General features: G+C 45.7%; 4 protein-coding genes and 1 pseudogene across 4 annotated transcripts; 2 read left to right on the top strand and 3 right to left on the bottom strand.

Moving 5' to 3' along the window:
- Window positions 1–13,054: 13,054 nt before the first annotated feature.
- On the top strand, window positions 13,055–14,506 carry LOC136505843 (ocs element-binding factor 1-like). Its single transcript, XM_066500983.1, has one exon. The coding sequence runs from the start codon at window positions 13,505–13,507 to the stop codon at window positions 14,138–14,140; it is 636 nt and encodes a 211-aa protein (XP_066357080.1). The 5' UTR covers window positions 13,055–13,504; the 3' UTR covers window positions 14,141–14,506.
- Window positions 14,507–24,613: 10,107 nt separating this feature from the next.
- Window positions 24,614–25,996, top strand: LOC136502519 (uncharacterized). Its single transcript, XM_066497788.1, has 2 exons — window positions 24,614–25,117; window positions 25,253–25,996. The coding sequence occupies exons 1-2, from the start codon at window positions 24,700–24,702 to the stop codon at window positions 25,612–25,614; spliced, it is 780 nt and encodes a 259-aa protein (XP_066353885.1). The 5' UTR covers window positions 24,614–24,699; the 3' UTR covers window positions 25,615–25,996.
- Window positions 25,997–28,146: 2,150 nt separating this feature from the next.
- LOC136505988 (uncharacterized) lies at window positions 28,147–29,058 on the bottom strand. The gene has a single exon (XM_066501113.1). The coding sequence runs from the start codon at window positions 28,822–28,824 to the stop codon at window positions 28,351–28,353; it is 474 nt and encodes a 157-aa protein (XP_066357210.1). The 5' UTR covers window positions 28,825–29,058; the 3' UTR covers window positions 28,147–28,350.
- Window positions 29,059–33,798: 4,740 nt separating this feature from the next.
- LOC136502653 (short-chain dehydrogenase ptmH-like) lies at window positions 33,799–35,375 on the bottom strand. Its single transcript, XM_066497904.1, has one exon. It carries the CDS (start codon window positions 35,373–35,375, stop codon window positions 34,020–34,022), a length of 1,356 nt encoding a protein of 451 aa, XP_066354001.1. The 3' UTR covers window positions 33,799–34,019.
- LOC136504039 (uncharacterized) lies at window positions 35,244–50,803 on the bottom strand (annotated as a pseudogene).
- Between the last annotated feature and the right edge of the window lie 20,827 nt (window positions 50,804–71,630).

A 71,630-nucleotide genomic window follows, 5' to 3' on the forward strand; every position in this document is an offset into this window, starting at 1 on the left:
GCTCCCTTGAAATTCTTGAAGCATGTCCCCATGATTTCTTTTGCTTTTTTCTTGACTAACTCCTTGTCATACTCTGTTGGGAAAGTGAAATACTCTGGGATCTTGATATCCCATATGTAATCCTTCTCACTTTCGGGAACCCTCCATGAGTCATCATCTTTCCCAATCCACTTCCTGTACCTAATCGGGATGAAGTTCCTAACAAGTAACCCGAGGATAGTCTTGTATTTGGTCAAAGCTATAGGCGATGAGAGTGGATCCTCAAATTCATCAAACTCAGTAATGTGCCAGTGTGCATTCCTACCAACAGGAATTTTTGACACGCCTCGCTTGGATCTGGCCTTCCTGCTACCTGAACCCTCTGGCTCCTTAGGCGGCGAAGGCTCCTACTAGAGACACCAAGTAAGCTATGACCCTCTCAATTGATTAGCGTGTGTGGCTACATAGTCACATGATACCAAAGTTACCTGGCCATCTTGGTCATTTTGACCTAGATCGAGTAGGCCGAACGGGTCCATAACTGCTCGTTCTCACTGTCCTGATTGACACCATCACCGTTTGTCGGATCATGCGGCTCTCCCGTCCCAGCGATATCAGCCACTTCTTTTTGTCGATCTGTTCTTTGGCGACAGGGTAATAGGCGACGATGAGTCATGACTGTGACACGATCATGGTTAGTTTTGGTTGCGGACAACTACTAATAGCATATGTTCATATATATATAATATTTAATGCAAAGTCTAATAATAAGTCCACATACAACAAAGTCCACCTACTATTTTATGAAACTAAGCCTACATCAACTTCCAAATAAGAAAAGCAATGACCATAGCCATAAATAAAAGCATGACATCTTTCCATGATCAAGGAGCAATTCTCCTAATCTTCACATCTTCAGCAGATGGCTTCTCTTCAATCTCCAGTGCCAGTAGATGGCCATGGTTTGTATTCATTGGACCATAGTAGGCCGGTTGCCCATGGTTTGCAAGGTAGTCCGGATGACTATAGTAGGCCCTCAAAGCTTCAGCTTCTGTGTTGTACTTTTTGTGCCAATTACCAGGGTAGCGATTGACTTGACCATAGCAATCTTCCTAGGTTCGATAAATCACAGACATGTGACCAACATGCACTACATACCATGCCATGGTTGCCTATATATTTAAGTAAATTAGGCATGTGTGGTAATGGTAACTCACTGAACAAGAGTTATTATTCAAGTTATATGGCCAAACTAAATCTATTTAATGTTCTTTATCCTTGACATGATAAAAAATTACCTCAATAATGGGACTGTTTATTATTCGGAGATCAATGTGATTTAGTAATCATACTTGCTAGCATGCAGCATCATATGTCATTGGTTAATAGTTAGCAATAGGGGTGCTCATGTGAATTTCTCAAGTAAGCAAGCATACTTTACTTTGGACAGGCATGGACACCCTAGCCTGTAACAAACAAAACATTGAAGTAGGTTGCTAGGAATGCAAATAAAAGCATGTTACTCATCCTCCAAACAATCCAGGTTACATTTCAAATGAAAATTTTGCAGGGCTGCAAAGTCTATTTTACTAAATCACATAATGCACATAAAATACTCACTTTGCAAACCACTGTAATAGAAACGTATTAAAGACTAGGAACATCAAAATAAAATAGAAAGCTCCAAGCATAAACTGGTGAACAGATGTAGTTTTATAGAGCAACCAATGCACACATCACATCTAATAGTAACTGTGTGAATATGGGGAATGGTACAAGGAAGTTCTAGATATGAAAACTATTTCCGTACATCAAAAAGGGAGTTCTAGATCTTAAAGTAAAAGCACCTCAAAGTAATAAAGAACAAATCTCTACTAGTAACACTTAATTCGAATCTACACAACTCTTGTTCCTTGTTTACAAATTAGAACAATTGATTTTGCCTTAGTATTCACAAACTTCACATTAGGTTGGTTGCTAAAGCACAGGTTCTTCTATTAGACCAGATCCTCAGCAAGCATGAGATAATTTAATGTGTGTCAACATGAACAAATCCTCTAGATAAATTGAAACATATTTGAATAACTATAACCTCACTTGCGTCCCTGTTTAGGTCTGAATTGTTGTGTTGACAAACACAACACACAGACTCCTTTCAAAATTTACTTCTTTAGATTTCTAACAATAGGGAGGCAAACCCTTGTCCATAACCAGCAGTACACAAATAGCCAAGAAACATAATCATATATTGTCACTTAATGTAGACATAAGTCAACTTTTTTCTTCTTAGAAGTGAATTGGTAAAAATGTGTTACACAAACGTTCCCCCAAAATAATTATTACTGGATTCAAGTAAGCAGCAACACCTCTACTGATTCACAGCAACACCTCTACTGATTCAAGTAAGCAGCAACACTGTGGGATATTTCATCGGACATATAGCGGGCAGTGAGCCACGCACTCACCATGAGGGTGGGAAAGCAGCTGTCCACACGCTCCTAATGGCCTTGACAGTGGGAGTGTAGGCGTGGAGGAGGAGGGGCACGGCCGGCGTCGTGGACGAGGAACGAGGGCATGGACGGCACGGTGCTCCGGCTTGGGGCGGTGGATGGTGTGGGGCGGTGGATGGTGTGGGGCGGTGCTCCGGCGTGGGGTGGTGCTCCGGCTGCGTGGGGGGAGGGGTTGGTGCGGGGTTGAAATGAATTTGGATAATTTCAACCCGCGCCTCTTTTATACCAGTAGCTCATCACTGTCGGTTCATTCCCCAAATCGGCAGTGATGTGGTGTAGTAGTTAGGTGTTAAGTAGGATAACTTTTTATTTTCTTTCGAACTCCTCCGACTGGCTCAATGGTTAAGACCCCTCAACTTAGCCCCTAAGACCCGTGTTCGAGTCCTAGGCGGCCCAATTTTTTTCAATTTTATAAATTATTAAATTACTTTGGAAAATAGCTCATCACTGCCGGTTCTAATTATAAACCGACAGTGATGGGGGTACATCACTGTCGGGTCATTCCCCAAACCGGCAGTGATGTGGTGTAGCAGTTATGTGTTAAGTAGGATAACTTTTTATTTTCTTTCAAACTCCTCCGACTGGCTCAACGGTTAAGACCCCTTAACTTAGCCCCCGAGATCCGTATTTGAGTCCCAGGCGGCCTAAATTTTTTTTGTTTAATTTTATAAATTATTAAATTACTTCAGAAAATAGTTCATTGGTTCTGATTATAAACTGATAGTGATGGGGGTACATCACTGTCGGGTCATTCCCTAAACCGACAGTGATGTGGTATAGCAGTTAGGTGTTAAGTAGGATAACATTTCATTTTCTTTTGAACTCCTTCGACTGGCTCAACAGGTAAGACCCCGCAACTTAGCCCTCGAGACCTGTGTTCGAGTCCTAGGCGGCCTAAATTTTTTTGTTCAATTTTATAATTTATTAAGTGGCCTAAAGGTCAAAAAAATAACACTCGGCACACACCCTATACTAGCGCAGCGGTTAAATCTCTGAACTCTGTAGCCCAAGACCCGAGCTTAAATCTGAGGGCTGGCAGAATTTTTTTTTAATTTTTTGTATATCATTACCGGTTTTTAAAATAAACCGATAGTGATAACCAGCATCACTATGCTGATTTTTTTGAAACCGACAGTGATGTTTATATATATTAAAAATTTCTTTTATATACTAAATAAATAGAAGCATATGTATTCCTATGTCGAAATGGCTTGAAATTTTTTTGGCAAGCTTGTACACCCAAATTAAGACCCTACACAGGATCTTAGATTTTTTATTAGTTTTTTATTTATTATATTTTTGTGTGCTGAATGAGACAAAAGAGGGTTAATTTCATCTTAGACGCAATAGATTTTTTCATCCACCTCCACAAAATTCTTATCCCTAGGGTACATTAGCGCCTATGTAAAAGTTTGGCACTATTTTGGATCTTTTTAAAGGTAGACTCAGTTCAACCTATAATTAATCGGTGTCATCGCGCAGAAATTCAATTAAACCTTAGAAAGTAGCAAATCATCTTCGGAAAATCCCAAACTAGGTGTTTCCTTCACACGTGGCATATGCAAGCCTAAAAAAAGTTTGAGACCAATACGACACTGAAATACATATGAACTACAAAAATCTTGATAACCTATGTATATAGTCATGGTTCGATGAAAGGTACATGTACCTCTATGAATCATGTATATTTCGCCTATGTCGAAATAACTTGAATTTTTTTTGGCAAGCATGTACACCCAAATTAAGACCCCACACAGGATCCGAGGTTTTTCTAATCAGTTTTTTTATATATTATATTTTCTCTATTCCGAATGAGACAAAAAAGGGTGAATTTTATCTTGGACCCAATAGATTTTGTCATCTACCTCCACAAAATTCTTATCCCTATGGCACATTAGAGCCGGTGTAAAAGTTTGGCACTATTCTAGATCGCTTCGTGGATAGACTCAGTTTAACCTATAATTAAATGGTGTCGTCGCGCGGAAATTCAATTAAACCTCATAAAGTAGCAAACCATCTCTGAAAAATTCTAAACTTGGTGTTTCCTTCACACGTGGCACATGCAAGCCTAAAAAAAAGTTTGAGACGAATACGACACCGGAATGCCTATGAACCACAGAAACCTTGATAACCTATGTGTATAGTCATGGTTCGATGAAAAGACACATGTACCTCTATGAAGCATGTATATACTCCACCTTTATCGAAATGGCTTGAATTTTTTTACAAGCATGTATACCCAAATTAAGACCCCACACAGGATCTAAGGTTTTTTTTATCATTTTTTTATTTATTATAAGTGATAATTTTACCACATCCGCATGGTTGTAGCTCGAAAACCATTCGCTTGCTTTTAGGACGGGGATATCACCAGTATTCAAAGCAAGTGCCTTGAAGTGTGAGAAATCAGGCACATCATAGCAAACACATTAAAGTGCCTCTAAATAGATGCGCACGACACTGAATTGGACGCTTATCATGTCCGAGCTTTGTCTTCTCGTCTCGTGGATATGGTTCCGATGATTTGCACACCTCAAAGGGATGGAAAAACTGAGTTCACACGTCCATAGCCGACCACTTGCATTAGATGTTGTGTTCTCGACGATGTCCGATATAAAGAACCAGTTAAGTGCTGTTCGTAGCCAATCTATTGGGATATAGTCTATGACATATATGTATGCAACAATGATATTAAATTAATTTCACTTATTTGTTAGCATCAAAAAAATAAAAGATATTGGTAAATATTTCATACAATAGCTGGAATAGGGAACCGTGAATGGCCACATTAGGAGCGAATGGCTCATCGCCAGGGTGGGAACCTGGTTCTTGTGGTGGAGGAGGTCCGTTGTTCATACCACCTGATCGATAAAATACCAAAAAATATGAACATAAAATATATGCACAAAAAATTCTTCCAAGTAAAATGTGGCAACATAATTAAATATAGATCGAATGCAAGGAATAAGAATATATATAAATATAGAATGCAAAGAAACATGAATATAAATATAGATCAAATGAATATAGATACAATATTAGAGAAGACAATATATCAATACCATTGATAAATGTAGGAGCTATGACCAAATCACATAGAGAGAGTGGATTTCTTGAGAAGTGAGAGTAAAACATGAGAAATGAGACTGTGAGAGTTCGTGGGTGGGTGTGATCGATGTATGTAGCCGGCGGTTTGTTTTATATAGGGGGGGCATGGACATCACTGCCGGTTTTTAAGTAGAACCGACAGTGTAAGTTAATATCATTGTCGGTTTTTAAATAGAACCGATAGTGAAAGTTAATATCACTGGCGGTTTATAAGTAAAATCGATAGTGAAGGTGCATATATGTACATGATATATATTTATTTAGATAGTACAGTGGGAAAGTTTTAACAACAATGATATATTTATTTAGATAGTAATGAAATACACAAAAAATAACAAAAATATTAGAAATAAATTACATATACGATAACAAAGACCTTACACTAAAATTATATATACGATAACAAAGACCTATCTGCGTACAGGTCAATGTTACAATCAATGTGTATCAACACATTATAATGTAACCACCTTAGTAGCATTCTTCTAGCACCAACTAGGGACAAACAACAGCACCGAGGTGGTCTACGAGCTATACCGGTTGGAGATGACAAGGTGGCATCGATGAATCCACCTTGTCTGTACATGGCCTTTTTCTAGATGCGCACCACAGCGGATGGCTCTGTGAACCTCATGGCATCTCCAATCTTCAACGTTGCTCTATCTTTAGTAGCATTCTTCTAGTACCTCTTGTGTGCACCATTTTGTTGGACTACGACGCATAACGATATTTGTGGTTTATTGTGAGAGAAAAACATTGTATCATGGCTAATAAGACCTGGCTAAAACCAACATGCATGGAGAGGCTAGCTCCTGGCCGAGGACCATTTTATAGGGGGCTAGAATTCATGGTACAATTTTGTTTCTGAACTAAAGTTGTCGAGATAGGTGGGAGCAGTTTTTCTACTATTGTGGTCAGTGGAAGCACTATTGGTATGTGAGGAGCATCTACACATCACTGTTGATTTTAGTTTAAAAACCGAGAGTGAATGGGGCCTTTTGTGTTGGTTCGAGCAACCGACTATGATAGAACCCATCATTGTCGGTTTTAAAATCAAAACCAGCGGTGAGGGCTTTGCCGCTATCGAAGCCTTTTAGTAAAAAAAATATAAAAAATGATTGTCGGTTTAGAGCCTGCCAACGCAGCGCTATCACTGTCGGTTTTAAAACGAAAAACGGCAGTGAAGGGGCCTGCTGCCATCGCAGCCTTTTAGTAAAAAAATATTTAAAAAATCACAGTTTCGTAGCCTTTTTATAAAAAATATAAAAAAATTTATCGAGCCTAGGATTTGTACCCAGGTCTCGCGGTTCTTAGTTTGGAGCCTAAACCACTACGCTAGAATAGGGATTATGTTAGAATTAGTTGTTCTTTTTCTTTTACCCATCATAAAGCACTACTAAATAATAAATACAAAATCAAAACAGTTTGGCCCGCCTAGGATTCGAGCGTGGGTCTCAGAGTACAGAGTGCACGGCCTTAACCGCTGAGCTAGGATAGAGAGTTTGGTTAGTTTGCTTTTCTTTATTTATTTATTAATAGAAATAATGCAGTCAGTTTATATTCTAAAATAACACAAAAAAATTATGTCTTGATTATTTAATTCTATGATAATTAATTAATGGTCTATAATTATCAAATAATAGTGTTTGTGAACATCATCTCAATATTTGATTATATAGTCAATAATTAAATTATAGAGATACGCACAAAATATAAATTAGGTATTTAGTGTAAATTACTGATACAACGTCTGCATAATGATTACATAGTTAACAATAATGTAACTATCTTTAGGTGCATCAACAATGAGGGCCTCATTGTGATCAAATCGTACATAAGCAGGTTCATCACCATCTTGAAGGATAGATAGGGGTACGTTCGCTCCGAATGGAGGCATTTCTTGATAGCCCCTGTAGTCTTCTTCATCCGTCACTCCATCGACATCGTCAATCTTCCTTTTCCCTTCTAGGACTACTTTTAGCCTTCCTTTTGTTTTGTTGTCCCTTGCATAGAAGACTTGCATAACATCTATTGCAAGGACGAAGGGGTTGTCTCTATATGCGGTCTTAGTGAGATCAACGGTAGTGAACCCTTCGCTATTAGTGTTGATTTCCTCGAGTCAGACCCACTGGCAGCAAAAAAGAGCTGCCTTCAATGGACCATAGGCTAGCTCCCATATCTCCTCTATGAAACCATAGTATGTCGCCTGCACGTTGCCGTTTTCGTCGTGAGCATCAAAACGAACACCACAATTTTAGTATGTGCTCTTTCCATCTTGCTTTTTTGTGTAAAATATGAATCCATTGATCTCATACCCTTGGTATTTAAGATATGTACTCGAAGGTCCCTTGGCTAAGACATCCAGTTGATTACCCAACTTTATTCTAAGCAAGCGACGTCACAACCAGTTGACAAATTTCTCCTTATGTTTTTTATCCAGCCAAGCCTGTGACCTGCTCATATATAGAGTTTGTAGCGATTGCCTATGCTCATCAATGTATGGCATCACACCCTTGGCTTGCTGGAGAATAGCGAACTGTGCCTATCTAAAAGAAACAGGGTCATCTACTGTAACAGATTTCTCCCTGATCGTTCCTTTGACACGTAGTCTTCCCTCATAACAAGATTCTAGAACTCCAACCCTTTTGATGTCTAGATAATATGTGCAAAACTCAATGGCCTCCTTTGTTGACCATCCTTCAACCATGCCCCTTCTGGCCTGAATCTCTTCCTAACATACCTCCTGAAAACTTTCATTAATCTTTCGAAAGGAACATCTGATGTAGGTACATTGGGCCAAGGGCTCTAATTTGGTCAACAAGATGAATGAGCAAATACAATGAGATATAAAAGTAAGACGGTAGGAAATGCATCTCAAGCCTAACGAGAGTTTTGGCTATGGCCCGCTGCAGCTGCTCTAGCGTGGACACATCAATGATCTTTTTTGAGATCACGTTGAAGAATGAGCAAAGCTTTATGATTGGGGTGTGGACCTTTGGGGGGAGGATAGCACGCAGGGCAATAGGGAGTAGCTGAGTCATAATGACATGACAGTCATGGGCCTTCATAGGGCCATAGTTGAACTTGAGTTCTCTCATGTTCACTAGCCTCTTCAGGTTCGCACAGTAGCCTGTCGGGACTTTGAGTTCATTGAAGAAAGAAATAAGCACATGCTTTTCTTCCTTCTTCAATGTCCATGACGCAACCGAAATTTTGAACTGGCCATTCTCTAGCTCCACGGGATGCAGCTCCTTTCTGATTCCCAAGTGTTGCATGTCTAGGCGTGTGGCTAGTGAATCCTTTGATGTCCCTCCGGTGTCCATCAAGGTGTTAAGAGTGTTAGCGCACAAGTTTTTAGTGATGTGCATGGGATCAAAACAGTGGTGTACACGCAGAAATGGCCAGTAAGGTAGTTTTCAGAAAATCGGTTTTTTCTTCCAAACGCTCCCATTAGGCGCTGCTACTGCATTGTCCCCCTTCCCAAGGACAACCTCCAGTTTGTTGAGTTCTCAAAGTATCGCAGGCCCATCTCGATATTTTGGAGCTAAGCGTTTCTCAATAGTACCGTTGAAATCTTTTTTGTTCCTACGGTAAGGGTGATCCTTAGGTAGGAACCTACGATGTCCCATATAAACTATCTTTCAGTTATTTGGCAGATTTACCATATCGGTGTCGTCCAAGCACTCGACACATCCAGTATAGCCTTTTGTCTTCTCTCCACACAACAAACCTTGACCTGGCAGGTCGATGATTGTAGCGATAAGTACTCCCTTGATCATGACATGTTCCTTTTTATACTTATCCCAAACATCTGGCACACCATTTTCAAACATCTCCACTAGTTCATCGATCACTGGTTCCAAAAACACATCGATGTCATTCCCAGGTTGTCTTGGCCCTTGGATCAGTAGTGGCATCTAGATGTACAACCGCTTCATACAGACCCAAGGTGGAAGGTTGTATATACAGAGCATCACTGGCCAGGTGCTATGATTGCTTCTAACCTGGTTGAAAGGATTCATCTCATCTGTGCTCAAAGCAAACCAAAGGTGCCTTACCTCTCCACCGATGTCCTTATAGAACATAGTATTGATAGTCCTCCAGTCATGCTCATCGATAGGGTGCCTCATTATTATATCTTTCTTACGCTCTTCGCCATGCCAGCGCAATAGCTTGGCTGACTTTGCACATGCAAACAACCTATGCACCCGGAGAGCTATAGGGAAATACCAAACGACCTTTACGGGACCTCCTCCGGTCTTGGTACCCTCATCTGACAGCACTTCCTTGTACCGTGGAGCTTCACACTTGGGGCACTTGTCCAAGTCTTTGTATTTTTCTCCACGGTATAATATACAATCATTGGAACACGCGTGGATTTTTTCAACCTCGAGGCCGATGGGGCAGATCATTTGCTTGGCCAAGTATGTCTTTTCTGGCAGCTCATTTTTTTCTAGGAGCATTTTCCTTATTATACCTAACAACTGATCGAAGCCTTTATCGCTCAATCCATTTGTCGATTTGAACTCTAACAGCATAATGTCGGCTTCCAGATTGCTCATTGGACAATTCCTATACAATGGTGTTTTGTCATCTTGTCTCATTTTCTTTAGCTTTCTCAGCTATCTTTCACTAAGACATCCGGTCTTTACATTACGTAGCAGCTGAGAAATGCCATCGTTATCCTCGGTGTCGTCAGCTAGCGTGTTCCTAAAAACATTATCAACTATGGCCATAGGTTCCATATTAACACCGGGTTCCTTGTCAGCATCATGGATGGCTACGTTAGGCATGTCCACATCATCATCGTTTTCCTGCAGAACATTCACACCAACCTTACCATACATAGTCCATATCGTATAGTTTGGCATGAACCCCCTGGTAATCAAGTGCGATCGTATAGACTCATTTTGACGAAAGTTTCTTTGATTCTTGCAATCTTTGCATAGGCAGAAGACAGGGTTCCCATTTCCAGCATGGGCTTTGGCATCGGTGATAAACTGGTTGACGCCATGCATGTACCGCTTGTCCATTCGAGATAGATGCATCCACTCTCGATCCATCTCTGCACAAAAAATTATTGAGACAGTAATTACAAAGAATTAATTAGAAATCGAGCTTCATGAACAACAATTGTAGCTCGAAAGTACCATTTTTGAAAAACATTATTGTACACTAATTATTGAAAAATTGAAATTGGTAGCCCCGGCCCTGTAAATTGAAAATCGTAGTAAAAACAATTATTCCACAATAATGAAGAACATCTATTCTACTCTACTTCTAAGAACTAATTATAACATCACATACTAACAATGATGATCTTGACCACCATGGAATAATTAGCTAGGAATTTAAATGTGTTCATAGACACCAACAGTTTGGATGATGGATTCACCACAATTTGAGCCTTGCACAAATGTCCAATTAGAAAAGTGCTATCTAGAATGGAGAAACAACTAGAATGATAATCAAGCAATGTAGCCATCAAAACGAAGCTAATTAAGCAACAAAATCAATGGAGTGGATGTTTGTTACTAACCTTAAAGCAAAAAGATCAAGTCATTCTTCAAAATCCAAGCACTATCTTCATGGTAAAGAGCAGCCGCAACAATGGAGGGAAGGGCCCAAACATACGCCTCTGTTCTCGGGATGGAAGAAAGGAGGAAGGAGAGGACGGCTGCAGCCTTTTGTGTTGTAGGCTTATCACCGTCGGTTCTTGGCTAGAACCGACAGTGATGGAGCCCAATCAATGTCAGCTCTTGGCTTAAACCGGCAATGATGAGTGGCCGCCAAAACACTGCCGGTTCAAGCCACAAACCGGCAGTGATGTGATCCTTCACTGCCGGTTTTAGCTCAGCCCCAATCATTTTTTCATTTTCAAGCTCATAACCGGCAGTGAAGGTACATCACTGCCGGTTCTCATAAATTCGACAGTGATGAGGCCGGCAGTGATATGCAAATCTAACGTAGTGCACGTTAGGCTGCACTTGTTTTGGCTGAAATATCTAGAAAGGTAAGCAGGTTATTGCTGCAGCTAGGTCGATCCATGTCCTCCATCACTCACTGATATAATCACTTGCTGCTGTCTGCCTGTCCACACAATGCATCATGCAAAGTAGTGGTGGTGGTCGAGCATATGTATGTGTATGCAACATGCTGGGGTCAATGTGGCTTTATTAGCTTTTTACTGAGTGGTACGCATGGCTTGCAATTGCAAGGCTATAGAAACTGTTCCATAAAACTGTGCTTGTCTGCCTAAGGATGTTCGATAGGTCGAACGTACTTATAGAGCAAACAATATGAAACTAACCGGCGGCACCTTTAGTTGCATATATGCCCTACTGGATATATAGAAAACTTTCGTTCCATCGGTGTCCGGATTATTTCATTTCTACTACATAGAATTGCATATTTTAAAATTGATCCCAAAGAGAAAGTTTATTTTGAAAACAACCTAGAAGAAGGAACTGTTGAAGCTATTGCAAAAATTGCATATTTTTTCATACAGTTTATGATTAAGAAAACCATACAATTTAGAAAGTTCTACCTTTTGCTATATTTCTTCGAGTCTGATGGGTTTCGTCTTTTACTTTTTCTCTCGCTGAAAGAGAATCAGATCCTGGATATGGGTTGATGTGATCAAAATTCCGGCGGACAAGATTACTAGTAGTTAATAAGAAGAAGGATACACGTATAATTAATCCAGTTAACTAGCTCTCGTTCATCTTCCTTAGTGACTAAGGTTTAGGGAGAGGCTAGCTAGCTTCTCGATCCATCACTTGATTGGAATGAGGTAGCTACTAGTAGTTCCTGTTAGTTTGCTGCTGTGCCTTGCATTGGGGATACATGCATGCAACCAACCATATCCAGGTGGCAAGGCAAATGGCATGCACGTCCCTCTCAATCATCACCACACCTTGCACTGCTCTCTCGGCCCAAGACTAGATAGTAGACACAGCATGTTTCCAAAGCTGTGTGCTTTACTTGCTTTGCTCTACCTACTACTAACTTTCACCTTCTTTTCCCAAATGCAAGGTTTATTTATTTATTTCAGATGTATAACTCGTCAGCTGAGGCCCTGTTCGCTTGAGCTTATTCAGAACTACTTTTTAGCCATGAAACAATATTTTTCTCTCACAATATTTCAGCATAAGCATCAGTATAAGCCAAATTTCAGCATCAGCGAACAGGGTGGGCTTTTACTGCTAGATTTTGTTGGATTCAAAGTAAACCTTTTAATTTGGGGATAACCTCTGTGGAAAAAAGCGATTTGTTCGGTATATGCTCTCCCTTTAGACCTCCGACGAAACAAAACCTCCACTTGAATTACGTCTGACCCTTTGATGACCAGACGATCGACTCAAATATTAAGCATGTGATCGAAACCAGTTTGTTTCATATCTTGAGAATGACAGACTAGCTTTCTTTTCGTTTTCAAACATTAAGCTCTTTATTTGACTATACACAAAAAAAAACATTTTTATTTTTGACAAAATCTTGACTTTCTTCCCCTTGGTTTAGAGAACTTGTCACTCTTGCGAGCTAAGTTCATAGTTTTGATGATGGGGGTATATATCCGTTTGCCGCAAAGTTGTGTGCCACGACAACCCACCTGTCGTCGATCCAAATAAAGCTTGTTTTTTTCTTCAATCAAAAAATATATTATAAAGAAGAAAGAAGGAAAAAAAAAAGGAGAAGCAAGAAAGGTGCCACGTCCCTAAGCACTAGGTAGGGAGCGGGGCCCACCCAGAGGCAGCACAGGCGACCCCCCGGGGCTATAAAGAGGGGCTTCCGTTCACTTGTTCCCTCCCTTTTCCCTCTCTCACCCCTCGAGCCCCTCTGATACGCTGCTAATTACCATTCTGCCCCTCCCCTGCCACTCTAGTACTGTACGTGTCTCTGCAGCCATGGCCCACCAGCTCCCCATGCCGTCGGAGTGGGACCCCGTCCTGGACCCCGAGGTCGAGGCGTTCCTCTCCGACATCGGCTTCGGCTTCCTCGGACCTGACGCCACACCCACGTCGCCTACGACGCCGCCGCTCCTGGACGTGACGACGACTACGACTACGACTACGGCCACTGCTACTACTACCTCAGCCGCCACCGCAGCCACGCCGCCGGAGGAGGACACGTCGGCGTCGGCGCCGCTGTCCGCGGCAGACGCTGACGAGGTGGAGGAGCGTCGGCTCCGGCGCAGGATCTCGAACCGCGAGTCGGCGCAGCGGTCCCGTGCCCGCAAGCAGCGGCACCTGGAGGAGCTCCGCGGGCGCGCCGCCCGCCTGCGCGCGGGGAACCGCGACCTCGCCGCGCGGCTCCGCGGCGTCCAGGCCCGCGCCGCGCTCGTCCGCCTCACCAACGCCCGCCTGCGCGCCGAGGCCACCGCCCTCGCACGCCGCCTCGCCGCCGCCAGCCGCGCCCTGGCGCTGCGCCAGATCTACGCCGCCGCCTCCGCGTCCGCGCCTGGTAGTGCCGGCGGCCCTGGCAGCGGCACCGGCACCGGCGGGTTCTTCGAGCTGCAGGCGCTCGCCTCGCTGATCGCGTAGCCGGCCGGGCATCGAACGTCTGAGGAAGAGGAAGCATGCGTGCGTGCGTGCTTGCACGTGCGGATCTTTTTGACTGGATCACCTCTCGAACGACGAACGAACTGAAAGCAAGAAATTAAGAGAATGAAAGGGCTTTTAAACTTAACCATGGATCACGATTTGAAGAGCCAACAGGATATATAATATTCTAGATATAGACCACTAGCATATATAAGCAAGCAATTCTTGATGCAAAAATGTTGAACTGCACCATGATTTTATATATATGCACAAGGAATTGAATTTGAACGATCGACGTTCGTCCGATCCGGCCGGTTCTAACAAGAATGCATCCATGCATGCTGCTTATGACAAACAAATCTGCACGAAGCAAACATGACTTGTTTTCTCCGGCGAATGAAATTTACTTACTTGCACCGCATGCACCGCGCCGTCTCCCGATCCCTCTTCATCTCGGTAAATTTTCCGGGTTACCTCTGCCAAAGTAAAAAACACTTAGGGCCCGTTCGTTTCAAGGGGAACCGTGGCCTGGAATCATTCCTAACCAGTTTGCTTGTATAATTTGTATACGTTTTGATCATTTGGATTGATTCTAGAGGAAATACTAACTAACCGAACAAGGCCTTATTGGAATGTATTGCGCTGCCAAACTCTCCTCCATCTGTTCTGTGGGCCGGGCAAGCTAAGGCCGGGGGCAGTTTGGTACTTGTCACACTCAAGCGAGAATTGCCGGCACCAGCAGGCATATTTTCCCGCCCGGCCTGGTCTTCTTTTCCCACGCTCTTGATCGAGATGGCGCGAAAGCGAGACATGCATGTCCCGCGATGTTTCTTATTAGCTCAAAACAAAATTCCTTAGCGTTCGATATCAGTATATACACATCGTGTCACTGTGTGTGTTTGATTCTCGCAACACCCCAATTTTTAAAGGTTTCAAAAAAAAAGTATATACACATCGTGTCATTCTCAAGCTAAGGTTGAACGAACGACAGAGGACACAAGCAGCAGCTGTTGGAACGTGATCGGTTCGGCTAATCCCAAACCTAAATACGAGATTAATTAAGAGTTAACTTTTTGTTCACCCACTCGTTATTTATTTCCAACTAAATAAGAACTGTCGTGATCAGTGGCAACCCTTAGAATTCTAAGGGTTCGGGCCCCTGGCCCACAGCGCGATTATAAATAAGAGAGACGCCTGTGGCGTCATGATCTCTCTAATCCCCGTGACTATTCACATAACCGATCGATTAGGCGCTGGAGGGTTTAGGAAGGCCGTCTACCCACGTCCATCCAGGTATTGCAAGATCTACATCGCGTTCTTCACCAACTATGAGCATTAAGCCCCGATCTGGTGAAGACTAAGACCTACTTCATCTACATCAACTTCACATCTCCAGCGACATAGATGGCGTTCACAAGCTCTGGTTAGTATCAGATTAATTTCCGCATAAGATTTAGTTAGTGATCATGTTTAGGCTAAGATAAGATCCTATTTATGTTAAGTTCTAATTCAACAGCAGCGAGACGTCTGTGACACTGCGTTATTTTTTATTATAATTTGTGGCGTATCACTGTCAGTGAACCGAAGAAGAAGCTGCTGGCTGCAGGTGGCTCGTCGCCGTCGTCGCCACGTTCAAAGCAAAGCATCACGAACAGCTAGCGTTGTTGTTTACGTCTCCTAAGCTAATTATGCGGGGTTCGCCTTCGATAATAGCTGTGTGAGAACGACATGGGTGGCCCACACGCAACAGCATGCAATGTTCATCGATCACACTTGTAGATATTATTATTGAGACCTCATATAACTGGAATATTTATGCTATATAAAAAAGCAGTGAGAACTAGTAAAAGATGTTTGAGGTGCATCTTCATTCAGATGCCACTATATATTCATGCGTTCTTTGTTGCTTTCTTCTTGTAATCTACCGCCTGTCTTCATCTCAAGTAAAGCTGGCTCTCCATTATTGTTATCATTAGTCTCCATCAGTTGCGCATGTACACACTCTGATGACGCAGAGGGTGTCGTATGAAGCAGCGCTGCTACCCGCTAATAATCTAGTATTAATCTAGTATGCCAATGCAATATGGCTGGTTGTTCTTGTTGCATCATTATTACACATCTTTGTGAAAGCTGAAACTAATCTCCTGTGTATACGTAAAGCTTATTAACAGGGAGGTTTGAAACTATATATTAAGCCCCCCGGCCGAATAATTTCTCTAGAATTTTGTAGAGTTGTCCTTGGAGTAATAAAAAAAAACTAAAATCGCTTCACTTGTGCAGGCCCATAGAGCATCATGGGTCCGCCTGGTCTGGTTAAAGTGTTTATGGGCTCGTAATAAACATAAATATTTCTTAGGAATTTGCATGGGAAGAGGTCAGGAGGGCTTTAATTCCTGGGCCTCGAGCCCATCTAGCTAGCGAAGCCTAGGGAGGCACCATTTCCAGGCCCAGATCGTGCCTTCGCCAGGAGCACTCACCGGCCTCAAAGGCCCATGGCCACACGCCCACAAACATCACAAAAGAGTGCAGCAGTAGCTGTTTTTTATCGTCCGTCACCGGTGCGACCCCGAAATTACACGTAAATCACGGCTCGATTGACAGACAGCAGCACTCTGGGTTGGCCATTGCATTTGCACCTCCCCTGACTCTCGAGGGAATGGCATGAAAAAGCAGAGGACGCGGCGGGTTTTCTCTCAGCAGATTCATATGAAAAATTGTCCTTGCATTGTGGTGAAGTTGGATTTAGGGAATAAAGATCGCTAGGGCACCGTATCGCCATTGCAAGAGATGCTGCATTGCTAGCTGTGCAGGGCAGTGCTGTTTTTTGTTGGTCTCGTCTCCTCTTCCTCGCTGCTTAATTTCACTTCACTGATCACCCATGGTAGCCGCTAGCATGCGTGGACGGTGTCGTGTCGTCTGGTCTGCTCCGCTCCGCTCCGAGTCCGATCTGATCTGAGCTGGGAAAGGAAAGCAAAGCAAAGCAAAGGAAAAAGGCTGCATGCCCGGGACCGTGCCTGCTCTGCTCTGCATTTCTTTCTGCAACAACGACGAAAGGGAGGAATGGACGGAGCCCATCTGCAGAGCTTGGGCAGTACTGCTACAGAGACAATTCATCAGACAGAGAAAGAGGTGGTCAGGCCAGTCCAACCAGTGGATATGATGCTGGATTATTGCTTGTGGAATGTTTAGTCCATTACTCTTGGGACACATACATGAACATTTCAGTCTAAAAGTAATGGATGTTATAACCTTAGGATCGTTTAGCAGTGATCTAGCGAGTACAACTTTGGGATCGGTAGACAGTGACAGAGAGAAGTAGAGGAAGAGTGGGAGGAGTTTACCAGAGGGTTTGACAGGGACGGAGGAAGAGGATCCGGCGGCGGAAGAGCTGCCCTCGGCCATCGCGTCGGGGCAGAGGGGAGGTGCGTCGGTCGGTGAAGTAGTAGACGATGGTGCAGTGCAGTGGCGGCGGGCGGAGGTGCTTCCCGTCACTGGCTGCGCCCCTAGGATCGGGTTAGGGTTTGTAGGTGGGTGTGGCGGCTCACGGTGAACCTCATACCTTGAGCCGCCGGCCCCCACCTTCTTTTTATAGCGCAGGGTGACAGGGGCCCTCCAGCCATAGTGGGCTGGGCGCCCCCGATCAGGGCGCATGGGTCAAGGGGCCCGAGTTGGGCCGTTGGGCCCAACTCGGGATTGAGATCATTCTAACATTCTCCCCCTTGATCTCATCTTTAACTTTATCTTTAACTTTACTCTTTCACTTTAACCTTTCATTTTACTTATTCCATCTCAGATTTGTGCATAGAACATGTTTCATCGTCACAGTCTATTGCCGTTGGATTTCACAGCTACAATACACATCTCTGGTTTGAAATAAATAAATACTTTATCTTTGGGCCCTTATTATCCAGGAATCATAGGCTTCTCCTTAAACCCATGCCGGCTACGTGTTCAACGAACACTTTGGGTGGTAAGCCTTTTGTAAGCGGATCCGCGAGCATCTTTTCAGTGCTTATGTGCTCAAGATTTATAACACGATCCTGGATTTTCTCTTTCACAACATAGTACTTTATGTCAATGTGTTTGGCAGCACCACTTGACCTATTGTTGTGAGCATACTCTATAGCTGGATTATTATCACAGTATAGAGTCATTGGTCCATTGATGTCATCGACCACTTTTAAACCGGGTATGAATTTCTTTAGCCAATTCACCTGCCCTGATGCCTCATAACATGCCACAAACTCGGCATACATAGTAGAGTTTGTAGTAACTGTTTGTTTTGAGCTTTTCCATGATATAGCTCCTTTTGCGAGAGTGAACACATATCCAGATGTGGACTTTCTGTCATCTCCCGCATAATCAGAATCTGAGTATCCCAAGATCTTTAGGGATTCAGATCTTCTGTATGTTAGCATCAGGTCTTTTGTACCTTGTAAATATCGCAAAACTTTCTTTACCAATTTCCAGTGTTCAACACTTGGATTACTTTGGAATCTGCCAAGCAACCCGGTTACATAAGCCAAGTCAGGGCGTGTGCATACTTGAGCATACTGTAAATGTCCAACAGCTGAAGCATATGGAACACTTTTCATTTGGTTGAGCTCATACTCATTCTTGGGACACTGAAAATCCCCATACTTATCGTCCTTGACTATAGGTGCAGGTGAAGGACTACATTTATGCATCTGGAATTTCTCCAAGACCTTTTCAATGTATGCCTTTTGAGACAGTCCTAATACCCCCTTTCTTCTATCTCGGTGAATTTCTATGCCCAAAACATAGGAAGCTTCACCAAGATCTTTCATCTCAAACTTTGAGGACAAAAATCTTTTTGTCTCCTGTAGTAGACTCATATCATTACTTGCAAGTAAAATATCGTCTACGTACAGGACTAGGAAAATGTATTTCCCATTCTTAAACTTTGTATAAACACAATTGTCCTCGACATTTGCTTTAAACCCAAAATTCTTTACAGTTTTATCAAACTTCAAGTTCCACTGCCTTGAAGCTTGCTTTAACCCATAAATAGATTTCTTTAGGCGACATCCCATCTTTTCTTTGCCTTCCACGACAAAACCTTTCGGTTGTGCCATGTATACATTTTCCTCCAAATCCCCATTTAGGAATGCCGTCTTTACATCCATCTGATGCAACTCTAAATCATAGTGTGCCACCAATGCCATTATTATTCTGAGAGAATCTTTACATGAGACTGGAGAAAAGGTCTCAGTGTAATCAATTCCCTCCCTTTGTGTGAAACCTTTAGCCACAAGTCGCGCTTTAAATCTCTCTATCTTCCCTTGGGAGTCATATTTTATTTTGTAGACCCATTTACAGCCTACTGTTTTGGCTCCTTTGGGAATTTCTTCCAAGTCCCAAACATCGTTGGCACTCATCGATCTCATTTCATCTTCCATGGCTTCAAACCACTTGGATGAATGATCGCTTCTCATGGCTTGTTCAAATGAGGTGGGATCACCCTCCATTTGATACTCTTCAGTGATATTATTTAACTCATATATATCACTGGAGATAGCTGGCCTTCTTTCTCTTTGAGACCTTCTAGGGGCCTCTACATTTGGCACATCTACTATTGGAGGCTGAGATTGCTCCCCCTCATTTGTGGCAACATTTTCAATGGGTTCCTGCTGAACAGGTTCCTCATTTTCCTCTGTTGTTACCACAGGAGGAACAACAACAGGTTCTTGCTCCACAGTGTCTTGCACTATTGGTGCAGGAACAATAGGTAGCTCGAAAAATGGCTCCTGAATCACAGGATTGGGTGCACACACCCGCTTCTCTTCAAGATCAATTTTCCGAGCAGCCATACTCCCCTTCATCATTTCATCCTCTAAAAATATAGCGTGTCTCGTTTCCACAAACTTTGTGAGTCTATCGGGACAGTAGAAACGATAACCTTTTGACCTTTCAGGATAGCCAATAAAATGGCAACTCACTGTTTTGGGATCAAGTTTCCCAATATTTGGGTTAAACACTTTAGCCTCAGCAGGACACCCCCACACACGCAAGTGATCTAGTGAAGGTACCCTTCCTGTCCATAATTCATACGGTGTTTTGGGCACCGATTTACTTGGCACTCTATTGAGAATGTGAATGGAGGTTTTTAATGCCTCTATCCACAAACTCAATGGTAAATCAGAGTAACTCATCATACTGCGCACCATATCCATCAGGGTACGGTTACGCCTTTCAGCTACTCCATTTTGCTGAGGTTCACCCGGCATGGAATACTGGGCAACTATACCATTTTCCTGTAAGAACCTTGCGAAAGGTCCAGGAACTTGACCATATGGGGTATGCCGACCATAGTACTCCCCCCACGGTCGGACCGGACTAGCTTAATCTTTAAACTATGCTGATTTTCCACTTCAGCCTTAAATATTTTAAACTTATCCAATGCTTCATCTCTTCCTTTAATTGGATAAATATAGCCAAACCGGGAGTAGTCATCTGTGAATGTAATAAACGAGTCATAGCCATCCACACTCTTTACAGGAAAGGGACCACAAATGTCAGTGTGAATGATCTCTAATATTCCTGTGCTTCGTTTGGCATTCTTTTTAATTTGCTTTACATATTTTCCTTTTATGCAATCGATGCATTGCTCTAATTCAGCGAACTCCAAAGGAGGAAGAATTTCATTCTTTACTAGTCTTTCTATTCTCCCCCTCGAAATATGGCCTAAACGACAGTGCCATAATTTCGCCGTTGCGTTTGTAGTTCGCTTTCTTTTCCTTTTCTCATTTGTAGACGAGGAAACGCTATCATTCACATTACATATGGAATTCACACTTTCACATAGCGATAACATATATAATTCGTCTTGTCGGAAGGCAAGACCAACACAAATGTCATTAAACCAAATGACACATTTGCCATGTCCAAAATTACAGGTAAAACCTGAATCATCCAACTTTATTACACTTATCAAATTGCGCTGCAGTGTAGGAACATAAAAAACATCTCTCAAAGTAAGACTATAGCCATTAGGTAAATCTAATGCTACATCTCCAATTGCCTCTACTGCAGCCTGTACGCCATTCGCAATGCTAATGGCCTCTTCTCTTTTTAGCGTAGTTCTCGTCGAAATGAATCCCTGTAAAGAGTTTGCAACATGAATAGTTGCACCAGAGTCAATAAACCATGTTGACTTTGAAAACTTTGCATACAGAGATTCATTTACAAATGAAATAATATTCTCACCCTTTTTCTTCATGAGCTCTCTTAACCAATCAGGGCAGTCAGTCTTCTTGTGCCCCTCCTTTCCACAGTGCCAGCACAAGTTTTCACCTGCCTGTGGCTTGCTCTGTTGCTGAAAGTGTGGTTTCTGTGGCATAGGACCTTTCTTTGCTGGGGAGCCAGGATTGAAGGGCCTTTTGCCCTTCCCTTTGACCAGGTTCGCTTGGCCACCAGGTTGGCCATTGATCCTAAGCTCCTCATCAACACACTGAGCAATGAGCTTGTCTAAGTCCCATTTCTCAGGCTGCATGTTGTAGCTTATGACAAAATTCTCATACTCTCTAGGCAAGGAAGCTAAAACAAAATGGATAAGGAGCTGTGGTTGTATCTCCAGTTCCATTCCTTTCAGCTTATTTACCAAGTGACTCATTTTCAGGATATGGTCACGTATGCTACCTCCTTTGAACTTTTCATTTGTCAATTGCCTGAACAAATGGGTAGCATACACTTTGGAGGAACCAGTGAACTGGTTCTTGATCCTCTCAAAGTAAGCAACAGCAGTGTCATACTTTTCAATTGACCCTGTAAGAGCTGGGTCAATTGTATTCTCAATGACAGCACAACATTTCTTGTTGTCACTGACCCATCGAGTATGCTTTATGTCATAAGCCATCTTTATGGGTCCAAAATCTTTCACCCTTTTGTCCCATGCTTCATTACTTTCACTGGCCTCCCGCACCGGTTCCACAGGCACTGTGGGACACGGTTCAGTGAGCACCCAGTCAACCTCAGCTATAGTGAAAGTGAAGTCAATCTTCCTCTTCCACTCAAGGTAGTTGTCTCCCCTCAGTGGTGGAATCTCTCTCAGGGCAGACATCAGGGAGGAACTACCTGAAATTACAATTCATATGAGGTGAGAACATAATGCAAAATTTACTTTGCAATAATTCTAAATCACCGTTGGGCAGAAATAGAATTAATGTAGGCAACAACTATTAATCCACATCATAATATTGCTATTAATCAACGTTGGTCAGAATAATAACAACATTATAATCACAGTAAAATTATCCATTTTCAAATATTAAACTCTCCCGTTGGTTCAAATTTAATAATGAAAACGATAACAATTTAAATACGCAGCGGAAACTTTAACTTTTGTATAATCAATTTTCCAGAAACATTTGAGAAATAACTTTACTGTTGTCTGAACAAATTATCGTTGGACAAATTTATGCAGAAAAAAATATCTTCTTTCAATTCAAAATGCATTCAAATATGCATCAAAATGATTCTGGAAAATAGAAAAACCATAACTGTAATTTCCAAAAGGCAAAAAACCATTTCGGCCCACAACGCGGAGCCTCGGCCCACGGCCTCCCGCACGCGCGCGCGCGGCTGCCTGCTGGCGGCCCAGCCCAGCTCGGCGGCCCGGCCAGCGTAGCGGCCCCGCTTTTTTTTTTATTCGTTGTTTGCGGCCCAAGACACCGAATTTGGCCCGGCCCAGCCGGCCTTTCCCGCCAGCGCCACATGCCGATCCGGTCCCAGGCCATAACGTGGGCCTGGGCCGGTTAATCGGCCTGCCTCCTCTGCCCGCCTGGGCCAAAAGGTTGGCCCGAGCGTTCTCGGCCGCCCAAAACCCATCCGACGGACGAGCGCCGATTTCGGCCGGATCAAAACAGCGAGCCGGCGCCCCGGAACCCTAACTCCTCATTTCCATCCTATCCCTTCTTTCTCAGCCGCAGCCGCCGAGCAGCAGAGCGAGGCGAGCACGCATGGCGGCCGCCTGCGGGTCGCCGCCGCCGGCTCACCGGCGGCCCGGCCGGAGCAGGTGCCGGCGGCTCCCTGTGCTCTCCTTCCTTCTTTCTCAAGCGCCGCGCGCTCTCTCTTCTTCTCTCTCTGCGCGGAGCAGCAGCAGCAGCCGGCCATGGCGGCCCGAGAGATGAAGACCGGCGCCACCGCGTGGCTCATCGCCGGCGCGCGCGTTCGCCCTAGGCGGAGCGCGCCGCCGTCGATCCGCCTCGCGACGGTGCCCAGTAGCAGGCGCATGCGCACACCGCACATAGGCGGCGGCGCTGCCCTCTGACCCGCGCGCCGGCGAACGGCGGCGGTCAGCCGCCGGACCAAGGGAGTGGTGCCGGTGGCGGTGAGCACAGGTAGGCCCAGGTAGGACCTCCCGTCTCCTTTCTTTTCCTTTCCCATTCCCAGATCCGTTAGGGTTAGGGTTCAACTTTCTTGATCCGATTGAAATCGGGTCAACAACTTTGATTTGATTCTTATATACCCAAACTCGAGATCCACTGACTAGGTAGGCTTTGATACCATTGTTATAACCTTAGGATCGTTTAGCAGTGATCTAGCGAGTACAACTTTGGGATCGGTAGACAGTGACAGAGAGAAGTAGAGGAAGAGTGGGAGGAGTTTACCAGAGGGTTTGACAGGGACGGAGGAAGAGGATCCGGCGGCGGAAGAGCTGCCCTCGGCCATCGCGTCGGGGCAGAGGGGAGGTGCGTCGGTCGGTGAAGTAGTAGACGATGGTGCAGTGCAGTGGCGGCGGGCGGAGGTGCTTCCCGTCACTGGCTGCGCCCCTAGGATCGGGTTAGGGTTTGTAGGTGGGTGTGGCGGCTCACGGTGAACCTCGTACCTTAAGCCGCCGGCCCCCACCTTCTTTTTATAGCGCAGGGTGACAGGGGCCCTCCAGCCATAGTGGGCTGGGCGCCCCCGATCAGGGCGCGTGGGTCAAGGGGCCCGAGTTGGGCCCAACGGCCCAACTCGGGATTGAGATCATTCTAACAATGGACAAAGACGTACATGCACATTTCAGTCTAAATTTGCCGAGATTAATTGGGTTGGGAACTAAAAATTTATAGTCCACCCGACACCCAGGCCTAAAGTCTAGAAGACTAGAGTTTAGTATCATGCACCTGACCGCCATGGATGATGGATGGAGCCTTGCCAATTTACCATTTGACTGTTCAATTCAATCAGAGATTGGGCTTTGCTGCTTCTTATTTTCCGTTCTTCAGGCTCTCTCCCTTTTGCTTTGCTCGCTTGCCGCCTTTACGTGTTGTCTGTACGTAGGACACTGTATAAATGGAAGGAGAAGACATGTCGACCTTTTTATGCGCATCAGCCGCTGTCCTGTCGCCACTCGACAGATCCTCCGCCATCTACAGCGTGCCAAGCTCATGCACTTTTCTAGTTGGAGTATTTGTTTCATTCATTCATGGCGACTAGCGAGCAGCCACTACCACTACCACTAGAGACGACAACGAGATGGCTGCCCTCGTTCCCTAGCTGGTAGCTGCCACTGCTTGCCACGCGGTTTGCACTCGCAATTCCGTTGCCTGCCTCCAATGGCCACCAACTGCTGCACCGCCGCCAGGGCCAGGCGTCTCTCGGACCTGCTGCGGGAGCAGCAGGAGCCGCCCTTCCTCCTCCTCCACCTGCTCCTCCAAGACAACGACGACGACAGCGCCACGCCGGCCCGCACGCCCGCCGCCGCGAGGAGGCTGCTGCTGCGCGGGAGCACGGCCACCGTCACCAAGCTGGCTCTGCGCTGGGCGGACGACCTCGCCGGCTGCTTCCCGTGCGCCGCCACGCGCCATAGGTTCCGCCGCTTGCCGCGCGCCGACCACGGAGACGTCGTCGCTCCCGCTGACCACTACGACCGCGGCGGCGGTGCCGTTGACTGCGGGAGGCAGCAGCTCAGCCCCGTGTCCGTCCTGGACCTGCACTCCGACGACGACGAGTCGTCGCCCGTGCCCAGCCACCGTAAGCACTCCTAAGTCCTAATTCGTCTCTGCAAGCAAATGCTGCATTTTCTTGCCGCCATCTCCGGGCTTCTCCTCCTCCGTTACAGGCTTACAGCCAGCCAGACACTCTGTTTCTTCCTCGATAACAAAGCAGGGGATGAGCACAGCGACGACGATGGCAATGGCAAGCCATCGACCTCAGGCTCAGCGACAGGGACCTCGCCGCCATCCATCGACCTCTCCGGCAAGATCCCCGCAACGGAGGAGAGATTTCAGAGGAAGTGCGCCGCGTTCGCGTCTGCCTTGGAGTGGGAGAGCGTCGCGGCGGACATCTCCCAGATCCCGAGCCTGGTGGAGCTCGACTTGTCCGCGTCTCCGCGGGACGACTGGCGCCGCCTCGTCGTCGGCGGCGGGGAAGAGGAGGCCCGGCAGTTGGCTCAGAGCATCGAGGCCATGATCTTCGAGGAGGTTAGGTGGGAGGCCGTCCGTGACATGGTCTGCTCGCCACATCACTGACAGTTCATATGGTTGCTATCTTTCAGAGTTTGCGTTTAATGTTTTGTACAAAAAGGAATTTGCAATTAGTCATCTCACCAGCTAAGGACCCACCTGCCTTTGGGACGTGGAGTGAAAATTGGTCAAGTGAAGCCACTCAACATTTGGACTGCCACTTTTTCTCCACCTGTATATTACTGTTGTTTAGCAGTGGTGGTGCAGAAAGTGAAAGAACAGAACTTTTTTTCTCTCTCCTCTAGTGTTTCTTTTCTAAAAACAAAAAAAGGAGAGTTGTAGCTTGCATGCTCTAGTCCTGAATCCTTGGAGGTTTTTTCCACACTTCGCTGCTGCTGTTACTTGAGTTCAGTCTGAACTCTGAACTTTGGTATGGTGAATGACTGAATGTAACTGGCTACTTACATGTTAAACAAATGGTGAATGTACTCCACCGACTGGTAGCAGCAAAAGGCAGATCACAGGTCGAGTAGGTACAGTGACCTTATGTTTTGGGCATTACATTTGGATGATCCTATCAAGCATCACCACACTATGCTTTGAGTGCCCTGCAGCCCTGCTGCTCCCTCCTCAGTTCAGAGTCTCAACTTTCCTCCTCTTCATGCTTATTGCTCAAGCGAACAGAGCTTTGTATGGAATCTCAGGAGAGGAAAGGACTACTCTTCTAGTACTAGAGTATTGTCTGGTGATGTACTGCCAGACTTGAAAACGATGAAACTGTCTGATAATGCACTGACAGGCTCTCTTTTTTTTTTTTACCCTGGAGCCAGGCAATGGCATAATCAACAGTTGACTTGATCGCTGCAGCACATCACGAACTGGTGATCTTTGCAGTATCTGCATCAGCACGTCAGTTCACGACTGTCATTTTGTTTTTGTTTTCCATCCCATTCCCATCTCTGATCTCTGCATGCTTGAAAATGGAGAGGAAAGTGATCCACTGGAACGGATCCATATCAGCTGGAGCAGATGAACAGAAGCCAGTGTTGTGCCAATCAGAGCCAGTGTTGTGCCAATTAGAGCATGCCATGGAAGAAGCAGTTGGGTTCAGATAAAGGCGATATGCTGACAAATTAGCATTTAGCGCCCAATGAGACTTACGTACTTTCTCTGTTAGAGAAGCAGAAAAGTGTAAGGAAATGAGCCAGTGGAGATGACTGTCTGACAGTGGTGAATGGTAGCTGCGGAAGCAGTGACTAAAAGCTTGAGCTGAAACTTATGGTAACAAAAACAACGAAGCAATGCATCAGGCCGCTCTCCATATCAATCAAGCATTGGGCCTCTCTCCATACCAATCAGGTATTGGACCACTCCGCCACGGAATTCAGAGCAAATCAGGGCCCATGGAAATGGATCACAAGGAACGTGGCACTGCAAGTACGCAGTCGTTGTCCTCGACTGTAGTAGGATGCCAGATTTAACCGATCGACCTACTCTAACGATGTCCTCTTCTTCCCAATTCAACAAGGTTTCCAAAACTGGTACAACTAATCCTAAACCTGAAACCTCAATCTTGTCAAGGAAACTCAATCTCAAATCCCTCTACTACCTTATATTAAACCATGACTTCACATCAGATGCCTGCGCTTCTCCTCACACTCTTCTCACTGACTGACTGACGTGTGCAGTTCGTTTGGAGTACGGGGCATCGGTTCAGTTGGAGTGGCTTGCAATCCAAAAATCTGTGCCTGCCTTATGTGTCATTCTCTCACTCAACTCCCTTCATGCCATTGGACTGATCGGTCAGATAACAGGAATGTTAAACTGTCACACCATGCATGCATATTTTGTCCTGGACTCATGCATATGCCTCTCGTCAGTGTCAGTTCCCTTTCGATACCAAGAGCGAGCCATGGCTGCTTGCAACTTGAGGTAGCCACACCACACACCAAGATCACCTGGTGGATCAGTGACAAAGCATGCATGACACAAAAGTTATCTGAACTCTGGCACCTAACTGAAGAAGCTACATGTCAGAAGCCAAACTGCAAGCTGAGTCTGATAGTCCCCTGCAACAAACAGGATACGCTGTCACTGAACTCAACTGTCAGTTCAGAGTTGTGAAGCACTCCCCAACACCTGAAACAACAACGTAGCATGGCAATCACATCTGCCTGACCATTTCACCTTCTTCTACCAGGCATCAGCATTGCAGGGTTGCCGGATAAAGAAATAATTTGGAGGATGAATATGCATGTATTCGGGAAAAATGATCAGAACAGAACAACACATTGATCAACGGTTTCCCTGTTCGTTTGGCTTATAAGCCGTACTTTTTCAGCCAACGAACAGTATTTTTCTCTCACAACAAATCAGCCAACAGTACTTTCAGACATGGCTTATCAGCCAAATCTCGGTCAATGTCAGTCTCTATCAAGTTGGCATACAGTCAGAGGACACACGGATGCGTTCGCTGTCAGAAGGTAACCCATCTATCTATTATTACCCAAAAAAAAGGAAACGATTTTTCACATAACAGACATTGATGCGACTCACATAATCCTGCAGCTGCCTGATCAAGCTAAAATGAAGATGAGATTGCAAATATGTATCTTTTTCATTCATTCACAAGTGATTCTTAATTCCATCACCTCGCACGCATAAACCTCGCTAATTCAAGCTTGACACTGTCACACTGAAAGAAAACAAGAAGAACAACAAAGAAAGAGCTAGAACTGAACATGAGACTGACTAGAAGATGCAGAGAAGAAGACGAACTGGCCGTGGCCGTTGGCCGATGGATCAGGCATCTCTAGGATCCAGCTCCGGCCGTTTGGCCACCTTAACCATGCTCCGCTCGACAACGCTGACGGAGCTCTTGCAGGAGAGCCCGAGGCGCGCCCACGTGAACCGGCTCCGGCCCTGCTTGCCTTCCCCCGGCGTGCCACCGGCACCGGCACCGGCGTCCCTGCTGCTCTTGGTGCACGCCAGGTACGCGGCCAGGAACGGGTCGTCCTCCGGCCGCACGGCGCGGCCGCCGGCCCTCGACGACAGGCTTCTCGTCGCGGCCCGGCCTGGCGGCGGAGGCACCGAGAGCCGGCGCGCTGGCGGTGCCGCTGCCGCCTTCTTCGTCGGGCTCCCGGGCGGCATGACGATGGTGTCCCCGCGGGCTTCCGCGGCGGCCGGCTTGGTGGTGGTGACTGCGACTGGCTCCCACGAGAAGACCACGGCGGCCGGCGGCTTCAGCACGGCCGCTAATTCCTCCTGCTGCCCCATCGTTGCTCCGCCTCGTTGGCACGCAGAGACTGTATCCTCCGACCTGCCGTCCTGTTTGGGTATATGGATGGATTGTCTGTGTGTTTCTTGGTGTTAGACTGAGAAGACGAAGATGGAGGAGAGGAAAAGACGGTGGTTGGCTCTCGGAGAGGAGGTTATCAGCAGAGCCCGGGCATTTAGAGCTACTAGTGATGGTGGTGGTCATGCAAAGCAAGCGTCGAATGGATGCCTTCCCTTCCCCTTCTCTCTTCTCTCTTCTCTCTGCACGACAAACGTGTGACCAAATGGTGGTGTTTATGCTCGAGCGGTTGCGGGTTAGGAGTCAATTAGCTCTCCTCTATATAGTCGTCTCTAGGACTTGCTGCATGGAAGGCTAGTGGTCATCTGCAGGGTTCGAGATTTTGGCGAAATTCAGTAATCTCCGGGATGGCCGAAAGAAAAAAAAATCCGAATTTTTTTAATGATGTTAATACATGTGCTTTATTGACTATTGTTAATGTACTCCCTCTGTCCAATTTTTTTTTTTTTTTGCTGTTCTAAGATTTCTTAGACAAATTAGTGGAGGAGAGAAATGACTCCTATTTTGTTACAGGAGATTTCCTTAAGAGGAGAGATGTCATTGTTAATTTTTCTAATTAAAGTGTGTTGCATGGAGGCATGTAGAGAAGGTGCATGTCTAATACCCAGAACATTAAGTTTTTTGCGACATTTTTCCAATCATAGAACAACAAGTTTTTTTTTTTTGGATTGAGGGAGTCTAACGCTAGACTCATATTTTCTATTTTCTATTGTGTTTATTATATTGCATATTCTTCTACTCAATAGATTTGTAGTCATAAATCATGGTAATATTTAGTTTAGAACTAAACATTTTAGAAAATCATACTTCATGCATGTTTAAATAAAATTCTAAAAAATGGTGAAATTTCGGTCAATTTTTGATAATTTTGGGGCTGTTCAAAAAATTATAATACTGAAATTAGTCATATGTCAAAAAAACGCCCCGTGATGCAGACCAGCTAAGCCTAATTAAGCTGTCCGTCCATTCAACGAAATTATTCATCTGTCTCATGGACATGCATGGGTTCTACTGCCTCTCCTTCCCTAGGATACATAGGGATTAGGCTTATATTATGGAAATACACACACATGATTTATAATAGTATGTGAGGAACTAGTAGATAGAGAAGTATGTACATAAAAGAGTACAAGAGGGCAAGGAATAATGGTTGGGATTAAGTGCAAGGAATTGCATGTTTATTAGGGTGTATAGGCTTTCTTTCGACACTGATGGCTTGACCATTCTCCCAACCTTTTCTTATTCTCCATTTGTGCGTATCTTCTTGATAAATTATATATTTTGGCTCAGGGATTGCAACAAACATATGCAAATTGTGGAGAAGAGTATACTGGCGGCAGGACTTGATTAGCATATCTGGAAAAAAAAAATTGTATGATAATAGTAGAATAAACATGTCTGATCATCATCCACACACACATCAGTCTTAGGAGAATAAAACTACTAGTTCCCAAAATGTTTACAATGTCGTATTCAATATTGTGTTTTATATATAGGGAAGGTTGTATTGTATACATGGAAGCGCCCCCCTCGTGGCTACCGCGAAGTAACAAGGCAAGAGTCAAAGCACAAACCGTGACTTTCTACACACATGAGAAATGGACAAATACAGATTTGAGAGCGAAATGTGGAGTAAGATACACAGAGAGAATGTTGAAAAACGCGTAATTCTCTTGCCGCACATGCATGACAAACCTAGCTAGGAAACAGATCGTCTAGAACACCAGCTAGTTACCTACCAGTTACTGTCTCGTGGATTTCAGAATCCAGTATTGTTCGCAGCACATTTATAAACTACTACTACTACTACTATCTGAACGAGAAAACGTACTGAAGATATGCATGTGTTGACATGCTATCTGCTGGGTTGGATTTACATTTTCTTTAGATAACATGGTAGGTTTTTGGAATTTAGATGCTGTAGTCGATGAAATGGAACAATTGATGATCATTCTACATACACAGGAATACCACTGTACTGAAACACAGATTTTTTCCTTCCATTTTTTACACTGTTCAGGTTTTGTTTCTAGGAACAGACACAAGACAGTAGCTATCAAGGAGTTAGGAAATCCTTCTCAGGTACTATGATAGGACATTAAGAAATGCCAAACCAGCTACGTTGACCGCTAGCTGCTAGTGGCATCGACAAGGATTATATCACCAAATGGACAGACAGATACAAAACTGCCATACCTGCCGCTTACAAATTGAATACTTGTAGTATCTACAAATTTAATATATATTTAGCATATTAAGCATGCATGTAGTGTAAGAAACAGCATTGTCGTGGACGAATTCAACTCAGCCGCCATAAATTTGAATGGTATATGACCGTGATGTACCGGAATGTCTCCTGATTCCATATTGTTAGTCATATAAACTAGTCGTACATGGCTGTTCCAGTGACGTGATAAAATGACCTACTGACTACTGTATATTGTGAATTGTAGTCTCTGATGAGATGAGCCATGTATCGTACATGTGTGGTATTTGAGGGAGTTTGGAACGTTGACGTACTGGACTTGTTCACCCAATTATATATAAGCGATCAGTGGCGGATATTATATGTAATTTGCTATGATTATAAAACTCACATGACATGAATATCTCTGATGTTTGGGGATCGAATCAATCCCTGATGTATTGATGTCGCTGGTCTCCCTTATACATAAACTAATGATAAATAATTAATCAGACAAGTATTTAGAAAAGTAAGAAGATTTCAAAACCGTGACCTGTGAGATCTGCAAGCATATGTTTGCCGGATTGATAACAGCGGCGGAAATGTTTCAGCTCCTTGCCCTATAGTCAATTCAGTACCGTCTCCTACCCAAATCCCGATCCAGACCTAATTAACAACAATTAACCTCTGTATTCTAAAGCTTGGGATCGACCTGACTGGACGCCACCTTCGCTGCTGGCGTGGCCAAGTCCAAGGCTCTCGGTGGGTGTTGGCGGTGCTTGGTGCCTTGCAGCTTGGACAGGATCGCGACTCGCAAGTCTTGCGAGCAAGGCAGGCGAAGTGGCGCGGCCGCGCGGGTGTGCAACGGTGCATGGCTTGGGAGTCGGGATCATGAATCATATCTACGGACGCAGGTGACACGTAAAGGATTCTTTTACATTATATAAGGGGCATCGAGATTCTGTTACATTATACTTATCTATCATGATGGGTTGGTATAGCCTGTAGATCCGCCACCATAAGCGATGAAGCTTCCATAGTAAGTTCTGGCTTGCACAGGTAGGTAATTTATCAGAAAATGACTGGAATTAACGATGCAACCTTCTGCTCTCCTTTTCATCATCTGCGAGACGCGACGAGGAGAGCAGCTGCAGAGATGACTTAATAATTTAGTAATTTGAATTTGATATATACAAGAACATGTGTGTTGTGTTCATGAAAAGAAAAAGAAAAGGATAGCATTCTGAAGCAGCAGCGGAGCGCCGGAGCATGCACATGAAGAAACAGTGCAGATCCAAAACAGCAGATCCATTTTTGTTGTGCCACTGATTTCTTTTGAGGAAAGGGAAGGAAAGGGAATTCTTTTGTAGCAAGCTAACGGCTGCTGAACCATCCGACCGAGCAACAGTTGCAGCATGAGACCACTTCTGCATGTCATCGCCCTGTTCGTTTGGGCTTATTTGGCTGATAAGCCCTGGCTGAAAGTACTGTTGGCTAATTTGGTGTGAGAGAAAAATACTGTTCGTTGGCTGAAAAAGTACGGCTTATAAGCCAAACAAGTCTAAATGAACAGGGCGCATGTGAGCATAGCCAGTTTCTGGATGTATTTAGGCATTCAAAACGTCCTGATTAGATTACACCAGCTCAACACTATCATTGCATAATCACTTGGCCGTACCTAAGGAATTTGTGGCCGTGGTGTGAAGCTGAAGCACATGATGAGGCCCTAAATTTTGAAAATGCAGCAAAGCCAAAGCATACTTTCTCACATAATTAATGACAAAGACAGTAAACAAAAATAATGAACTTTGACCTCATATCTAACTGTCTAGAAGACATGCTGAGGAACTGCAGATCCAATGAAATAAACAAATAAACCATTCCTGGTCATGATTATGACTCGTTAATTCGCTACATACTCCAAATTGGTACTACGTGAATCTTGCCGAGCTGGGCCTTAGGTCCAATTGCAAGTGTCGATTGGGCTTTTAGCTTTTCATGGGCTAGCAGAGGGAAAAGTCCATGTTACCTCCTCAATTTTTGCAAAAGTCTGCTTTTCCGCCCTAAACTCTAAACCCAGATAAACCGCCTCCCTGAATTTTTAAAACCGTTCGTTTTACCTCCCTGACTGATTATAAGCGGTCATCACGTCCCTTTTCCGGTTAGGGAGGTGGTTTTAAAGTTCAGGAGGTGGTTTACCCGGTTTTAGAGTTCAGGGAGGAAAAACAGACTTTCGTAAAAGTTAATGAGGTAATGTGGACTTTCCGCTTGCTCTGTCCTCGAATCTGGATCAACGAAATGTTATTACTTTGGGAAGGTGATTGGATAGACAGGCTTCTTGTCCGGGCCCGGCCTGGGTTCTCTTCTCGTTGAACATGGCGCAGACGTACGTCTCCAGAACCCCGGGCCTCCTCCTCGGCGTGCCTCTGCGGCTCTGCACACGTGGTTGTTGGGCTGGGCCCATCTCTTGCTCCGAGCTGCCCCAAGTTCACTAGACTCCTCTAGGCTTTGTGCACGGGTTGGTAACACTCAAGACCCCTTGAGAATGAATTTGCTCGTCACCAAGCAGATGCGTGAGGAAATTGTCGCTTTAGGTCTTCAGCATCCTCCCAACTGCCTTGCTAGACAAGCTGCCAAACCAAACTTGAGATGCTCTGACTCTTTAAGATTCTTGGAATGACTTATGATTTGGAACGGAGGGAGTATTATTATTATTTGCTAGGAATTACTAGTTCATATAGATTTATTTAGTTGAATGAGAATGTAACTTAGTACTAGTACAAGAACAAGAAGATGCATGGTTACTTGAAAAGAAAATATAAAAAGAAAAAAGAAGAAGATGCAGGGTGGGTGGCTCGTCGGTTATTCGGCAGAGTGAGATCTGGGTCGGCCAATGCAACAACAAGACGCGCTTGTGATGAACTGAACTCGCTAGCGTGGCTTCTTGTTCTTGTTGAGCCCGAAGCGCCAGGCGAAGAAGGCGTCCCGCACCCATCCAGGCGACGCCGCGAGCGCGGCGAACAGCAGCGTCATGTTGCCGTAGACGATCTCCCTGGGCGGTCGCGCGCTCATGACCCGTCGCGCCACGTGCCGAGCGAAGACGCCCGCGTCCGTGGACTTCCTCGTCTGCGACGCCCGCCCCCGCTCCTCGATCGCCGCCGCGAAGTCCCGGTACATCCGCCACTCCTGGCTGCCGGCGGCGAGCTGCGCGGCGTTGGCGCGGCCCAGCCCAGACCTGACGGCGCCCGCGACCACCTTGACGACGTGCACACCGAAGGGGCGGAGCTCGAGGCGGAGCGCGTCGGTGGCGGCGTGCACGGCGGCCTTGGACGCGCAGTAGGGCGCGGCCCAGGGCGTGGCGGCGGTGCCCACCACGCTGCCCACGTTGACGACGCGCCCGGCCCCGCGCGCCGCCATGTGGGGCGCCACGGCGCGCACGGTGCGGACCTGGCCCAGGAAGTTGACATCCAGCGCCCGCGCCACGGCGGCCGGGGACAGCTCCGCCAGCGGGCCCGTGCACCCGACCCCGGCGTTGTTGAGCAGCACGTCGATGTGGCCGTGCCGCGCCAGCACGGCGCCGACGGCCGCGGAGACGCTGGCATCCGAGGTCACGTCCAGCGGCAGCGCCTCCGCGGCTGGCGTGCCCGAGAGGTCGGCGGCTAGTCCGGGGACTCGGTCGGGGACGTCGGTGGCCACCACGCGGCAGCCCAGGCCCGCGAAGGCCTGGCAGTACTCGTACCCGATCCCGCCCTTGGCGCACCCCGTGATGAGCACCACCGGCTGCTCGCTGCTGGCCTCGCCGCCCTGCTGCTGCTGGCCATCGTCGTCGTCACCGGTGGCCATGGGGTGGGGTGCGTGTGCGTGCATGGCAGTCGGGAGATGGCCACTCGACGCAACTTTGCAAGCAGCGGGGTGGAGTGGAGGGCGTCTTTTATAAGTGCACACCAGGAATCCAGGATTAACTAACGGATTAATGAAGATGACTATTATATAGCTAATTAAATAATTCATGCGCGCCCGGTTGAATTGGTTAGTGTTTGGGGTGTCCGTCGTGAGGATTGGTACGGGGAATATGCAGGAGGGATATGCGGTTGGAGCTGGCGCCTTTCCCTTGGGCTTTTCATGCACTCTCCGCGTCTGCCGTGCGTGTTGCTTGGTGTCATCTTCTTGGGAGCTCCGGCGATGTTCCGCGGCGGCCGGCGAGATCCTGCACTGCAGGGCCCTACAGTTTAATGCACGTTTCTGCCTGAACCACCTGTTCAAGCTGAAGCACAGGCATGTTTCCATGCGGCTTTGTCACTGCCGTGCGGGTCCATCGGCTGGCCCAAATCCACACGCAGTCCCGTTTGTTGGCTGAGAAAACCATTTCCGCGCATCACCGACGTCGTCCTTGTTGTCCACCATCAGAGATAGAAAGCGGAGAGCTGGCAACCTCCCGAGGATTTCGAGATCGGCCTGATGTAGCTCCCTCACGGCGACGTTTAGATTGGTGAGGTCCAGAAGAAGCGATGGATTCACCCAAGCCGGCAATGTTGAAAACCAACAACTGACTTGTGTTTATACAATACGCGGAGATGTCGAGGGGCAACCCAAGCATCCAATCCGCCGATGCCGCGTTGATCAGGATGGACAGTCTGTTCGGGAGATTGTATCGTATCGTGGATTATTTACTGCTGATTGGTTTGGTGTGAGAGAAAAACACTGTTCCTGACAAGAAATTTACGATCGTTTACGAGCAAGCGAACAGGCAGTTACTGCATCTTTTGTAGCCTGCATAGGCACTCCAACAGCTTGTCGTTCCAATCGTCCAATCGAATATGCAGCTGCCTCAGTTCAGTTAGCTGGCCCAACTCTTCTATAATGTTTCTGGTGGAGTCATCAATGCGTAACACTGACAGCTGTTCAAGGCATGTCAGGTTTCCAATTCCGTCCGGTGCACTTGTATTCCAGTCACTGTATAGGCACATCAACTTTCTTAGCTGGACAACACTCGAAGGCAAGCTGGAAATTATGTTGCGCCTTACATCCAATGTTTGTAGAAACTGCAGGTTTCCTATTTCTTCCGGGAGCTGAGAAATACGTGTCTGACAGAGTCCCAAGCACCTCAAGTGATGCAGATTCCCAAAGTACTTAAGGATACTATTAGCTTGTGAAAGATTGCAGCCCTCTAAATCCAGAACACGTATAACTCGGCAGCAGTCAAGAGGCGGCACTAGAGAAGCAGCAGCTGGAAAGACAATAACTGACCTTGCATGTTGCAAGCTCCATGTAGCTTGAGCCATCACATGACTTTCCTGTGTTAGTTGATCTCCACCAATAGGCCCAACGGCCTATTGGATCCTTATCTCTGCTCCCTGATCGGAGGAGCCCAACCCTAATCTGGTTGGTGGGCCCCTGTCGCACAGCACACATAAAAGGAAGGTGGGGGTGAGGGCTCGGGGAACGAGGTTCAACGGAGCCGCCACCCACCTATAGAGAAACCCTAAACCGATCTAAAGAGCTGCTGCCAGCGACGGGATGTGCCCCCAACAACCTCCGTCGTTCCCCTGCAGGCCTACACCGGACCGCCGTCTCGCCACCGAGCCGGAGCTGCCCCTACAACGGTGTCTACGCTGCTGTTGTGCAGCAACAGTGAAGGCGAGAAGGAGCTTACCCGATCCTACGGTCACAAAGGTACACATATCGATCTTAACAATGGTATCGGAGCCGGTTGCCTCTGTGTAAGCCCCTTAACCCTAATCGGGTAAAAGAAAAGAACCAAACAGATCCAGTTCGGATCTGAGGAAAGAAGAAACGAAAAGTTTCGAACCCTAACCCTAACTGGGTGGAGGGGAAGAACAGTGAACCCGTTTCGGATGAACTAACCCGCGCAAACAGCTCGGGGAAGAAGAAAAGGAAGGGCCCTCGGCAAGCCCTTGGCACTCGAACCCTAACCCACGAGAGGATTCGGATGAAACCCGAAAAGAAAATAAATCCAAATCGGTTCAATCCGAGCACCAAAAAGAAAAACAAAGAAAGAGGGGTTCGGCCGAAGACCCGCTCAAATCTGAAGGGGAAAAGAAAGGAACCCTAGATCCGATTGGGGAAGAAGAGAAAAGAAGGGTCAGAACCCTAACCCTAATCCCCACCTTCGGTTCGAAAAACAGAAAATCAGATCCAAATCAGAGTGGGGGAAAGGGGAAAGAGAAATGCCTCGCCGGCGCATGAAAAGAACAGTGTAAATTGCGAAACCCTAACCCTAGATCTTGACCCCATCCCCACCACGGGTTAATCCTAGAAGAGAGAAGGGGACGGGGAAGAAGGGAAAGGGGGAACGGACCTTCCTTCGCCGTCTCGGGAGAAGAAGCCGAGCCGGGGGAGCTGGCTCACCGGGCTCGGCCAAGGAAGCACCGCGGCCAGGCCGCTCGACGGCGGTGTGCTCACCCGTTGGGGAGCATGCACGCCGGCGAGGGGGCCGGCGGCGGCGCCATGGATGCCCGCTGGCTCGCTGCTTCGCTCGGTCGCTGCGGCTGAGAGAGTAAGAGAGAAGCAAGCGGAGGCGAAATGACTCTAGGGTTTTGCCCGGAGCGCGCGGCGTCGGCCTTTTTATTCGAGCGAAACGACCGGGCGACCGTCGGATGTGATCTGACGGCGGAGCGCGATTGGGCCAAACTCAGCCCAGGCGGGCGCGAGCGCCGGGCTACTTTCCCAGCCTAGGCCTAGGTTGCGGCCTGGGCACGGGGGCGAGCGCGGGGACTATGCGCGTGCTGGAGTGGGCCGGGCCGCTTTAAGGCTGGGTCGAGTGAACAGAATTGAAATGATTCAGTTTTTGTTTTTTCATTTTCCAGCAATCGTTTTCCAGCAAGCATTTATTTCCTGGAAAATGAATAAATTGGCTCAAAAGAAAATATAGAAAAGATAATTTTTCCCTGTGGGTAAAATTCAAGAAATCGATTGAAAGTTTTTTCCGCTGCTAAAGAAAAAGTAAATTCTCCAGTGTTTTGAACCGACATGATATTTAACTGGAGAAAAAGAAAGTTTTTTCAGTAAATGTTTATTTCCTAGAAAATGATTAATGGATTAAAGAAAATAAAAAAAGAAATTTTTCCTGTGGGTAAAATTCAAGAAAAAGAGAGTTTTTCCACAGCCAAAGAAATTATTTATTCTCTAAGTAATTTGTACCAAAGTGATATTTAATTGGAGAAAAAGAAAGTTTTTCCGTTGCTAAAGAAATTATTCATTCTCCAGTTATTTTGAACCAATGTGGTATTTAATTGGAGAAAAAGAGTTTTGATATGATTATGATGTTGTTATTTTCTGACCAACATTGTTAATAACAATATCGTAATTTTAATGATTTATGCATTGATTCTACTTCTGCCCAACGGTGATGTAGAATTAGTGTATAAGAAAAGTTGATAATGTTAATGATTTATGCATTATTTCTACTTCTACCCAACGATAATGTAGAATTAGTGTATAAGAAAAGTTATAAAAGTTAATGATTTATGCATTAATTCTATTTCTGCACAACGGTGATGTAGAATTAGTGTGTAAGAACAATTGTGAAAGTTAATGATTTATGCATTAATTCTATTTATGCCCAACGGTGATGTAGAATTAGTGTATAAGAATAGTTGTATGTTTTGATTTTGACCAACGTTGGAATCAAGGCATGCAAATGATGTTATTTTTATGTTAAGAAAAGTTTTGACCTGGTTTTCATCTTGTCTAAGGTGTACTGGGTAGTCACCTCACCGTGTTCCACTGAGTTTGTGGCACCGGTGAGGGAGACAAAAGAGAATGATGCCACTTGGGCAATTAAAGAGAGGGATTTTGAATCCCAAAAGATATCCTATGACTCCTTGGGCATAGGAAATGAATCACTAGCAACAAGAAAAGTTTGGCTATGATAAAGAACATGATTGAGCTTGCAATTGTGGACTCAATCTCAGAGTGTGACACGGTCACCGAGTACCTCAATAGAATAAAGAGTCAGTTCACTGGCTCTTCAAAGACATGTGCTATCCAGCTGATAAAGCAGCTGATGACAGATAGTCACTCTGATAATGGTGGCATAAGAGAGCTCACAATGCGTCGTCGAAATCATGGCACTATCGTTCAGGCCATATTTCGAGGGAGAGAATAGAAAGACTAGTTAAGAATGACATTCTTCCTCCATTAGAGCTCTCAGATTAAGAACAATGCAGATAATGTATAAAAGGAAAGTATGTAAAGAAAGATGACAAACAAAGCACATGAATTTTACAGATTATCCACACTGACATCTGTGGTCGGTTTTCCTATAAAGAGTGTGGATGGTTATGATTCATTCATAACATTCACAGATGATTACTCCCATTATGGCTATATTTATCCAATCAAAGAAAGAAAAGATGTATTGAATAAATTTAAGATATTAAAGATTAAGATAGTCAGGTCTGACCGTGGAGAAGTACTACGGTCAGCATACCCTAAAAGAATGGCATAGTAGCCCAGTATTCTACACTGGGCGAGCCTCAATAGAATAGAGTAACTAAAAGAATCAATTGTACCCTGATGGATATGGTGGGCAGTATGATAAGTTACTCCACCTTACAGTTGAGCCTGTGGATGGAGGCGTTAAAAACCCCATTCATACTCTCAAAAGAGTACCAAGTAAGTCGGTGCCCAAAACACCGTATGAGTTGTGGACAGAAAGAATGCTCTCACTAAACCACTTGCGTGTGTGTGGGGGAGCCCTGCTGAGGCTAAAGTAGTTAACCCAAATATTAGAATGTTAGATCCTAAAATAGTAAGTTGCCATTTCATTGGCTACATAGAAAAGTCAAAAGATTTTCGTTTTCTACTGTCCAAAGAGACATACAAAGTTAGTGAAAATGAGACACACTGTCTTCCTAGAGGATGAATTGATGAGGGGGAGCATGGTAGCTCGAGAAATTGACCTTGAAGTGAAGCGGGTGTATGCGCCCACTTCAATGATTCATAAGCCAATTTTCTCACTACCTACTGTCGCTGCACCGACATTGCTAGATTCTGTGGTGCCAGCACCTGTTGTTATCCCACCTGTGGCAACAATAAATGATGATGAGGAACCTGTTCTTCAGGATTCTATAGAACCTATTGCCACACATGAGGGGGAGCAACAATAGCCTCAAATAGAAGATGTGCCAAATGTGAAGGCCCCTAGTAGGTCTCAAAGAGTTAGAAAATCAGCTATTTTTGCTGATTATGATGTGTATAACACTAAAGAATTTCAAATGGAGGATGATCCCACCTCATTTGAAGAAGCCATGAGAAGTGATCATTCATCAAAGTGGCTTGAGGCCATGGAAGATGAAATGAAATCGATGAATGTCAATAAAGTTTGGGATTTGGAAATAATTTCTAAAGGAGTCAAAACAGTAGGCTGTAAATGGGTCTATAGAACAAAACTTGGCTCTCAAGGGAATATAGAGAAATATAAAGCGCGACTTATGGCAAAAGGCTATATGCAAAGAGAAATGATTGATTACAATGAGACTTTTTCTTCAGTCTCATGTAAAGTTTTCTTCAGAATCATAATGGCATTAGTGGCACATTACGATTGAGAATTACATTAGATGGATGTAAAGACGGCATTTCTCAACGGAGACTTGGAGGAAAATATTTACATGGCACAACCGAAAGGTTTTGTCATGGAAGGAAAAGAACGAATGGGATGCCGCCTAAAGAAATCCATTTATGGATTAAAGCAAGCTTCAAGACAGTGGTACTTGAAGTTTGATCAGTCAATAAAGAATTTTGGGTTTTAAAAGAGAATGTAGAGGACAATTGTGTCTATGCAAAGTTTAAGAATGGGAAGTTTATCTTCCTTGTCCTGTATGTGGATGATATCTTACTTGCTAATAGTGATGTCAGTCTACTACAGGAGACAAAGAAGTTTTGTCCTCAAAACTTGATATGAAAGATCTTGGCGAGCCTCGTTCGTTCTAGGGATCGAGATTCACCAAGATAGAAAAAAAGGTATAAAGACTGTCACAAAAGGCATACATAGAAAAGATTTTAAAGAAATTCAGTATACACAAATGTAGTCCCTCACCTACTCCTATAGTCAAGGGCGACAGATATGGGGATTTTAAATGCCCCAGGAACCAATATGAGCTCAATCGATAAAGTGAAAGTGGTTCCATATGCTTCAGCTGTCGGAAGCTTGCAACATGCTCAAGTATGTACGCGCCCTGACTTGGCATTTGTTACCGGGTTTTACTTGGTAGATTCCAGAGCAATTCTGGAATAGAACACTGAAATTAGTAAAGAAAGTCTTGCATTATTTGCAAGGAACGAAAGGCCTCATGATGATATATAGAAGATCTGATTCACTCCACATGGTGGGATATTCAGATTCTGATTATGCGAGAGTGAATGCATATCCAGACATGGATTTTCTATCATTTCGCAAAGGGGAACTATTTCATGGAAAAGCTCAAAGCAAACTGTCACTACATCGTCCACAATGTATGACAGTTTATAGCGTGTTATGAGGCAACGGGCAGGTGAACTAACTAACGAAGTTCATACCCGGTTTGAAGGTGGTTGACGACATCTATAGACCACTAAAGTAATACTACGATTATAATCTGGCAGTACAGGATGCTCACGACATAAGTCAAAGTGGTGCTGCCAAACACATTGACATAGAGTATTATGTTGTGAAAGATAAAGTCTGGGATCAAGTCATAAGTCTTGAGCATATAAGAACAGAAAGGATGCTCGTGGATCCGCTTACAAAAGGCTTACCACCCAACATGTTCAGAGGACATGGTGTTCAGAGAACATGTAGCTAGCTTGGGTTTAAGGGAAAGCCTAAAATATTCCTGGACAAAAGAAGGCCCAAAGATAAGTATATATTTCAGAACAGAGTAGTGAGTTGTAGCTGTTAAGTCTATCGGCAATGGACCGTGACAATGAGACATGCTCTATGAGCTAATCTGTAATGGAATGAACAAAAGCAAATGATATGAAAGTGAAAGATGGAATGAGATCAAGGGGGAGAATGTTAGTTGATCTTCACCAATAGGCCCAACGGCCTATTGGACCCTTATCTCTGCTCCCTGATCGGGGGAGCCCAACCCTAATCCGGTTGGTGGGCCCCTGTCGCACAGCACACATAAAAGGAAGGTGGGGGTGAGGGCTCGGGGAACGAGGTTCAACGGAGCCGCCACCCACCTATAGAGAAACCCTAAACCGATCTAAAGAGCTGCTGCCAGCGACGGGATGTGCCCCCAACAACCTCCGTCGTTCCCCTGCAGGCCTACACCGGACCGCCGTCTCGCCACCGAGCCGGAGCTACCCCTACAACAGCGTCTACACTGCTGCTGTGCAGCAACAGTGAAGGTGAGAAGGAGCTTACCCGATCCTACGGTCACAGAGGTACACATATCGATCTTAACATCCTGGCCATTCTGAAGGGACAACCTCCGAATCGTATTTGACGGAGATGTGCCTCCCATATCACTTAGTAGAGTAACAAAGTTTTCTTCACTTGACAAGGAGCGAATAAGATCAAGCACCATATCATGTACACGACAGCTTGATATCATATCATCTGAACTATTATGTATTGGTTGGATCATGCTTCTGTTTATAAGCTCATTGAAATAACTCTCTCCGAGTTCGAATAGGCTCTTCCCTGCTTTTTCACATTGGATAAAACCTTCACCTATCCACATCCTTATCAAATGATCCTTCTCAATTTCATAATCTTCAGGAAACATGCTCAAATATAACAAGCAAACCCTTAAATGGCATGGTAGCTCATAATAGCTAAATGATAAAATCTTTCTCATATTCTCCACATCTAGATTGTTTTCCAGACTAGTGCCAACAGAATTGTACACCTCATACCACTCCATTTTATTTCTTGCTTTGCAAGCTAGCAAACTAGCCATCGTAATAATTGCTAAGGGCACACCAGCACATTTCTTCAGTATTCTGTCAGATACTTCGGCCAGCTCCTCATGACATTTTTCTTCTGCTTCATTGTTGTCTTTGTTCCCATTACCAAATATTCCTCTCAATGTTTAAAATAGCCGGCTATAGCAGAAGCTATAGCCGGATTTAGCGGATTGGCATGACTGGCGCTAGGAGACTTGCATTTTATCGCTAAACGATCGTGACCACTAATAGCGGCGATTAGCGCGCTAAAAACGCTAGACAGGGGGCAACTTAGCGTCGCTAAGCATTTCTTGGCAGACTGGTGGGCCGAAACCAAAGTGGGCTTCCTATATTTCTCATCAGGCGGTGGCCCAAAATGGCAGTGGCGGCCCAAAATGCCACCCTAACCCTAGCAAGCGCCTGATTCCACTCACCCTTTCGACTTGTTTGCTAAAAAAAAAGCATGGGCGGCGGCGGCGGCGGCGTCCTCAGACGAAGACGAAGACTAGACCCGGTGACCACCGCAGCAGTGCAGCCATCTCGCCCGGGCACGGCGACGACGTGCAGGCCCTCCACTGCAGCCACAACGGCCATCTCGCCATGGCACTAATCTGGGCTATCGGCGGCGATGTGTTGCTGCTGAACTCGCCACGTAGCCGCTGGTTTTGGCTGCCAAAGTGCGACAGGTAGTCCCTCAGTGTGAGCACTTGATACTCTGTACCAATGGGAGCAACAAGCAAGCAAGTTCTTCTCTTCTTCTCTCGGTAGTCCTCTGTTCTGGTGTATTTCTCGCTGCTTTTTTCGCTGATTTGTGACATGTATTTTACAAAACCGCTAAATGAATTAGCGGACGCTATATCCGGCTATATCGTTTCTAGCGGCTGGGGAAACTTGCCGCTAAATGCTTTAGCCGGCGATTTTAAACATTGATTCCTCTATACAGTAGTTTTCGGGAGTTATTCAAAGAAAGAGGTTTCATGTTGTAAGCACCCCCAGCTTGTTCAGCAACATGAGAAATACGGGTGGTTGTGATAATAGTGTATCCAACATCATTATCAGGCAAAGCACATCTAATCATTTTCCAAACTGATACGTCATCAACAACAACAAAATACCTACACATATGCCATGTTATTAGCCAAAAATAGTGGTTTAAGGACTGAAGAAAGGTCTAATGTTGTTCATATACCAGCTACAAGAAAATTAAGCAAACTAGACCACTGCTAATGGTTTAATGATTAAACTAAAATAGCTCGGGAGCAGCTGGATTGGCAAGTCTGTGGATAAAATAAGTCCACTCAGAATTTTGTCAAAACAAATTAAACGAGGTCCAGTAAGGAAATTATTTGCACTTAATAATGTTGTGGTAAAGCTTAAGTGGTTGTATTTTGTAATTTAATAGGTGCCACGTGTATGAACATTTAACTAACTCTATGTAGACTTGTAGTATTGTGAACAGATGGTATAAATTATCAGTCCAAAAAAAGTTCATATGTATAAATTGGCGAAAGGAATGCTTTCGTACCTTTTGTCTTCAAGGAATTCTCTGAGTACTTCTATAAGCCGCCTCTCACCCAATGTTTCTTCATTGATGCTCTTGCCAAGATCATATAGCAAGCCGTTGTACAGTTTCTTCAGGTCAGGAGTTTGAGAAACAGAAACAAAAGCATAGCAATCAAATTGTGCTCTAATCTTTTTATACACTGCATTGGCCAGAGTTGTCTTTCCCAGGCCTCCAAATCCAACAATTGAAAATATCCTGCCTTGCTTCAAGGGAACTTCATTCTCTTCTATCATAATCTTGCTGATTAACTCATCCCTTGCCTCATCAATGCCAACAAGCTCTTTCACCTCCGTGTACTGAGCGAATAAGCGAGGATCCACAGTAACAGGTTTATCAACAGCAAGGCTGACCTCGTACCTGCGGCGCCGCTCGTGCTCCTCTATGACACGGCTCTTGATCTCTCTGATTTCTGTAGCAATCTTACGACGAATCTTAGGCTGCCAGAACCATTTGAGTGTCTTATCAATGGCTTTATTGAAGCCATGTTGTTCGACCGGCTCCCTCCCCTTGCATCGCACCATATATGTGTCAATGGTGTCCTCTATGTCATAGGACATCTCCTTCACTTTCCTAGCACATACCTTGTCTTGGTCATCAAGCTTGTCTGCTGGTGTCTTGGCAATCTTCTCTAGGGCACCTTGCATGCTCTCAAGCTCGGCTTGCAGGAAGATGATCCCCCCCTTCACCTCCTTTTGAAGATTGTACTCGCCAGCAAGCAGCTCAGCAAGCTTGGGGAGGAGGCTCGGCAGTGCCCCCGCCACGATCTCCATGGTTCTGCCTCTGGGCACAAGGAGCAAGCTGTGTGTGTGTGTGTGTGTGTGTGTGTGTGTTTTTGAGGAGCAGTTAGTAGCAGTGGCGTGTGGAGTTGAATGGTGGTGCAAGGTAGCTTTAGGGAAGAACCCAGGCATTGCAGCATTAGTCTTGGGATGGGGAAAAAAGAAATGGCGGACATGGATCCACGCACCTCGGATACCGCTACCGGTGCCGGGGCACTAGTACGGGAAAATAGAAAGTTATTTGCATAAGAAACTTTCCTAGCTGCTCTTGAGAGTTCGGACGAGCGCAAAGGACGAGAGAGAACAAGCGAGGAGTCTAGGACTCACCGGTCGCGCCTGCTCTCCAATCACGCCGCTGCTCTTCGCCTGATCAGGCCGCCCGCCGCTTGTCGCCGGATCGAGTTGATGCTGCGACGGAGTGCCAACGCCCGCCACTCGCCGGATTCGAGGTTGCTCCTCGCTGTCTGCCGTTGACTTTGAACAGGACTGACTCGAAGAGCCCCATGAGACGAAAGATGCTTTGCTTTTCTTAACCCCGTTCGAGCATCTAATCTTATCAAATTTTATGTTTTATAAGATAGTCTGATTTAGACGTTTCAACAAACAATATGTACATGTGCAATCATAGGCCTCCTTTGGGAGGGCTTCCTTGGCGGCTTCTCGAGCGGCTTCAGGTGAAGCCTTCCCAAATGGCAACCGAAGCTCCGGATTTCCCCGCAGGGAGGAGCCCTGACGTGCAGCGGGAGCAAAAAAAAAAAAACCCGGCTCCCCACGGCTCCTCCATGCCCTTTGCAAGCCCTGTCCCCGGGTGGGGTCCGTCGGGATGGCCGTAGAGGCGCGGCCCCTGGGGAGAAGGTGGCTGACGGCGGTCGCAAGAGCGGTGGCCTGCGGGGCCGTGGAGGTGGCCGGTGGCGGCCGTAGGGGCGTGGTGGCCGGCCACAGGGGCGTGGCGGCGGCCGCGGGCAGGGACTGACCACGGGGAGGAGGTGGCCGACCGCAGGGGCGCGCGGGCCGCGGGGAGGAGGTGGCCGGCGGCGGGCGCAAGGCACGGGCTGTGGGGAGGAGGCGGCCGACGGCGGGCGCGGGCTGTGGGGTAGTCCGTGGAGAAGAGAGCGCGGGAGAAAAATGAGAGGAAAGAAAGAAAATAAAGAGAAAGGAAAATAAATAGGAAGAAGGGATGAAAAAAGTAAAAAAGAAAGAAAAGATAACTAGATAAGGGTATACTAGACATTTTACATGTTCATTAGTATAGCTTTCTATGTCTATATTCTGCCAAAATGTTCATGTCTTTCAAACACCTGTTCTATATGGTATTTGCGTACATATATTCGGCCTGTTCGCTGGTTGGTTTCTGGGCTGGTTGGGCTGGCTGGTGCTGGTTTGTTGTGAGAGAAAAATACTGTTGGCTGGCTGGTTTGGGCTGGCTGAAACCAACAAGCGAACAGGCTGATTGTTGACTTAATTATTGGGATCATTTAACTGTTATGCACTTTGTAGTCATACTCCCTCCATCTCAAATTATATATCGCTTTGGCTTTTGTAGATGTATGGATATTATTATGCATCTAGACATAGAATATATCTAAGTGCATAACAAAGTCTATGAATCTAACAAAACCAAACGACCTATTAATTGGGACAGAGGGAGTAGTACTTTTAAAGTGGGAGGTGGGGACAGAGTGTTGTCCTAGTGCTACAATCACAAAGCTGAACATTTTTCTCAACCCATATTTCCTGACCCATGACATTTGGATTGTCAAAAGCGGAAAAAAAAACATACTGAGAAAATGCACACCTAGATTCGTCTGTCTGTGCAGAATTCATCAACCAGGGTCAGTTTTGCTTGAAGTGTCTATCAGCGAGCATCATAATTCTTGCAATGTTGGCGATTGGCGATAACGAAAAAAAATTTCTCATGTCCATTGTCAATCTGAATCTGAGACAGAAACAAAGAATTTCAGGGAAACATGGGGAAGGGGGAAACAAGAAGGATGATAAAACAACTGAAGCCACAGCAGCCTCACCTTTTAGTGTCAAGGTTCACCAAGATGTAGTTCAGCTGCATGTGGCAATTGAGCACTGGATGTAGTCTGCATCTTCACCTGCTTATCGACTTCATCAGAGTATAGTAAGGCGGGGATGATTGGGATGAAATTCAGCTGCACGCCTCAGTGTAGCCTTTACTTGTTCCACCTCCTCAGTGCTGGCCACTTCAGATCGCAACTCGATGAACACATCCTGCAGCAATGGTAGGTTCCTTATGCCCACGTCGAGACCGCCATCGCTGCTGGTTGTTTCTTTTGCTTCCCACATAAAGAACAGCTCGAGATAAAGCTCTCTGAGCCTCGGCATAGCTCCTTGCCGAAATACGAGAGGCTCTACAAATCCCCAAAACTTGCAGTGTACAAGGCACGGGAACAAGCCAGCACCAACATCGAATCTCCCATGTATTCCAAGGTTCACATGGTCCACCTCCAGTTCTAGAGAGCGAAGAGCTGGCAACCTCCCGAGGATCTCGAGATCCTTTAGCTGCAGCTCCCTCACGGCGATCCATAGAAAGGAGAGGTTCGGAAGGACTGATCTATTCATCCAAGCTGGAAGTGTTGAGAACCAGCAGCTCCGTACAGTATTCAATCTACAAAGATGTTGAGGGGCAACCCAGGCATCCAATCCACCTATGCTGCGTCGACCATCGATGACTTCTATATACAGATTCTTGATCTTTTGCAGCTTACTTAGGTACTCAACCAACTTGTTGTTCCATTTGTTGAAGACAATACGCAGCACCCTCAGTTCCAATAGCTGGCCCATCTCTTCTATAGAATCCATGGTGGAGTCATCAATGCGTAATACCAGATATTCAAGGCATGCCATGTTTCCAATCCTGCTTGGCAGTCTTGTAGACCAGTCAGTGTATAGGAACATCAAGTTTCTTAGCTGAACAACAGTCGGTGGCAAGCTAGAAATTTGGTTACGCTTTACGTCCAAAGTTTGTAGAAATGAGAGGTTTCCTATTTTCTCGGGGAGTTGAGCAATACTTGTGCCACGTAGTCCCAGGTACCTCAAGTGAAATAAATTCCCAAGATGCTTAAGGCTGTAGCTTTGTGAAAGATTACAACCATGTAGATTCAGGACACGTGTAACTCGGAAACTCTCAAGGGCCGGCATTAAATCAAGAGCAGATGGAAATACAAAAACTGACCTCGCTTGTTGCAAGCTCTTTGTAGTCCAAGTCACAGAATGATCTTCCTTGGCACTTTGAAGGGACAACCTCCGGATTGTATTTGATGATGTGTTTTCCATATCATTTAGTATTGTAACAAAGTTTTCTTCATTTGAGATGGAACAGATAAGATCGAGTACCATATCATGTACTCTGCATCCTTCTACCACGCCAGAGTACCAGTCATGCATGGGTTGGATCATACTTCTATTGATGAGATCATTGAAGTAACTCTCTCCAATATCAAATAGGCTTTGGCCTTGTTTTCCACATTGAATAAAACCTTCGGCTATCCACATGTTTATCAAACAAACTTTGTTAATTATATAATCTTCTGGAAACAGACTTGAATATAATAAACATGTCCTTAGATGGGATGGCATATCATAATAGCTAAGTGACAAAATCTCTCTCATATTACTCACATCTGGATCATTTTCCAATCCAGTACCCATAGACTTGTATACCTTGTACCACTCTATTATATTTCCTCCTTTCCTAGCCAATAAACTAGCTATCGTAATGATAGCTAAGGGTACACCAGCACATTTCTTTAGTATTTTATCAGAGACTTCTGCCAACTGCTCATCAGGACATTCATCTTTGTCTTCATTGGCAAATATTCTTCTATACAATAAAATTTTCGAGTCATGAAGGCAAAGAGGTTTCAGCCTATAAGTACCACCAACTTGTTGACCGACATTGAAATTGCGGGTAGTTGTGATAATTCTGTATCCAGCATCATTATCAGGCAGCGCACCTCTCATCAATTTCCAAACTGAAATATCCCATATGTCATCAAGAACAATGATATATCTGTTTGTATGGCAACACAAAATTAAAAGCCATCCTATTAACAAATTAGGCTACATAGGGTATATGCTTACACACACTGTGTATGTTGAGCTGACTAGGGAGTTGTTGTTAACTTACAATAGCTAGAGTATTAAAAGAACAACTAGATTAGCGCTGCAAGTCCTTTAAAGTCAGGAGTCTCCTTTAAGTCCTTTATGAAAATATTTTTCTATATTACGTGATAAAGCTTGAATGGTTGTTGTTGTTTTTTAAAAAAAAACAAGGACATTAATTTATCATCAACCTTATGTATACTTATTACCATGATGAAACGGAGGGCATATATTATCAGTGAAAAGAAAACAACTACATGTATATGTACAAATTGATGAAAGGAGTGCTTTTATACCTTTTATCTTGAAGGAATTCTTTGAGAATGTTGATAAGCCGTATCTCATCCAACGTTTCTTCATTGATGCTCTTGCCAAGGTCATAGAGCAATCCCTTTAGTAATTTCTTCGAATCAGGATTTTCAGACACTGAAACAAAAGCAGAACAATCGAATCCTGCTCTAATCTTTTCATAAACTGCTTTAGCAAGAGTTGTCTTGCCCAGCCCTCCAAATCCAACAATTGAAACAATCTTGCCTTGCTGCATGGGTACTTCTTCCCTTTCTGTCATAATCTTGATTATCTCATCTCTTGCCCCATCAAGGCCAACAAGATCTTTCACCTCCAGGTACGGAGTGGATAAACGAGGATCCGAAGCCGCTGTGACAGGCTTATCAACACCAATCTTGACCTTATAATTGCGGCGCCGCTCGTGCACCTCTATGACGCGGCTCTTGATCTCCCTGATTTCAGTTGCAATTTTACGGCGAATCTTGGGCTGCATCAAAAGATCGAGGCTGCTGTCAATTGCTTTCTTGAGACCATGCTGATTAGCTAGCTTTCTACCCTTGGATTGTACCATGAACATGTCAATACTGTCCTCTATGTCATAGGAAAGCTCTCTCACATTCCCAGCCCAAATCTTCTCCCCATTGGGAAGCTGGTCTGGCGGAGTCTTGGAGATGTCCTCTAGGGCACCCTTCATGCTCTCCAGCTCTTTTTGGAGGAATTTGATCTCCCCCTTCAGCCCCTTCTGCAGATTGTACTCGCCGGCGGCCAGATCAGCGAGCTTTGTGATGACGCTTGGCAGTGCTCCCGTCACAACCTCCATGGGAGTGAGATTGCTATCTGCATTTACACGGTTATCAGTGGCATGCCTATCGTAATTCATATCTATAAAGATCGAGAGAGAGCAAGCTATAGGATACTAGGACTCACTGAGTGCTCCTGGTTCCCTATGGAGCCTGGTCGCTGGATCCGTCAGCTCGCTCTATGTTTGCTGCGGCAACTTGCTCGCTGCTTTCTGCCTTTGCTGCTGCCTTGCAACAGGATGGAGAGCCCGATGGGATGTAGGGGAAGGCAATAATAGCCGAGAGAGAGCAAGTAGAAGAGGTCGCTGTGGAACCCTGTCATCCGTGGCCCATGCTGACTGTAACGATGGCACGTTACACCTAACAAGGGCATTGAATTCCGCCTCATCTGCTTGTCCAGAGAAACACGATGGCCCCAATGCAAGTCGAGCGAGACACGGGCAAGTTGAAGCAGGCGAGCTGCGGCTGTTGTTATGTTTCACTTCTTTAGTTGTTTTCTTTGTTCCTTCTGAATTCCCCTATCAAATCCCCAATTTTTTGAATGAACAGGAGGGGTTTGAAAAACCCCTACTGATTATATATTATGAGATAAGAACAGAGTTACAAACAAGCCAAAAAAGGAAGAACAAACCAGAGAAAAACCAGAGAAAAAGAAAATCAAGGAAGCGGATCTGATTACAAAGCATTCAGCCAGGATTCCATTGCTTGCAGAAGGTTAGGGCGTGCTTTGTGCAGAACCAAACCGAATTCTGATGAAAAAGTGTCTCTGCATTTCTGGATCGAGGGGTCAACTGAGTTGAACATCCAGTCGTTTCGTGCTGTGTTACTTGCAGAATTTCGTAGACTTTGACAACGAAGAGGACCAAGACATTGAAAACATTTTATTCTGCTGCTGCTGCGCCTATTTGACAACCCAAGAGCCAACCTGTTCAGAGTACGTGTAGAACTAGTTAGTGCAAGTGGTATGTGGTGTTCTCAATTATCAATTTTTTTACTAATTAATTGTATTTTACATATTGCATCCTTTACTAATTAAGTCTGCAATTGATATACTAAATTATGCATTTTACGCCTTCTTCTGTAAGATTGATAATTACTCGGATGATTTCTTTTTTTTTTGAAAGTTTTCAGGGATGATTTCCGGTGACGATGCCCTTCACTTAAGTTCATGAACAATGGATGACTTCTTTATTCAAGAAATTACTTCTTTCCCCTGGCCACATGGCAGCAACAAGCACTCAGGGGCAGCAGGGCAAAGCATGCATGACACCGGTAGCAGCCTAGCAGCGGCAGACGGACACCACCTCCGCTAAAGGCGGTACTAACCTCATAAGCAGAACAATCTATGCGAAGGTCCTGCTCCAGTCTACTTGTTGCACACCGTGGCCCCTTGGGATGGTTTACTAGGTTGAGCCGGTGGGTTGTGAATCAAGACCTCACATAAACAGGCACTCCCGAAGGCTGTACCTTTTTGGCATGTATGGTTGCACGTTTCACTAGAAAGTCCTTCCCGTGAACCGGTCCTTATACGACCGAAGTAAGCTTTTGGGATAGGATCCTCTACCGAGGCTGCCGTCTTACATCCTTGTCTTGCCCTTAATGGGTTCTAACTCTTTAGTTGGTTGATTTTATTACTAAACTCACACCTTCTAGGGTGTCGGTGTTGAGACCCGGCAACCTACCGAGGGGGTGCCCGAGGTAGTGTTTTGGTTGGTGGGGCTCGTCGAGATCAAGAACTCAAAGGTAAACGCAGACACACGATTTAGACAGGTTCGGTCCGCTGAATAGCGTAATACCCTATGTCCTTTGTGTTGGTTGTATTGGATTGGTTTGGAGGGGGTCCCTACCTCGCCTTATATACACGGGGGCAGGGTTACAGGTCGATTGGTTACAAGAATACTAATCGGATACGACTAGAGATGTCCTACTTTGTCGTACATACATCTATGGGCCCACCAGAAGGTTTATACAGTCCTAGATACAGGGCTGGACACTGAGACGTGTCAGACATGGAGGCTATGGTGTAGGACGGTGTAGTCTACATGGAGGATAGGAACTGGTTGAGAATTAGGAAACTACTCGTTGTAATTAGAGGACTCATCTAGTCGAATCCAACTAGTATTCTTGTAAACAACCGACCTATAACCCTGCCCCAGGCAATATAAGACGAGGCATGGACCCCCTCCAAAGCAATTCAATCCAACCAACACACATGATGTAGGGTATTATGCCATCTAGCAACTCAAACCTGTCTAAATTGTGTGTTCGAGTTTACCTTCGAGTTCCTGGTCTCGGCGAGCCCCATGCACTAAACACTACCTCAGGCACCCCCCCCCCCTCGGTAGGTTGCCGCGTCTAAACACCGACAGCTGGTGCACCAGGTAGGGCCTCTCGCTGAGAATCCACTGGCGAACTTGATGGCCCAAGTTATCATCAAGACAACCGTCACATTTGTAGCGGGCACGACGTTCATATTCGGCTCCTGGGTTTGCGTCACAGACGGCGCTGGAAACTTTCACCACCACATTGCGCTGGCCCCGGATAAGAAGCAGCACGCCATGAAGCTCAAGCGTTGTCGATGTTTCACCACCGATAGCCTGCCACGGGGGTACCCGGGGCAGTATGTTCGGGCTTCGGCGTATGCCGAACTCGATGGTTTACGCAAGAGACAGCCAATTTATCCTGGTTCAGGCCCTCGATCGTAGATCGAGTAATAACCTTACGTCCAGTCGGCCTTAGCCTTTGCGTTGGATTGATTGTCAAGTGTCTTGTTGTACAATTGTCGTTCTCTCAGGAGCCCTGCCCTCCTTTATATAGTCAGGAGGCCAGAGTCCTAGTCGGTTTACAATGAGATTTTCTAATAGGATTACCTAATAGTTCTACTACTACGATTATATGGGAAGAATCCTAGTTGGACTAGATCTTCTTTCTCCCTTGCGGGGTATCCTGTGGGTCCCGCATCGACAAGCCCCCGAGCACTTCATGGTTGAGCTCTGAAAATCTCGCTCTGCTCCTTCTAGTCTTGTTGAGTAGGAACAAAATGTCATCCGAGTGTTTTCTGGAGTGAAACCTTGTAGCGCTTCTTGGGATCTTTGGGTGGTGAGTGCTTTTTGAAGAAAAAGTGCATCCATCTAGTTGTAGCCCCCGAGCCTCTTGCTATTTAGAACAAGGAGCTGGAGGATCTTGTCTTGAAGTTGCTCTGATTGTTCGTTGAAATTTTATCAAAAAGAACTCGAACATGGCTTGTTCCGGGTTCTTTTTGCCGTAATGTCTTGAAGTGGTCTGCGTTGAGGAAGCCTTTTGGTGACGTGCGCTTTTTCAAAGAAAAAGTGCACTCACTGAGTGTAGCCCCCGAGCCTCTTGCTATTTGGAACAAAAAGTTGGAGGGTCTTGATCCTTTATGTTGTTTGAAAATTTGTGTTCTGAAGTAGTCCCCGAGACTTGGATTATGTCATCATCCGAGTAGTTTTGCGGCAAGCAGCCTCCGAGCTTATGTCAAAAAATTGCACCGCCTCTTGCTTTTGTTTGCAAAAGTTGGAGGGTCTCCTGCGGCCCCGTGCTTTCTCCGAGTTCTTCTTTTTAGAAAAGAAGTCGGATGAAGAGTCTTGATGTGTCGTCGTTGTAGTCTTGAGTTTCTTGTATTCTTGGTCCTTTGTCTTTGGTTCCGAGCCTCCGGGAGTAGTTGAAAATGAAGGCTGAGCTCCCTAGCTCAGTGTTGTTTAAGCTATGATGCTGGCCGAGCCCCCGAGCGTATATCCGTGTTGTTTTGTTCAGGAAGAACTCGGATGCGTGGTTTTGGCGTATTCTTTGATAGTCTTGCTGTTGTCAGATGTAGTTGTATGGTGGTTGTTGAGTGTAAATGCCTTTTGTTCATGGGTTGTACTGTGCTGGTATATTCTTCCGAATATGCCCGTCTTCGAGTACTGTTTCCTCTCGCCTGAGTCGTCCATTATTGTGTCCTGTCTTTTCACTGTGTCCTTTGTTAGGCCTATTTCGTTGGTACTCCTAGTCCATGTGCGCTGATCCTTTGGTCTATAAATACTGTCCCGGAGTGCTTGTTTTTATTCATTGGACATTCTGTTGAAACCTTGGTGGTCATGAACATGGTAGTTTGTGAAGTAGAGCAGCCCCCGGGCATGTTTTGTAGTTTCTGTGTGTCTTGTCGTAGCTGGAGGAAGTCTTGTGATAGGGATTAGAGGTAGGCTGATCCTGCGACAGCATTGTGCCAGGATGTACATGGTGGTAGTTGGAGAAAGTCTTGTGATGTGGGCTTCGTTCCTTCATCCGGCAGTTCTGGGTTGATCCTCGTCGCCTGTCTTGAGACCGTCCGGTGCAGATCAACACCATATCCAGCATCACATTGGTCTTGGGTAGACAGATGTCTGCCGGCCTTCTATGCTCCATGTTGCCCTGCCGTGCTGTCGATTTCCGCCTTGGATGCGCTGCGTCCGTCCTTTGAAGAAAACAGTGTAACTGATGGCGATTTGTCCTTCCGAGTAGCAATTTGGGACACGTAGTCGTTCCAGAGCCTAGTCGTGTCCGTGTTCCTCTTTGCTACTTTGCTTTTCGTGGTGCTGAGTTCATTGGGTCTTGTAAGATTTGTAATCTTCTATTTTTGAAGTCGCTTGTAATGTAACGAATCTTGTCTTCTGAGTTGTCTTTGACTTTTCTGTTGTGATCCCTGTCGTTCATGAGACTACCGAGTTCTTTCTTACATAACCGGGTTCTTTTGTTCCTCGTGAGGTAGCCCTTTCTTTCTTCTTTCTTTCTTCTTGGTTTGACGGGTTGTTCTTATATCAATCTGATAATCCTGCCGTGGCGTTGGACGGATAAGTCTGAAATCTGCCCGTTGGTTTTTACCGTTGTGAGGATTCGTGCCCTCCGTCGTTTTAGCTGCGTCGGTAAATGGACCGTTGCGTTCCCATACTGTGCTTTAACGGGCCTTGTGGGCCGTTTGTATCACTGAGAAATCTATTTAAAGACCTTTTATCTTCCTTTCCCTTGTCGCCCAGCTCTTGCCTTTAAACCCTAGTTCTCAGAAATCCGCCGCCGTCATTGTCGCCATCACCCGAGCACCATCATTCTAGCTTCATCTTCCTTAGCGCCTTTTTTGCTTCCGCCAGTTCATGGGAAAGAAGAAAACCGCAAGCAAGTCTCAGGCGACCTTCGTGGACGAGGAGTCATCCCTGTCTTTGATTGAAAACCAGGAGTTCGTGGCCATGAGGGCAGCTCAGAAGGTTTGGCCGGCTCCAACAACAAGCGAAGACCAGCTGCGCGAGCTCGTTAGTGATGGCTTGATCCAAAGCAAAGTCATCGCTGAATGGAGAGTTCTGGGCGAGCATCGGGTTCCGACTCCGGGTCCTGGTGAGATTGTCCTTTTTGTTTCCTTTGTCCGCGCTGGACTTTGTCTTCCTGCTTCCGCCTTCCTTCATCAGTTTCTTAGTTATTTCGGGGTTAGTCTGAACCATCTAACCCCCAATGCCATTCTCCATCTTTCTGTTTTTGTTCACCTTTGTGAAGCCTTCCTTGGGATCCTTCCTTCTCTATCTCTTTTTCGCTTTTTCTTTCGTCTGAAACCTCAACCCCGCCGTGAAGAAACCAGTGCCCTCGGCGGTTGCAGGATTCAGTTTCGCCAGGGTCTCAAAATTAAGTTTTTTGATTATGACCTGGTTGATTCCGTCAAAGATTGGCGTGCCGAGTGGTTTTACGCTGCCAATTTGATCCCTTCTCTTGTTGTTCACTCCGGATCCGGTCCTGTGGTGAATGACCGATGGGACAAGAAGCTTAAGTCACCTGCTGAGATTCAAGCGATCCAGCCACTCCTTGATAGGATTAGCATGCTGAAACAGCAGGGATTGACTGGCTTTGGTATTGTTTCAAGCTTTCTTCGTCACCGGGTTCAGCCCTTGAAAGAGCGGGAACATCTCGGCTTTGAGTATTCTGGGGCCGAGGATCCTTCACGCATGGTCCCAGCTCTTGAGCTGACCGGTGAGGAGGTACTCGAGCGCCTCCAGAAGATGCTAAAAGGAGTGAGCGTCATTCCTCCTGCCGTCTCTGAGTTCTCGGCCATCAACCCGCTCCCAGCTATGAGTTGTCTATCTTTTTTATTTGAGTTCTTTATGTACTCTTGCTGCATCCGTTCTTGCTTAGCTTTTCCTTGTCTCGGTGTTTTATCTTTTTTCGCAGGAGCTTGGGCGGAATTTTGTCGATCCGATCCCCCTTGATGTTCTCCCTGCCGTGGTGGAGACTGGGGATCGTCTAGCTGGTACTTCTGCAATTAGTAAGTCTCAAACCTTTACAGCCCTTCCTGGGGTTTCTTTCAGATTTGTTGATGTATATGAAGAGTATGTTCCTCGTCTAGTCCCTCGCGGTCCTCGTAGTGTCCCGAAGAGGGGGCGAGTGGACGGGTCTTCATCTGGCTTGCCCGTCTCCAAGAAGCCTCGCAAACCAAGTACTCCCTCAGGTACTCCAGTTGTTGCTAGCATGCTCTTAGGTGAGCACATTTAATACTCTTTGTTCTTTTATTTTCATGTTTCTCTCTTGAACCGAGTACTTTTCATCTCCTTTTCAGCGGGTGCTCTGGTTTCGTTGGCTGAGGAAGAAGAGGATGATGAAGTCCCCCTCATCATGCGGCGGTGAGTTGTTTTTCATATTCTTGTTGCATTGAATTTCTCCTCTTTGTTTTGAATTTTAGTCTTGGACTTTTTGAAGTAATCGGAGGTCGGGTGTGAGTTCTTCCGAGGCTCCCACGCCGACTTCTTCTGAAGCTCCGGTGTCGAGTTCTTTGGTTGCCTCTGTCCCGAGCTGTACCGCTCCTCTGGTGCAGAGTTCTTCTATGGCTCCAGCCCCGGCTTCTTCCGTGGCTCCATTGTCGGCTGTCCCACTCCCGTTGTCGGGTGGCGGGGACGTCCTCGCCGTCGTGGTTCCCCCTGCGAGGCTTTCTCTTGGCTTCGCGAAGAAAAAAGTAGTCAGGTGAGTAGATTCTAGCTTTATCTTTTTGGCTTTTATCTTCCTTCCTCTGGTTCTCATTGGTGCTTCCTTTTATCACTTTTCAGTGTTTCATCTTCTCTAATTTCTTCATCGACTTCTTCTCTGCCTCCCGCCGTGCCAACGAGTTCTGAGCCTCGAGACTCACGACATTCTGTTGATGAAGTCGCGACGGGGGTTTCAGAGCTACCTGGCGGAGTCGCGGACTTGGTTGCTCCGAAGGTAACTGTGGCTATCGCGCCGGGTCCTTCTGAGGGTTTGGCTCCGGCTTCCCTGGAGGTTGCTTTGGTCGTTCCTTCTTCGCCCCAGCCGGCCTCTCTTTCCCCTTCTCTTGCCTCCGGTGGCCCCTCCTTGTCCGGTGACGTGGTGCAACAGTTCGATGCCACTCATCGGTTATCGGAGCTGACCGCAGCCTGGGGGAGCTTGTCGACCCTCGCGACTTCTTTTGGTGAAAAGCTCCAGGTAGGTTTGACTGCCGCTCCTCTTTTGCATGCTTGTTTTTTCTCCTATCCTTACGCTTTGTTTCTCTTTGCCTCTTTTTGCTCAGTCTTTTTCTCGTGATCATTCTGGCTTCTTTTTCTCATCTGAAAATGAGAGGAAGTTGTCTTCGGAGGTGGACGCTCTGAAAGCCGATCTTGACCTCCTTCGGGCTGAGTTGGAGATAGAGCGTCAAATGCACCAAAAGGAGGAGAAAGCCCTTCGCGCACGGGTAGTGGAGACGGAGAAACAGAGAGATGCTACGGTGGAGTCTGCGAAGAATGAATGCAAAGGTGCCGCGGGTTCTGCCTGTTTCTTCTTGTATTTTGACTTCTTTTTCCGCTGACTTGTTCTTGGGTGTTCTGTCTAGCTCTCCGAGTTGAGAAGCAGAAGCTCTCGGAGAGTATTGATGAAATGAGGGCCCTTGTCCGTTCTAGTCATAATAGAGCTGAGGAGGTAATTACTCATGCTGAGGAAGAACTCGCCCTTGCTAGGCTGATTAGGCGTGGAGCTGACAGAGATCTTGTGCAGGCCCAAAAAACTATTGAAGGCTTGTTCGGGAAGCTGGCGACGGCTACTGAGAATTGAAATGCTTTGTGGAAATCTTTTCGTTCAGTAGCCGATGTCCTCCGGACTCCAGCGGATGACGGGCAATCTTGGGCGCAGTTCATTCCCCAGATTCCGACTCGTTTCCAAGAGTTCGCGAAGAGGTGTGCCCAAGTATGTACCAAGAATGTGCTGGCCCAGGTCCGGGTCCTTGCTCCAGAGGCGCCTCTCTCCAAGATAGCAGAAGAAGCTGAAAGCCAAGAATATCTTGACGTCATTGAAAGGATGGAGCCTGAGGTTGAAGATCTAGCCAGTAGGGTTGTAGATAGTCTAAATATTGATATTTCCCTTTCTGATGACAACGCCTGACTCGATTGAGCATCCTCTTGTAATATTACACTCCTTTTTAAATGAAGATTCTTTATTTTTGTCGATGTATTCTTTGCCTGGGTGCGGTTGAAGTTACTTGACTTGCTGAGTACCTTGTCTTGTTCTCGTCTCTGCTCCGTAAAACAACTCTGTGCGTTATTCTGACGAGGCCCCTCGATTTGTCGAGTACTTTTCTTTTCTTCCTCCTTTGTGATCCGTCGAGTGCTTTGTCCGTGCTATGACTTGTTAGATGTAGATCTTTACGTTAACAACCTTTCGCCTGCGCTATGTAAAATGACTTGGTATAGAATGTTGCCTCGACAAACTTCGGCATCCGAGTGCTTTCTTGAGTGGCGCTTGTGCTTTTCTAAGGAAAAAGTATTCCTATCTGGATGTAGCCCCCGAGCCTCTTGCTTTTCGGAACGAAGTGCTGGAGGGTCTTTTGAAGTTAAAATTTTGGTCGACTCAGCCAATTTGCTTTTTGTTAGCTTTTAGCTACCCTCATCGGCGAGTTCAAGCGTTTTTTCAGCTATTTTGCTCTTGGCCGGGATGCTCAGGCATGTTTTCAGCCATTTTGCTTTTTTGTTTTGGGTGTTAGCTTTTAGCTACCCTCATCGGTGAGCTCAAGCGTTTTTTCAGCTATTTTGCTCTCGGCCGGAATGCTCAGGCATGTTTTCAGCCATTTTGCTTTTTGTTTCGGGTGTTAGCTTTTAGCTACCCTCATCGACGGGCTCAAGCGTCTTTTTAGCTATTTTGCTCTTAGCCGGAATGCTCAGGCATGTTTTCAGCTATTTTACTTTTTGTTTTGGGTGTTAGCTTTTAGCTACCCTCATCGGTGGGCTCAAGCGTCTTTTCAGCTATTTTGCTCTCAGCCGGGATGCTCAGGCATGTTTTCAGCCATTTTGCTTTTTTGTTTTGGGTGTTAGCTTTTAGCTACCCTCATCGGCGGGCTCAAGCATTTTTTCAGCTATTTTGCTCTCGGCCGGAATGCTCAGGCATGTTTTCAGCCATTTTGCTTTTTGTTTCGTGAAAACAACTCATTGGAAGTCATGACAAGACATGCTGTGGATGAATATCATCTTTATTGATCATGAGTATAAACTAATACATATGTTGTTGAAGAGTATTGTCTTTCGTTGATTGTGAACGTAGGTCCCTTGTGGCTTGCATATCTGTTTTTTCTTGAGTTGTTTTTACGCGTAGAATCTTCTTAGCTGGCTAATGTGCCATGTATTGCTGACTTCTTTTCCATCTTCGGTTATTAACTTGTATGTGCCTAGTCCGGTGACTTTTGTGACAATGAATGGGCCTTCCCATGGACTGAGTAGCTTATGTCGTCCATCAGTCTTTTGTATCCTTCTTAGCACTAAGTCTCCAACTTGTAGTGATCGAGGTTGGGTACTCTTGTTGTAGTGTCGTCTTAAACCTTGTAGGTATCTAGCTGATTGGAGGGTAGCGTTTATTCTGACTTCTTCTGAGCTGTCGAGTTCTAATCTTCTTGTGTGTTCTGCTTCTCCTTCATCATATTGTTCTATTTTTGGGGATGTCCAGATCAAGTCGGCGGGTAGTACGGCCTCTGACCCGTAAACTAGGAAGAAGGGTGAGTGGCCTGTTGCTCTGCTTATTTGAGTTCGTAGCCCCCATACTACTTTCGGTAATTCTTCAATCCATTTGGACCCATAGTCCACTAGTTCTTCATATAACCTTGGTTTTAATCCGGCTAGTATGAGTCCATTAGCTCTTTCTACTTGTCCGTTGGCTTCTGGATGTGCAACAGACGCATAGTCTATACTGAAACCACAGTCTTGTGCCCAGCTCTTGAATTCTGTAGCTGTGAAGGGGGAGCCTAGATCTGTGATGATTCGATTGGGCATGCCGAAGCGGTACATAATGTCTTGGATGAACTCGACTGCTTTGGTTGCGCTGTATTTCGCGAGTGGTTTGTATTCAATCCACTTGGTGAACTTGTCGATTGCTACAAAGATGTACTCGAAGCCGCCTTTTGCTTTTTTCAGGGGTCCTACTTGATCTAGCCCCTAGCAGGAAAAAGGCCAAGCGGGTGGGATGCAGATAAGATTGTGAGCTGGTACATGGGCTTGTCTTGCAAACATTTAGCAACCTTTGCATTTTCTGACAAGCTCTTCTGCGTCTTTCAAAGCGGTTGGCCAGTAGAATCCGGTGCGAAATGCTTTGCCAACCAGTGTCCTTGAGGCGGCATGATTTCCACAGCAACCTGAGTGTATTTCGTCTAGGATCTCTTTACCTTCTTCAAATGAGACACATTTTAGGAGTACTCTTGATGATGCTGCTCTTCTGTAAAGTTTATCTCCTACTAGAACGTAGTTTTTGCTTCTGTGAACAACTTGGGTGGCTTCTGCCTTATCTGCTGGTAATTTGTTTTCTTTGATATAGTCGATGAAAACTTGGGTCCATGAAGTGTTGATTATCAAGATCTGAATGCCTTTAGCCTGAATTTCATGTGTTGTTTCACCGGGTTGTTTGATAGAGGGAACTGATAGCTCTTCTATGAATACGCCGGGTGGAACCTTTGCTCTATCTGATCCGAGCTTGGCAAGGACATCTGCTGCAATGTTGGAATCGCGTATGACGTGTAAAATTTCTAATCCTTGGAAGTGTTTTTCAAGTTTCCATATTTTAGCACAATAAGCACCCATGTTTTCTTTGGTGCAGTCCCAATCTTTGTTGACTTGGTTGATGACCACTGCTGAATCGCCGTATACGAGTAATCTTTTTATTCCGAGGGTAATCGCGACTCGTAGCCCGTGGATGAGGGCTTCATATTCTGCTTCGTTATTTGTAGCTTGCCATAATATCTGAAGGACGTACTTGAGCTGTTTTCCTTCTGGAGAAATGAGGAGAACGCCTGCACCGGCCCCGCCTAGTTTGAGTGATCCGTCAAAGTACATCTTCCAGTGGTCGAGGATTGTATCTGATAAGGGCTGTTGAATCTCTGTCCATTCGGCCACAAAATCGGCGAGGGCTTGAGATTTGATTGCTTTCCGTGGGGTGAAATTGATGTCAAGAGCTCCAATTTCAACTGCCCATTTGGATATGCGCCCTGTGGTGTCTTTATTGTGTAGGATGTCTCCGAGTGGAAAATCTGTCACTACGGTAATCTTGTGGCTTTCGAAATAGTGGCGAAGCTTCTGTGAGGTAATGAGTAGAGCGTAGAGTAGTTTTTGTACATGCGGGTACCGGATTTTGGATTCTGACAGTACTTCGCTGATGTAGTATACTGGACGTTGCACTTTATACACACGCCCTTGTTCTTCTCTTTCTATGACTATTGCTGTGCTGATTACGGTAGGAGTTGCCGCGATATATAGCATCATATCTTCATCTTTCTTTGGAGGTGTCAGGATAGGTGATGAAGTGAGGTATTCTTTAAGTTTTTTGAAAGCTTCATCGGCCTCTATTGTCCACTCGAACTTGTCTGTTTTCTTTAGTAGTTTAAAGAAAGGTAACCCTTTTTCGCCGAGTCTTGATATGAAATGGTTGAGGGCCGCCATGCATCCTGTTAGTTTCTGCACATCTTTGACACTTCTAGGTGGGCCCATTTTTGTTATAGCTCGAATTTGCTTGGTGCTGGCTTCGATCCCGCGCCGACTCACCAAAAATCCGAGTAGTTGTCCTGAGGGAACTCCAAATACACATTTATTTGGGTTTAATTTCCATCTCCATTTCTTCAAGTTTTCGAAGGTTTGCTTTAAATCTTCAATTAGAGTGTCTGGGTTCTTTGTTTTCACCACCACATCGTCCACGTATGCCTCCACATTTTCACCGATTTGATTCCCAAGGCAAGTCTGGATAGCTCTTTGGTACGTGGCGCCAGCGTTCTTTAGTCCAAACGACATGGTCTTGTAGCAGTAGGCACCAAACGGGGTGATGAAAGATGTCTTGCTCTGGTCTTCTTCTTTTAGTGCGATCTGGTGATATCCTGAATAGCAATCGAGAAAAGATAATAACGTAGATCCTGCTATCGAGTCAACTATCTGGTCAATGCGTGGTAGCCCGAACGGATCTTTTGGGCAATGTTTGTTGAGATTTGTGTAATCGACGCACATACGCCACTCGTCCGTGTTTTTCTTCTATACAAGGACCGGGTTTGCTAGCCAATCTGGATGTAGGATCTCCTTGATGAATCCGGCTGCCATTAGTTTTGTTATTTCCTTTTTAATTGCTACCTTCTTGTCGGGTGAGAATCATCGTAGCCGTTGTTTTACAGGTTTGGAGCTTTTGTTAACATCAATTCTGTGCTCAGCCAACTCCCTTGGGACTCCTGGCATGTCGGCTGGTTTCCAAGCAAAGATATCTTTGTTGTCCCGAAGAAAGTTGGTGAGCGCGAGTTCCTATTTTGCCGAGAGGTGAGCACTGATAGTTGCTGTCTTGGAGGTATCGCCTGTGCCTAAGTCGATTTGCTTGACGTCGGCTTCTTTTGGTGGTGCGATGATGCTGGGCTTTTTAGCCGGTATTTCTAATTCTTCTTGGCTTGTTTCTACAGCGATTGCGGCTATTTCTTTTCTTCCATTGTCGGCTTGCGCTTTAGCTGTAATCTGGATCGCCTAAATGTCGCAGTCAAAAGCGCGCTTTAAATTGCTTCGAAGGGAAAGGATACCGTTGGGTCCTGGCATCTTAAGTAGTAAGTACGGGTAATGTGGTATTGCCATGAATTTGGCCAGTGCTGGACGTCCGAGGATTGCATGATATGATGAATCGAAGTCGGCGACTTCAAATTTGATAAACTCTGTTCGGTAGTTTGAAGGAGTTCCAAAGGTAACAGGTAAAGTAATTTGTCCGAGTGGCATGGCTGCTTTGCCGGGTACTATTCTGTAAAAAGGTGTGCTTGTTGACGTAATCATCCCGGCGAGTTGTAGTCCCATTTTCCTTAGAGTTTCTGAAAAGATGATGTTAAGCCCAGCTCCTCCATCGATTAGTACTTTGGTGACGGTCATACCAGCAATAGTCGGATCCAGAACCAATGGTTAATGGCCTGCGTTTCCCACGCTAGTCCATTGGTCTTCTCTGGTAAATTGGATAGGATACTGTGACCAATTGAGGTATCTTGGTGTAGCCGGTTCTGCTGTCATAATGGTCCGCAGTGCTAGTTTTTCTTGATGTTTGCTTCTGCAATCCGGAGCCCCTGAGAAAATCACTGCTACCGTTCCCCTAGGTTTTTGAAATCCTTTGTCCTCGTGGTTGTCTTCTTCTCTTTTCTGATTGTCCTCTTTAGTGTTTTTCTTACTATCTTTTCTTGTGTATCGATCATTGAAAGTGTAGCAATTTCCGATAGTGTGCCTCCCACTAGGGTGCAATGGGCAACGTATGTTTTCAATGTCATCATATCTTCTTGGTTTGGGAAACTTCTTTGATTTGTCGGCCATTGCCACAGTATTGTCTGGTCTACGTTTTCTTTCTTGATGTCTGCTATTTCGTTGACTTTGCTTGTCTGGGTTGTCTTGGTTGCTTCTGTCCGGGAACCTCTCTCGTGTTTTTTCTTCTGCAGTAATCATCTTTTCTACTGTACGTCTGAATTCTTCATTGTTTCTCAGATTTTCTTTGCAGAAGTCTTGAAATTGCCATCTAGCCATGATTCCGTGAGAGAAAGCTTCAATTACTTCTCGTTCGGTTATGTCATGCACTTGAGCTCGTAGTTCGCCGAATCGTCGATAATAGTTTCTGAGACTTTCACCTCCCTTTTGCTTGAGTCCTTTTAGTTCTACATGAGTGATTGGATGTGTAATGATTCCTACGAAATTCTCACAAAAAGCTCTCTGCAAATCCTCCCAATTTCTGATAGATCCTAGATTTAGTTTATCGAACCATTGGAGGGGCATGGCCTCCAGTGCCATGGGGAAGAAAAGGGCTTTGATATCATCGTCTCCTCTGGCTAGTTCAATCGATTGTGAATATATTCTGAGCCATTGCTTTGGTTCGGTTTTGCCATCATACTTAGAGTGATTAGATGGTTTGAATTTGTGAGGTAATCGCACCAATGCGAGCCTGTTCGTGAAGCAGGGGAACCTGTCGTGTGCCTTGGTTTCTTTGAATTCAGATTCAGTGCCTTCCTCTGGCCAACTATCATTCTGATGGGAACAATTTTGCGAGGTTGTCTGGGTAGGAACCCTGCTCCTAGTCTTCCTTAGTTGTTCAAATCGGTGGCCTTGATTATGTTCCTTTCTACTTCCTCCGTCATGGCTTCCACCCGGCCCAAGTCTTTTGAAGGCGGATTTCCTTTGATTTTGATCTTCTTGCCGGTGGGTTGTTGATCTAGAGGGTAGTCTTGATCGAGCTTTCTCTTCATGCGTTCTCGGGATTATCGATCGGAGCAAGTCCTGGAGCTGTTCATACTTCTCACCAGGATGCGAAGTTGCTCCAAGTTCTTCTAATGCTTCTCGAATCTTATCGTAAGGCGTATTCGCCGTGCGTCTCCCTTCGACTTCTCGTTGTGATTTTCTTTTGTCGTACTCAGCCAATTCTGACTCGTATCTGGTCCAAGCTTCCCTGCGCTGCCTAGCACGGTGTTGGCGCCCTTGCTTCAACTTGTTTTTTCTTTCTCTAGCTTGTTTCTGACTATCTGTTTCTCCGTCGTAGCCCTAGGCAAAGGGTGATTTGTTGGATTCTGATTCATCTGATGATCTGACATCGGGTGCTTCTGGGGGATTTAATGGTGACCGCGGTCGTCGAACCATGAACACTTCTTGCACATGAGTCGTTCTGTTATTGGCGTTAGTTTTCATACTGTCGGAGTCGCTGATAACTTTAGTGGATGCCTCGGTGTCGTAGATCGAGTCTCCTTCTTGGTAAGGTAAAATAGCTGTTGTTGTTGTGCCGACTAGTTGGGTTCCGCTACCTTCAGGAACGGAATCCGGCCAGTGGATGATACAGTCCTGCGATGTTATCATTAGCACGAGGCCCTCCTGAGCTCCTGTCAGTGGTATCCCGAATCTTGGATTGAAAAATCTTTCGACCTGTCCTTGATAGGATTTTGCCATATTGTCGAGCCCAAATGGAGAAGAACTCGACTTCTTGAGAGAATTCTGGGGGTAATCCGAGTTGTTTTGGGTTGTGCTCTGGAATCTTGCCAAAAAAGAACTCGGTTTCTTGAAAGCACTCGGATAAAACTTCGCCTTAGAGCTTGAATTCGAATCAGATACGAGTGGTCGTGAAATCCGATTTGACTCGGATACTATGAGCTGTGCGAATCTTCTGGTGAGCTGATCCGTTGTAGTTGTTGGAATAGGAACTTCTTTTAGATGATCTGGATCTTTGAGGAGATGGCTTTGAAGCTTGCTATCGTTGTCTGCCTCGCAGATCCATGAGCCGAAGATGAAAGTTGATCTCATCGGGAAAATCATGTTGTCGAGGTCCATCGAGCTCTCGGAAGCAAAGTCGCCGAAAGTCCCCTACCTGGCGTGCCAGCTGTCGATGTTTCACCACCGATAGCCTACCATGGGGGTACCCGGGGCAGTATGTTCAGGCTCGGCGTATGCCGAACTCGATGGTTTACGCAAGAGACAGCCGATTTATCCTGGTTCAGGCCCTCGATCGTAGATCGAGTAATAACCTTACGTCCAGTCGGCCTTAGCCTTTGCGTTGGATTGATTGTCAAGTGTCTTGTTGTACAATTGTCGTTCTCTCAGGAGCCCTGCCCTCCTTTATATAGTCAGGAGGCCAGAGTCCTAGTCGGTTTACAATGAGATTTCCTAATAGGATTACCTAATAGTTCTACTACTACGATTATATGGGAAGAATCCTAGTTGAACTAGATCTTCTTTCTCCCTTGCGGGGTATCCTGTGGGTCCCGCATCGACAAGCATCAAGCTCTGGAGGATCTCATCGAGAAATTCGGCAAAATTTCAATTTCTAACTTAGTTAGAGGCTAGGGGCACGAGTCCAAGTACAACTCAACTTCTCCCGCTTGTTGGGCCGGTTTTCACGAGCCGACACTTAAGCTATTGTGTGAATCGGATTATGACTCAAGTCGATTCCCGTTCGGACTCCGAAACACAGGTGATGTTTACCAAGCTACCCTATCTAGATGACAATCCAAGACGGATATGATCGATGACTCCGACTAGTACTCGGACCTAGGCGAGGAGACCCCTTTATCAGGTCCGCAAGGCCTGGTAATCACATTAACTCCACAAAGCAGATTCGTCTACTGGCCCAACATGAAGCCACCTGCTCTCGCCAAGAACGACGACTCATGCCTTATTGCTTACCTTGATACCCTCCCGTACCAGGAGGGAACTCCTCTGTCGCCCATCTACGAAGAAGATGGCTCCACGGAGGTCATCATGTCAAGTTTGGAGCAGAGGGTAGTCAGGCAGGACCCTTGGGAGGACGTGGCCACCATGGGACCAACCCAAAGCCTGAATGCCAGTACATGACCTCCATGACAAGATTAATGCCATCCATGATGCCCATACAATTATTGACAGACGCCGCCTCGAGCGTGAGCAGGAAGTCGAGTACCTAGGAGACGATTCAGACGGGTTTCCCGCCCTCTCAAGACGAGTAAGGAGGATAGTTCTACCCAAGAAATTCAAACCTCTAGGCATCACCAAGTACTATGGCAAGCAGGACCCAGTCCAGTGGCTGCGGAGCTACTCCTTGTCAGTACAGGCGGTAGGAGGGAACAACGACACCAAGGTCATCTGCTTCCCCATCTGCATCATGGTGGCGCCACTCACATGGCTTCAGTGATTATACAAGAAATCCATCGACACGTGGATGGATCTCAAGGTGGTGTTCACCACCAACTTCGTAGGAGCAATGCAGTGTCCTGGGAACAAGATCAACTTGTATCAAGTCAAACAACAACAAGGTGAGACCCTGCGCAGTTACCTACGCCGTTTTTGACAAGAAGGCCATAATTGTGGACATCACAGAGCGTGACGACATAGATTGCTTCTAGAATGGTCTCTATGACTGCCGGATGTTCTAGGATTTTGGCAGGAGACGCCTCAAAGATATCAAATCTCTTAAGATCATGATATAGGCATGGGCGGATGAAGAAGACAAGGAGAACGAGAGGTTTGAGTCTAGTCGCAATAAGGGTCAGAACAACAACAACCGAGTAATGGCTAGCGCAATGACAAGAATCATAACTATCGCCCTAACAATTACAACCGAAATAACTACTCGAGAGGTCAGAATTCCAAGAGGATGCCAGAAAGGACTCTGTTTAGCGAGCTCCTGAAGAAGCAGTGCCCATGGCACCCATACCATAAGCACTCTATGATGGATTGCTACAGTCTACATAGATTCATGAAAGACCTACCGGAACCTTCTGGAAACAAGGACAAGGGCAAGGCCAAAGAAGATGAAGATGTTGGTGACAACAGCAAATTCCAGAACCCTTCCAACACCATCAATGTCATTTTTGGCGGCACACCAGGTACTGCTACTAAGCGGTCTTAGAAGCTAGCCCTCCGAGAGATCATGTCCATTGAACTTGCAACACCTACATTCCTCAAGTGGTCCGAGGTGCCAATCACCTTCTCTAGGAAGGACCAGTGGACTAGTTTCTCAGACCTAGGATGGTATCCTCTCATCCTAGACCCAGTAGTTGCTGGCTCCAGACTCACCAAAGTACTCATTGATGGCAGTAGCAGTCTCAACGTACTCTTCACCAAGACATTGAGGAAGATGGGCCTCGACATTACTGAGATGCTCACCCCGATGAACCCTCCATTCTACAAGATTGTCCTAGGCAACACGGCTATACCCCTTGGGCAGGTGGTTTTGCCAGTTACCTTTGGGACCAAAGAACACTACCAGACAGAGTACATCCGGTTCGAGGTGGTGGACTTCAAAACATCATATCACACCATCCTTGGAAGGCCTGCATTGGCCAAATTCATGGCCACCCCGCACTACATGTACCTAGTACTCAAGATGTTGGGACCCAAGGGAGTACTCTCCCTGCTCGGAGACTTGAAGAGATCATACGACTACGACACAGAAGCCTTGGAGCTAGCAGCGACTACTCAAGTTCCAAATTCGATGATGCAAGTTTTTGCTGCTTCCAAGAAACTGTCCCAATCAGAACTCGAGATCCTAGAAAAGAAGTCGAGGCAACCAAGGTCAAGCCGGCAAGTGAAGTGGACATCAAAGCCATTGACCTTGAGACTGGTGATAGCTCCAAGACAGCCCTGATTAGCTCAGGGCTAGATCCTAAATAGGAAAATGCGCTCATCAACTTCCTCCACGCCAACCAAGACATCTTCACATGGAAGCCAGCAGATATGTTGGGGTGCCCAGAGAGTTGATCGAGCACTCACTGAATGTGGATCCAAAAGCTACACCAAAAAGACAACGACTACGTCGATTCACCCAAGATAGAAGAGAAGCAATCAAAAAGGAGGTGGCCAAACTACTCACGGTGGACTTCATAAAGGAAGTCTATCATCCAGAGTGGCTGGCCAACTCCATCCTGGTGTGAAAGAAAAACAACAACGAGTGGAGGATGTGTGTCGACTACATGGACCTTAACAAGCACTGTCCAAAGGATCCCTTCGGGCTCCCTAGGATTGATCAAGTCATCGACTCGACAGCTGGATGAGCCCTACTCTGCTTCCTCAATTGCTACTCGAGGTATCACCAGATAGCTCTCAAGGAAGAAGACCAAATCAAAACCGTGTTCATCACCCCATACGGAGCTTTCTGTTACACAACAATGTCCTTCGGGTTGAAGAACGCAGGCGCTACCTATCAATAGACAATCCAGGAGTGCTTTAACAAACAACTACAATGCAACATAGAGGCGTACGTGGATGACGTGGTCGTGAAGGCTAGAAATCCCGACGACTTGATTGCGGATTTGGAAGAAACCTTCGCAAGCTTGCGAGAATTCTAGTGGAAACTAAACCCAACAAAGTGCGTTTTCAATGCACCCTCTAGAAAACTACTCGGGTTCATCATCAGTCACTGAGGGATTGAAGCTAACCCCAAGAAGATCTCTGCCATCACCGATATGCACGCCCCATCGTGCGTCAAGGACGTCCAGAAGCTGACTGGATGCATGATGGCCCTCAATAGATTCATCTCAAGGCTTAGAGAACGGGGACTACCCTCCTTCAAATTACTCAAGCGGCATGATAAATTCCATTGGACCAAGGAGGCAGATCAAGCCTTGCAACAGTTAAGGGACTTCTTATAAAAGCCACCGGTCCTCACAGCGCCAAATCCCAATAAAGACTTGCTGCTCTACATCACCGCGGCTACTAATGTTGTCAGCACGGCGATTATGGTTGAAAGACCAGAACCCGGCCATGTATACAAAGTACAGAGGCCCGCCTACTTTGTCAGCGAGGTGTTGTCCGATTCTAAAGCAAGGTACCCACCAATCCAAAAATTTGCTATACGCAATACTACTCACCTCACGGAATCTACAACACTACTTCCAGGAACACAACATCTCTGACATCACAGACTTCCCCTTGGGAGAAATCCTCCACAATCGAGATGCAGAAGGAAGGATATCTAAGTGGGCGGTAGAACTCAGAGCATTGTCCCTAGAATTCAAGTCGAGGACTGCCATCAAATCCCAGGCACTAGTCGATTTCATGACAGAATGGTGGGAAAATCAAGTACCAACACCACCAGAACGCCTAGAGCATTGGGTTATGTACTTTGATGGATCACTAAAGCTCAAGGGCGCCGATGCAGGGTTACTCTTAATCTCTCCCCAAGGCGAAAAACTCAAATATATCTTGCAAATCTTCTGGAAGTACGCAAGTTAGAGAACAAGTTCTCCGGTCTGGAGTTCCACCATGTAGCTCACGACAACAACGTAGCTGCGGACGTCCTATCAAATCCTAGATGGGGGTAGCACCAATTGGAGAAATATTTTTTTAACGGGAATGATGTGTTGTGGACAAATACACGTTTTCGGGGTGTCTAAGGGCCTAAATCAACAAGTGGGATGTGATCCCCACAAAACCACACTTTCATAGTGTCCCATGGACAAAAAAACTCTACGATAACCAAAAAAGGATAGGTCGTATAGAAGACAAACCTTAGCATTGTAAGAGCTTCCTTTTCAGCTTCAAGATATTATTTAGCTTCATTGACAGCTTGATGCTTGCTGGTCATGTCCGACAACAGGTTTTCCAAATTCTGCTGATCAGCCAAGACCTCTGCATTCTCAGTTGCCAGTCTATCATACATGCCATCAATTTCTGACCTTAAATTTATAGATCCTGATTCTGGAGCTCTAAAGCTGACTTTTCTTTCAACAAATCTTCTAGTTCTCTTTCTCTGTCTGTCCTCTCATTTGCAAACTCGTGCAACGCATGTTGAAGATCCTTGTCAATTTCAAAAGCTCGTTGTTGCTCCTTCTTCATCTTGTCCTCCCATTGTTGTTGTATATCTCCTCTACTGATTAATTCTTCCATTATTTCAGCTATAGCAGAAAGATGGGCTTCATTTTCGGCTTCTAGTCTGCTTAACTCATCACGAATTGCTTCCTCCATTCGACCACTGGTCAGTGCAGCAGCTGCTTTTTAGTGGGTGGGCACATGCTCTTAGTGCGCTGCGCACCAACCCCATGGTGCAGTGAATCGGCCCCGCTGTACCAAAAAAGTTACACCAAGTTTCAAACTAAAGCGAGAAACTTTGAATCTTGACCCCTTGGTGCTTAATGTTTGTAGGCAGCGTTTAACAGAGAGTTCATTTTCAACCC

The sequence above is a fragment of the Miscanthus floridulus genome, chromosome 14, assembly GCF_019320115.1.
Source record: "Miscanthus floridulus cultivar M001 chromosome 14, ASM1932011v1, whole genome shotgun sequence".
NCBI classification, from domain to species: Eukaryota; Viridiplantae; Streptophyta; class Magnoliopsida; order Poales; family Poaceae; genus Miscanthus; species Miscanthus floridulus.

Excerpts from the sequence above, each read along its gene's own strand:
- LOC136505843 (XM_066500983.1), top strand. The coding sequence starts at position 13,505 with ATGGCCCACCAGCTCCCCATGCCGTCGGAGTGGGACCCCGTCCTGGAC.
- LOC136502519 (XM_066497788.1), top strand. The coding sequence starts at position 24,700 with ATGGCCACCAACTGCTGCACCGCCGCCAGGGCCAGGCGTCTCTCGGAC. Across the intron at positions 25,118-25,252 it reads GTCGCCCGTGCCCAGCCACC|GGGATGAGCACAGCGACGAC; the intron begins GTAAGCACTCCT and ends ATAACAAAGCAG.
- LOC136505988 (XM_066501113.1), bottom strand. The coding sequence starts at position 28,824 with ATGGGGCAGCAGGAGGAATTAGCGGCCGTGCTGAAGCCGCCGGCCGCC.
- LOC136502653 (XM_066497904.1), bottom strand. The coding sequence starts at position 35,375 with ATGGAAACATGCCTGTGCTTCAGCTTGAACAGGTGGTTCAGGCAGAAA.